This window comes from Nansenia antarctica, assembly GCF_963989245.1.
Source record: "Nansenia antarctica genome assembly, chromosome: 2".
Lineage (NCBI taxonomy): Eukaryota > Metazoa > Chordata > Actinopteri > Argentiniformes > Microstomatidae > Nansenia > Nansenia antarctica.
In genome coordinates this window covers 62,072,921-62,132,379 of record NC_137675.1, presented here as the reverse complement: position 1 = coordinate 62,132,379, position 59,459 = coordinate 62,072,921, and the positions used below count along the sequence as shown (strand labels likewise).

The 59,459-nt window shown below is 44.2% G+C and overlaps 3 protein-coding genes across 4 annotated transcripts in view; 1 reads left to right on the top strand and 2 right to left on the bottom strand.

Moving 5' to 3' along the window:
* LOC308149587 (ras-related protein Rab-26-like) overlaps window positions 1-28,293 on the top strand; it is a gene marked incomplete at both ends in the record, with an annotated part of 74,562 nt that extends 46,269 nt beyond the window's left edge. The window contains 5 exons of the mRNA XM_080522451.1: window positions 514-566; window positions 25,011-25,076; window positions 27,119-27,175; window positions 27,779-27,855; window positions 28,194-28,293. Coding sequence (XP_080378577.1) covers window positions 514-566; window positions 25,011-25,076; window positions 27,119-27,175; window positions 27,779-27,855; window positions 28,194-28,293 — 353 coding nt within the window. The remainder of the gene's footprint in view (window positions 1-513; window positions 567-25,010; window positions 25,077-27,118; window positions 27,176-27,778; window positions 27,856-28,193) is intronic.
* Window positions 28,294-31,942: 3,649 nt separating this feature from the next.
* LOC308149584 (arf-GAP with dual PH domain-containing protein 1-like) lies at window positions 31,943-53,129 on the bottom strand (the record flags this gene model as incomplete). The annotated part of the gene is made up of 11 exons (XM_080522447.1): window positions 31,943-31,971; window positions 33,862-34,090; window positions 34,570-34,641; window positions 34,878-34,940; window positions 35,090-35,173; window positions 37,114-37,260; window positions 37,638-37,750; window positions 42,104-42,186; window positions 43,432-43,523; window positions 44,336-44,466; window positions 53,039-53,129. The coding sequence occupies 11 exons, from the start codon at window positions 53,127-53,129 to the stop codon at window positions 31,943-31,945; spliced, it is 1,134 nt and encodes a 377-aa protein (XP_080378573.1).
* Window positions 53,130-54,043: 914 nt separating this feature from the next.
* On the bottom strand, window positions 54,044-58,199 carry LOC308149585 (RNA-binding protein with serine-rich domain 1-like). Of its 2 annotated transcripts, none has more exons than XM_080522448.1 (7): window positions 58,121-58,199; window positions 57,370-57,519; window positions 56,753-56,935; window positions 56,380-56,485; window positions 55,540-55,693; window positions 55,221-55,362; window positions 54,044-54,423 (listed from the first exon to the last, which is right to left on the bottom strand). In XM_080522448.1, coding segments are annotated over exons 1-7 (843 nt in total). In that variant the 5' UTR covers window positions 58,123-58,199; the 3' UTR covers window positions 54,044-54,317. The 2 variants fall into 2 exon arrangements, with proteins under 2 accessions (XP_080378574.1, XP_080378575.1); XM_080522449.1 differs by having other exon boundaries at window positions 54,045-54,423; window positions 56,753-56,923.
* Between the last annotated feature and the right edge of the window lie 1,260 nt (window positions 58,200-59,459).

The following is a 59,459-nucleotide window of genomic DNA, read 5'->3' as shown; positions in this document are numbered from 1 at the left end:
GCAGAATTAAGTTCAGCCTACTGGTCTGGCCCTCCACAATAGTCCCGGTTTCTCATGTGGCCCATTGTGAAAATTAATTGCCCACCCCCCAGCATGAGACTTCCCTTTGGGCACCTTGTATATTGCAGTATACATTCATTAGAGTTCAGCTGGGTGACACTCACCATGTGAGAGGGCCAGATAAAGCTTGTCGCTCTGAGCCCAGGTTGCCTGTATGTGGGGCAGGCCTGTCTCTATCAGGCCAGCAGAGAATGAGCAGGTAGAGCAATTGCTACCCACCATGAAAATAATTATGGGAACTATTCTGTGAATTAATTGGAAATGCAAGCGGTCCAACAGAGTAAGTCAATATTGCAAATTGAACGGTAACTTGAGAATTACTTCCACAACAGCGGAGGACATTGAGTTCTTCATGGTCAACTGGTTTCTAGACTCGCTAATTCACTGACCTTTATTCTTGCTCCTCGCTTTTTTCTCTCCCTCTCTTTTTCTCTTTGTCTGTTCTCATCTCAGCTCTCCTGCTGCTCTATGATGTCACCAACAAAACATCTTTTGACAACATCAAGGTAGGATGCTCTTCTCCTCCAACTCGCTTTGTCCAAGCTGTGAAAATAGCCCATCATCCAACAGACAGTCGCCATGGAACCCATTTGGCTAATTGTGATGTTACACGTATAAGTGTACAGTATAATGCTATATCATTACATAGGAGGGATGCACCTGCAGGCAACACAGTGAGAGGGAGAGAAAGGGAATAGGAGGGTAATGATGCAGAGAGGAGGGGTCAGAGAGAGAGAGGGAGAGAGAGAGAGAGAGGGAGAGAGAGAGAGAGAGAGAGAGAGAGAGAGAGAGAGAGAGAGAGAGAGAGAGAGAGAGAGAGAGAGAGAGACAGTTGTACCCCAGTGTCTTCTTGTCTTCTACAGTGTAGCATTATCCTCTGGGGCATTGTTAGTGCCTGTTACCTGTGTGTATCTAGCTCTCTACACTGCATGAGGGGCCAATCTGTCTATCAATCTGGCTGTCTCTCTGTAGGGCAACCCCCCCCCCCCCCCAACTATCTCACCTTTTCACCACACCCTGTGTAGAGCTCTGTCCAGAGAGCCTGTAAAATCTGTGCTGACAAGATGGGGCTCACTGTGGTGTGAAAGTACAAAAAGACTAGAAATGTCTGCGTGCCTGCGCTCTTTTTATTATCCACACAGTATAAACTTTTTGGGAATATGCTTAGTACAGTGTTGAGTGTTTTTCTATCACCACTTTTCCAGACCTTTGAGGGTGATTCTCCCATTGGATATGCAATTTTCGAAACAAAGGAAACACACCAAAATAATAATGTTGAGTAGCAGTCTTTTATTTATAATGGGGTGGTGTTCATTGTTTGCCCCTGGTACCTGCCCTCCAATGCAACAGGCCTGCAGCCACCTACGGGAGGCTGTTTACGACTTAATAAAAACGGAACAATTGAGGATAGAATGGATGGCTTATGTCAAGCTAATCTGTGTTCGAGCTGGATGAATAATGCCGTTGGCTCACATACTCATGGCTGTAGGGACACTGGTCTGAGATAAGAGGATGAGGAATGACACTGATAAGAATGACCTGACCACTGAGGCAAAGGAAGCCATTCATTATCCTCATACTATTATGATTCATTGTTCTGTAGTTCAGTTCTGTTGTCTTTCTTATGTGTGAAGCAGAAATAAATAGTTTGCTCTCTCTCACTCTCTCTCTCTCACTCACTCACTCACTCATTCTCTCTCTCTCTCGCTCTCTCCCTCTCTCTCTCTCTCTCTCTCTCTCTAACCAGTTTGATGGGAGATGTGCCGTGTATGCATAGCTTCATTGAATGAAGCTTCTTGAAACTGTACAGAACATGTTCACTGCCAGTAAGGTCACTGTAGTTCATATCCCATTGACTTCAGTAGTCTCGCCACCCATAAAATAATGTCTGATTGCATATTGTTGAAATTCCTTTCTTCACTTTCACTCTCAATTTTTAAAAAAAACTGTAATTGTGTCTTTAGGCCATGGAAGGAATTTTAAACAATTTCATCAAATTCATTTTTGCAATTTGTGAACCTGGGCAGGAACATGAGGTGAGCTGTGAAAGTGTTCCATTACGGAAAATAGAATGGAAAATGAGACGGTAGAGAAGTGCAGAGAGTTAGAGATTGAAAGAGCGAGAGAGGAAGGGAAGTGAGACAGATGAAAATGAAGAAAGGAAATAAAGGAACTCATTAGTCATTCCAGACATGGTCGTAGAGAATGCGCGGATCACCACCAGAGCACCACCGCGTGTTTCACTAGAGTGCTTGCTTTGTTTCAAATGTGTTTCATTGTGTTTATTGTTTTATTTATTGATTTGTTTTGTTTTTATGTTTGGTAGGTGTGCTACATTTTTTACACATCAGACAACATACAAATAACAATAAACCAACAGATATACAGTACACATGTATTCAAGTAGAAATACTCATAACAGTTATGAAAAGGTTCCCCCTACCTCACACCCATCTCACCGTCTCCCCCTACCTCAAACCCATCTCACCCTTGCTTAATCCCAACCCACCAACTCTCACCCCACTTTAACTGGTCAAGTGTCTAAAGTACTTTATACCAAAGAATGTTCATGAATGTTCATGTATGCTTACAGGGATTTAAAATGGACTTGTGATGGTGTGTACTGTTGTCTAGCTCATATTCACTAGGGCAAATGCTTTTATTGTTACGGGTGTGTCTCTATTGTAAATCATCAATGAAAGTGTAATCTCGGATCCCGGAATCACGTCTCTCAATTCAGATTCTGGGACCGTAGGATGTAAAAAGTTCTGCTGATAGTTGTGAGCAAGTCCACACCCCTCAAAACTTTTTGTTATACACTCCACCTGAATTTCATATGATAACCTTCCCTATCCGCCCATGCTATTGTTTACAAATATGCACGCATGAAAACATGAAACCAAAAGGTTTTTCGATGCCAGCATTTCGCAGGTTCTATTTAACACACATCTGGTTGTAATCCCCATCTCCATTTGAAACACTCCTCTCTATTCATCTGTAAAATCCATGTGTCGTTGGTGAAATTCACCGGATGTATAGACTAAAGAAAGTGGCTCTTCTCCCCCACCTGTCACTCAAACCCTGTGTTTCTCATGTCATTCTTCCATTTAACTTGAATAAAGGAGATTGCCGTTGAACCATCAAGAGAGACACTGATGTTCCGGAAGCATTCATTAATTCATAAATTCTGATGTTTTCCTTCACAGTATCAAGCAATATCACACGAGAGGGAGTGCTGTTATACCGAATATCAGCACGGTTGTGATTCGGTCGTAGGTACAAGGCTGCAGGCCTGATATTCAGTATAACAGCACAACCTCGAGTGTGATATTGCTTTTATATAACAGTTCTACAAGCGCCATTTATTAGTTAACAGTAATAAGCGACAACAGATTATGATTTGTTTGTTTATTTAATCATTTATTTGGCTCCGCCAACGCAAATAGTTCCGCAACTCAACTTGCTCTTGAACTTGAACTGGACTGTTGGCAAGCAACCTGACCACAAACATTTTCCAGTGCAGCTTGCTACTTTGTGTAGGCCTAGACACGCTACTGCAGGCTAGCTACTTTGTATCATGTACATTTATCTGTACGTAGCTACTTTGTATCATGTACATTTATCTTTACGTAGCTACTTTGTATCATGTACATTTATCTGTACGTAGCTACTTTGTATCATGTACATTTATCTTTACGTAGCTACTTTGTATCATGTACATTTATCTGTACTTTTCCATTTATTGTGCAACTGTCTGTTGACAGTTGCTTTGATGGCATGTATGATGATGATCATCCGGGCTTTGCTGACACACCGTTTGTTGTATATACTGTATGTCCTGGATGGAGGGAAGCTCACATCCATTGATGCACTCAGTCAGAATGCTCTCAGTTGTGCCTTAGTAGAAGGCCCGCAGGATCTTGAACCCCTTGCCAAACTTCTTCAGCCACCTGATGTGAAAGAGGCGCTACTGTGCCTTTTTCACCACCTGTATGCTCGTCCCAGGTGAAGTCGTCGGAGATGTGGACGCCGAGGAACTTAAAACTGCTGACCCTCTCTATGGCGGACCCGTTGATGATGATGGGGTCCTGTACCCGACCTTTCTTCCTGAAGTCCACCACCAGCTCCTTGTCAGTGTTGAGAGAGAGGCTGTTCTCCTGGCTGTACTGAGCCAGGCGGTCGACCTCTCTCCTGTAGGCCGTCTCATCGCCGTCTGTGATCAGGCCGATCATTGTTGTGTCGTCAGCGAATTTAATCACTGAGTTGGAGCCGTGCGTGGCCACACAGTCGTGGGTGTACAGGGAGTAGAGGAGGGGACTCAGGACTCAGCCTTGGGGGGGCTCCTGTTTTGAGGGTTAGAGGGGTGGAGGTCTTTGAGCCCATTCTCACCACCTGGCGTTGGTCCGACAGGATGTCCAGGATCCAGTCGCATAGGCCGGGTTAAGGCCTAGGTCTCTGAGCTTGGTGTTGAGCCTGGAAGGGACAATGGTGTTGAATGCTGAACTATAGTCTACGAACAGCATCTTCACATAGGAGTTCCTTTTGTCCAGGTGGGTGAGGGCAGAGTGGAGAGCAGTGGCAATGGGGTCGTCTGTGTTTTACCGATTGTGTTTTACCAAATTGGTGAGGGTCCAGGTCGGTTGGTAGCATGCTGCAGATCTGGGTCTTGACATGCTTCTCAAAGCATTTGCTCACGATGGGAGTGAGAGCAACAGGGCGCCAGTCATTTAGGCATGATACCTTGTTCTTTTTCGGCACAGGGACAATGATGAATGGCTTGAAGCTGGAGGGAGCTATACCTGTGGAGAGAGAGAGATTGAATATCACTCCTGTATCACTCCTGTCAGTGTGATTGAAGATGTGCCAATGTACTGTACCTTCATAGAATGGGAGCACTTTAGAAGAGAAGTGCTTTGATAAGGGTGGAGGGCTGAAGAGGCCTGGTTGCTGCTGATCTCTTCAAAGGAGAAATATGGTGAGGCCATCTGTCCTGAACTATACAACCACAGAGGAGCTCCTCAACGCCTGTTAGTCCCAGCTGTAGCTCGCATCTCACCTTCACTTACAGTCACTGACAGGGAGAGAGAGAGCAAGACAGACATAGAATTAGCCATGCCATTCCTTGTCTCTTCTCTGGTCCCCTCTCCTCTCCTCTCCATCCATTCTGGCCCTTGTGCCATCATTCAGACAAGGCTGATTACACCCTAGGCAGTGCCGTCACAACGCGCTAGAGGGCTACTGATGTCCACTGGCGCACCGCTGCCTAATGAGCATTAATGAATGTTAATTCATTCTAATGGTGATGAATGCAACATTGAGAAAGAACCAGGCAGACCAACTCCTCTTCCCCTCTGCCAACCTCCCTGCCATGCTTCAGTCAGGGGAGACTAGTGGAGGTAGAAGTCTGCCTCTACCAGCCTCCCATGGATCACACCATGCCCAGATGCTGATGGACACATGTCTGAACCATAGGAGATCTGCCCAGCAGCCATGAGAGAGCTACTGATCTAACTAATCATTACTCCATAGAGAAAGAGTCTTCTTAAAAAAATGATCTTGTTCATGGAAAAGACAAATTGTCAACATTCGACTATTAGTACACTAGAAATGGCTATAGAAAAGAAAATTATTGGATGAATGGATGTCACAGACCAGCACTTATAGTCTCATATTCTCCCTCATATTCTCATATTTTGTGTGGTTCTTTAACTGACTGTCTGCACTATGGCTTGAAATTCAGAGTGTTGCTTTTACGCGCAGAGCTCTGTTCCCCAAGGCCTCGGCAGAAAGGCTGGAGAATAGAGCAGAACTCTCCAAGGCGGTGTGTTGAGAATAGGTGTCATCTGAATAGCACATTCAGACCCAGCCTTGAGTTAGCAGAGAAATAAACACACACCCTTACAGTGAGGGGCTTGCAATTCAACACTTAAAATGCCACCCCATTGTCAGTCCATAGAGAGACTGTGTGTGTGTGTGTGCGTGCGTGCGTGCGTGCGTGCGTGCGTGCGTGCGTGTGTGCCCGTGCCCGTGTGCTTAACTCTCCCTTCCAGTCTGCATTAAAAAACATCAGAGTGAATAGTGTGTGTTCCCCTGTCTTTATTATACAGACTATGGGACACATTTGCCACCCTCAGCCATTTTAGTGGAAATAACCACGCAGAGCCATAAGCCAAAGGGGGAATAAGTGCTTCTAAATCAGAATAGAGGAGGGTAAGGGTGGATGTTGGAGTCCATTGAGGGTCCTCTATTGCTCATTTGTCTTGTTTGTTGCCATTTAATGCAGCCTTGCTTCATAGGTCTTTGATTGGTTCTATTGGTTAGGCTGGTCCAGTAAGGTCAACTACAGGGTGGTGCCAGCCTGTTCACTTGAAGTTCCTATGTGAAGGTGCAGTGATCTGGCACTGATTTAGGTGCTAGTGCTCTCATTGCTAAATCTCGCTGCTTGACCAATCAATGCCTCAAATTGAATCGGGATACGTTCTGTCGGAATAAACTGCATGTTTTTTCATGTGTGTGTGTGTGTGTGTGTGTGTGTGTGTGTGTGTATTCACTTGTTTCTTTCATGTCTCCATGCCATGGGCTAAGTGTAAAGGCTATTTTCCACACAGTATTTAGTTAAATGTCATGCCTTATGAGTCTGTCTGGGTGAAAACACATTCAGCAAGAATTTAATTATTCTCATTTAATTTCAATGCATTTTCCAGTTTCTATACTGTGACAGAGATGCCACATTTGGAGCAGTTTTGTGGAGAAGCTAGTGACAGGCACTGAGATGTCAGGGCACTGGTCTACAGATAACACACACATGTCATGAAGCACTATTGTCTATATCATGGATGTTCGCGCAATTACATGTATAATAATATGTATAATTTGACGCAGTCTTTTGTGTCCGGTGTTCATTAGCTTGTCACATGTACAATACCAGTGTAATTGAAGATTTTGTATAGACCATGGCACTCTAACCATCATGATCACATCTATTCCATAGCCTCTCTTGATGACTGCCTGTCATCGACTCCAACTGAACCCATATATTTACAGCGTGGTTCAGCACAAAACATGATGTCACAAGGAGATTGATCCACTGTGTCATCCAGCACGCTGCGGACAGTTCCATTTCCTTTCACGTCAGCCTGGGGAGATGGAACATGGAACTCACGTCCCCCAAAGACTAGAAAGGCCTTATAAGTTGTCACATTACAACACTAGCTCAATTCAATTTCCAGCAGGGGAAGAAATAGTGTGGACACAGCAGAGAATCCAGGACCAGACCGTTACTGACACTGAATGGTAAGGTCCACTGATTCAGCACTGGAGGAAGGAAGAGCGTTGCCGTGGAGATGTTTGCATGGCTCTAATAGAAAGAAACAAATCCAAACTTTTGACAAAAGACTAGAGTTATATCCTGAATGTTCCTTCTTTAGCAGTTATGCTTTGTTCAAAGTATTTGTCCTACAGTATGTCCTTTTGTCATTTCAAGCAGGCCACCATATCCCATAGCCCACACTCTCAGCCAATGATAAAACAGAACAGATCAGATGATTACGTCATAATATTGTTACATAATAAATGCTCTTTCCCAGTAAAATTGCTTTTATTAGACGTTGAGTACAACAAAAGTTGTAACTGTTTTGAGTGTAGCATTTAATCTGGTTAGTGAGGCTGTGATGGGGTCTAGAAAGGTCACAACCATGGAAGCTTTTCCATTATTGCTCTCCAAGGAAAGCAAAGCTTTCTAGAAAGAAGAAAAACATTGCTAGAAAGAATATCTATATATCTCTCTCTTCGAATCTTCCCTTGCCATAGACAGTGCTTTGGAGGGTCAGACAATACTTGACTGCAATGACTGCAAGTTACATCAACCCCTTCTGTATTTGGACTCCATGTTCCATCCTACAACTTTAGTTTGAATCTAATCCAGGGCAATACAATGAAGCAGTTTATTATTACTTTTAATGACAGTGACGGTTCCTAGTATATAGTATAGTATATTGTATATATACTTACTTAGTATATTGGCTAGTCATTGTGCAAGTGGTTCGCTTCATGTTGCACCCCTGATGAATACAAACTCATACTTGAAATGTGGTGTTATGGGATTCTTCATTTTGACTAGAGACGGTAGAGCCGGTGTCTAACGATCGCAAGATCGGCGGTTTGAACCCCGGCTGGTCACATGTTGAGGTGTCCTTGGGCAAGACACTGAACTCTATATTGCTCCCAATGAGCAGGCCGGCGCCTTGCATGGTAGCTTGCTGCCATTGATGTGTGAATGTGTGTGTGAATGGGGGAATGAGAGGCCATTGTGAAGTGCTTTGGAATAAGGCGCTATATAAGTCAGTCCATTTACCATTGAAATGTAACACATCATATTCTTAAACCCTGGTCATTAAACATTCAGCAGAGAATGTGCGAAAAATAGTCCTACTATTCCCCAAACCCAGTCAACATAGATACTGTGGTAAATTGAGTGGCTGGAAACCACAGGTCTCTGAGAAACTGTTGTGTTGTGGTTGTGTAGATAGTGTCGCATAAGATAAATGGTTTGCTCATGTTCTGGGACGTTGTTGCTGGCGATATCACAGAATACACTCAGCTATGCTGTTCCACACGAGGGTATAGTATACCAATATATATATCATATATTGGTCCTGGTAAAACTGCAAACAGTAATCCGTCTTGTTTTTCCACTGGTTCAAGAAATTACCCTCTCTTTCATCTCAAGTGGACTCTCATGCAGTGAAATCCAATTTTGCTTCCTTTGATTCAATGTTTAGCTTGTCACAGAGGAGAAAAATAGCCATTGTGTTTCTGAAACCAACCATCTAAGTGTTTGTCTTCTTGGAATGTTTTCACTGCTCGCCTTTTATCTTTAATTTATCTTTGGGGGTTTGATGAATGGAAATGGAGACATCATTAGTTTTGTGCACTGCCTCTGTCCGGCTTGAGACGTTTTCTCTTATACAGTGGGGGATAAGTAGTATTCATAAGAAGTATTCAACACATCAACACATTCCACTTTAATGCATATAGCCTTTTTATCGATTGGAATGTTAGAATTTCTTATGCTGTGTAGTTTTATCAAGTCAATACCAATGTCTGGTCTACATTTCACATGAATAGCTACAATGGAAATATGAGAATTTAAAAATTCCATAACGTCATGGTTTGAGAGATGTTTCAGCTTGAAAAGAGATGCCGAATGTATACAGAGAGATGCCATTATATATGGTATGTAGCTCTCTCCCAATCGATTCCAGTGCCCCATGTATAGGTGAGGTGAAGATGCTACAGGGAGTAGAACATTAGGTCTCTCTCAAGATGTCTTCAGACTCAAGTTGAAGCTTTTCCTTCACACTTGATGGATGACTGCTCAGATATCTTGTTGTAAATCTGGCTTTTATATTGTTAGTGGCTGTAAAAGTTTGAAGTAGAGTCACTTGCCTGCTGAGGGGGGTTTATTGAGACAGCTCTTGAGGATGAGAGATGGATGGATGAGGTTTCACTGTAAGAGGTAAAGAATTATGTGTACCCTACTTGTCAAACTTGTTGTTTCCACATTGAATAGGGAACAATACACATACTGCCCATCCTATATGTAGGACCCATGGAAGCCCACGTGGCATGCATCTCGGCATGCCACGTGGGCTTCCATGGGTCCTACATATAGGATGGGCAGTAGGCAGGAATATCTGCTTTTCTTTAGTGAAAAGGGTACACAGAGTGCATGTCCCATAGTGAGGGGGTCTCCCGCACTCTCCTTCAGTGAACCTGGGTTACATTCGTAAACTCTAGTTTTTGGGATACTTCAAGGTGATTCATACTCACAGTATAGTGTCTGACTAAGCACATAAGGAGTATTTGTATCTGTATTTCTGCACATTGTAGGTTGGGATGATCCTGCTTACAGAGAGACCTCTGATGGCTGGATGATTGACAGGTGCTGATGAGGTCAACTATTCCTCTGCATGGCCATGGCTCTGGGAACGAGCTGACATGCCTGTCAGATGAGATGGTAATAAGGCTTCACAGTGCTAACAAATATGAGTTAATACGTTTAGAATGGCATATAATAATGGAATACAGTTGGAATGGAATCTAAAAAGTTAGGAAGGGGAAGGTATATGTAATGTACTGTAATGTTGCCTTTAGTAGGTCAATAATAATGATGTTGTTGTTACACAGTGATGTTACTGTCATAGATTGTCATGTCTGTACAAAATCCCACCTTTTTTGTTAAGTTTGATTATTAACATTAGATTACTGACCTTAAACAGGACTCCGACATAAACAGACTGTCTGAACAGAAAAAAAACATTTTTATTATTTCCTCGCTTGACATTTAGACTTTATTCCATTCCACCTTTCCTCCATTGGAACGTGAACACTTTCAAATATTAATTTCCTCTTTTGTATTCATACATTCACTATTTGCAAAAATCAATTTACCATGGTAATTCCTCTGGCACGCTACACCAAGGACAGGGGGCTTATACACTGAATACATTTCACCCTTGAGTATAATTGCCCATCAATGTCGGTGTGTGTTACACGTGATACGTCACCTCTTTCCTCTCCCAGCCACGGTGGACCGAAATGTCTGACATGGGTTTTGTGGAGCCCACGTTAAAGGAGTTCCAACAAAACATCTGTGAGTCCACTCCACTATGACATCCCTGGCCAATAACAACATGTTTGTATACAAGCTGTGTGTCGGGTAGAACATTACATTTTAGAAAGCTCCAAACACTGTTCATAAATGAAATATTTATTTTAGGGAATCTCATTCCCTAATCGCTACCAATTAAAAAAAAATCTTTACAACCATTATGAAGCTTTTGTTAAGTGTGATTAGCCACCACGTTGGGTCGGGGACAGATGTGTGTGCTTGTTTTACGAACATGTTAACTGATTCCCACCAATAATAATGTAGCATATTATTATATTATCCCTATTCCTTGTTGTTCCCTATTCATTGTTCCTTGTTGTACAAAGGGATTTGTAGTCTTGTTGGTTAATTTGTTATAAACTATTAAGCAATGTAGGTTATATATTGACAGTGCTTGTGTCAAAAAAGACTGTGGTAGTTGAATTAGGAAATGAGGAAAGGAAAAGAGCCCCCCCCCACACACACACATACAAACTCACACATACACACACACTCTCTCTCTCTCTCTCTCTCTCTCTCTCTCTCTCTCTCTCTCTCTCTCTCTCTCTCCTTCTCTCTCCCTTTCCCCCTCTCTCTTCCATCTTGATCCCACTTTAAGCCTGTGTTGGCCCTCTTAACTCCCTATTGTATGGTGGGAGCGAGTGAGAAGACCTTGTGGTTAAACGGTAGTCCGACAAGTTTTTTAATTGTTACTATATTTACTTGCTTTTTTTACAAAGGCTCTTCTGTCAAGGCTGTCTCTATGCTTAGGAGAAAACCTTTTTTCCCTATCCCCTTTGTCCTTATCTGAAGCTATGACAGGGTAGTTTGGAAAGGACAAATTGAATTGTATTCATATGTTAAGTAGGAAGGTTGGAGAGATTTAGGACCTAAAGAATATTGCCTCAGGGTATCTAAGAGAACACTCACGTTTTTATTATTTGTGTACTCTCTGTGTAGGGGTGGAACGGTACACGTATTCGTACCGAGAATGTTCGGTACGGGTCCTTCGGTTCAGTTGACGTGAGTTCTTTTATCCACTCCACTTTTTGTGTGTTGAAATAATCTCAGCCAATACGCATGCGCACACACACCACAGAGAGATTGTTAATAATTTAGCAGTCGTTATGGCGAACGCAGATAAGTTAAGAGCTTGAAATTCCTTCAGCTTAGGTGTTTTTATAGCAGCGGACCATACTCCGTTGTCGAGAACACAGGTTTTTAAACACATGTTGAAAGTAATCGAAGCCTTGTTATGTAGTTCCCTCGTCCGCATTTCAGACAGCAATGTTTTGTGACCCTGCTGATTTTTACCCTGCTGTACCAAAAACCGTGTCTTAAAACGTACCGAACCGAAATGTTTGTGTACCGTTATACCCCTATATCTGTGTCATCAGCTTATTCACTTTCTATCACTGAAAAAGAGGATAGGCTTTCACTTTCTATCCCTGAGAGAGAGGATAGGCTTACTGGTTCACATCCACAGGAGACCCACCCTGCTGACTTGTTGATCTTGTTGAACCATGCTCCACCTGAAGGGCCTTCAACACATACAGTATAGGCCTGGAATACTCAAACCTTGCCTTAGTGGGAGTGAATTGAATTCCAGCAAATCATGCGACTGTGAGGTGTGGCTCTGAATCAGAAATCTGTGGTGCGCAAGCACTAGAGAGCAGTGCTTCGGGAGATGATTGATGTGATAAGCCAATTCCTATGCGACTGGCAGATTCTCCCAGTCCTTGTATTGTAAACGATGTATTTTGGTCCACCAGGACTTCCGAGCATTTATGCGGAAGTGTCTGGGAAGAATGTACATAAACCTTCCCTTCCCTACCCAAGAATTTAAGATTCAATTCTCTCTTTGACCTAGCCCAAACACACACACACGCACACACACGGACACACACACACACACATACACACACCACACTGTGACATCCCTCTCACCACCACCCCTGAGCCAGGGATTCAGCATCAGGGAAAGCACCCTGGACCCTTGGGCAGAGTGGTCAGAGGTACGGAGTACCCCCTGGACTACAGAGAGGTACGGAGTACCCCCCGGACTACAGAGTGGTACGGAGTACCCCCCGGACTACAGAGAGGTACGGAGTACCCCCCGGACTACAGAGAGGTACGGAGTACCCCCCGGACTACAGAGAGGTACCGAGTACCCCCCGGACTACAGAGAGGTACGGAGTACCCCCCGGACTACAGAGAGGTACCGAGTACCCCCCGGACTACAGAGAGGTACGGAGTACCCCCCGGACTACAGAGAGGTACGGAGTACCCCCCGGACTACAGAGAGGTACGGAGTACCCCCCGGACTACAGAGAGGTACGGAGTACCCCCCGGACTACAGAGAGGTACCGAGTACCCCCCGGACTACAGAGAGGTACGGAGTACCCCCCGGACTACAGAGAGGTACGGAGTACCCCCCGGACTACAGAGAGGTACGGAGTACCCCCCGGACTACAGAGAGGTACGGAGTACCCCCCGGACTACAGAGAGGTACCGAGTACCCCCCGGACTACAGAGAGGTACCGAGTACCCCCCGGACTACAGAGAGGTACGGAGTACCCCCCGGACTACAGAGAGGTACCGAGTACCCCCCGGACTACAGAGAGGTACGGAGTACCCCCCGGACTACAGAGAGGTACGGAGTACCCCCCGGACTACAGAGAGGTACCGAGTACCCCCTGGACTACAGAGAGGTACGGAGTACCCCCCGGACTACAGAGAGGTACGGAGTACCCCCCGGACTACAGAGAGGTACGGAGTACCCCCCGGACTACAGAGAGGTACCGAGTACCCCCTGGACTACAGAGAGGTACGGAGTACCCCCCGGACTACAGAGAGGTACCGAGTACCCCCCGGACTACAGAGAGGTACGGAGTACCCCCCGGACTACAGAGAGGTACGGAGTACCCCCCGGACTACAGAGAGGTACCGAGTACCCCCTGGACTACAGAGAGGTACGGAGTACCCCCCGGACTACAGAGAGGTACGGAGTACCCCCCGGACTACAGAGAGGTACGGAGTACCCCCCGGACTACAGAGAGGTACGGAGTACCCCCCGGACTACAGAGAGGTACCGAGTACCCCCCGGACTACAGAGAGGTACGGAGTACCCCCCGGACTACAGAGAGGTACCGAGTACCCCCCGGACTACAGAGAGGTACGGAGTACCCCCCGGACTACAGAGAGGTACCGAGTACCCCCTGGACTACAGAGAGGTACGGAGTACCCCCCGGACCACAGAGAGGTACCGAGTACCCCCCCGGACTACAGAGAGGTACGGAGTACCCCCCGGACTACAGAGAGGTACGGAGTACCCCCCGGACTACAGAGAGGTACCGAGTACCCCCCCGGACTACAGAGAGGTACGGAGTACCCCCCCGGACTACAGAGAGGTACGGAGTACCCCCCGGACTACAGAGAGGTACGGAGTACCCCCCGGACTACAGAGAGGTACGGAGTACCCCCCGGACTACAGAGAGGTACGGAGTATCCCCCGGACTACAGAGAGGTACCGAGTACCCCCCCGGACTACAGAGAGGTACGGAGTACCCCCCGGACTACAGAGAGGTACGGAGTACCCCCCGGACTACAGAGAGGTACGGAGTACCCCCCAGACTACAGAGAGGTACGGAGTACCCCCCGGACTACAGAGAGGTACAGAGTACCCCCCGGACTACAGAGAGGTACAGAGTACCCCCCGGACTACAGAGAGGTACGGAGTACCCCCCGGACTACAGAGAGGTACGGAGTACCCCCCAGACTACAGAGAGGTACGGAGTACCCCCCGGACTACAGAGAGGTACGGAGTACCCCCCGGACTACAGAGAGGTACGGAGTACCCCCCGGACTACAGAGAGGTACGGAGTACCCCCCGGACTACAGAGAGGTACGGAGTACCCCCCGGACTACAGAGAGGTACGGAGTACCCCCCGGACTACAGAGAGGTACGGAGTACCCCCCGGACTACAGAGAGGTACGGAGTACCCCCCGGACTACAGAGAGGTACGGAGTACCCCCCGGACTACAGAGAGGTACGGAGTACCCCCCGGACTACAGAGAGGTACGGAGTACCCCCCGGACTACAGAGAGGTACGGAGTACCCCCCCGGACTACCGGGAGCGCAGCGGAGCCCCGCCCTACAACCCCGGATCAACCGATCCGCCAGCTTATTTATCCTTTTGAGTTGAACATTACGGCAGTGTCGTTCCTTTGAGTGGACAGTGCCCCAACTCTCTTAAAGATAGGAATAAATATTCTGATAAGGCTAAAGAAACCCTCTGTCTCCTCATCTCTCTAGCTCTGGTGTGTGCATATGGTCCTCGTGCAAGGGTTGTCACAACACGCATACACACACCACACACACAAACACACACACACTGTACACAAACATGCATATGAAAACACACACACTCTCACTCACACAAACTCACACCAATCACATTATTTTCACTGCAGCTGTCCAAAAAAAACACACACAAAAAACACTCTCACATCCCTCTCCATTGGCAGATACATACACAAGCTCCTCTTCTTTTAAACATGAAAAGAGCCTTTGTTCTTTTTCCGCTCCTGGATGTAGAAATTATCCAATGAGAGGAATTCATTTGTTCGCTTTCTTGTTGTTTGTTTTTTGGATTACAGGGTACTTTGTAGATGGATTAAGATCATGATATAGTTACATGTGGCATTTGTGTTTGACAGTGTAAAGTAATGATCTACTGTCCACTGGCTTCAACCTTCTTAGTGTGATGACACTTCTAATCAATCATAACAATCCACAACATGGGGGTGGGGGCTGCGTGTGCGTACCTGTGTGTGTGTGTGTGTGTGAGTGTGTGTGTGTGTGTGTGTGTGTGTGTGTGTGTGTGTGTGAGTGTGTGTGTGCGTGTGTGTGTGTGTGTGTGTGTGTGTGTGTGTGTGTGTGTGAGTGTGAGCATGTGTTTGTGCCCAGAAAGACAAAGATTCAACACTGAAAAGACAGTTCTAACAGCACATACATCCTGCCATCGATGTGAAGCGCAGCAGGGATGGATTTTCCGTCGTTCCGTTCAGCTTAGCTGCCATGTTGATCCAGCTCCCCGTCCCAGGAGACAAGGCCTATATTTTCCCTAAATCTGTAGCGCTTTCTTCAGGGGCAGCTTTGCGTGACTCTGCCTGCATCTGTGAGGAGACTACACTGTCTGTTTGATCACTCTGATCAAAGCCCAGGCAGAGCTACACTGTCACCCACAGCAAATCCCCTTAGACAATAGTGTGACAGACACTTTTTGGGAGCTTAGTCGCATGCAGAGTGACAATCCAAAGGCTCCAAATGAGTTGGCTTCTGTATGTTTTGCCCCTGTAAATCACATTGAAATACAGCAACATACAGTCATTTGAACCAAGTGTTCTAGTAAGGATGAGAGGTTGGAGGTCGCCGGTTTATTAATCTCTGATCCAAGAATCTCATCTTTCGAGATTCTGGGGATGAAGGAAGTGAAAACTGGGGATGGCAGTTGGCAGCACGTCTCCACCCCTCTAAACCTTTCGTGGTAGCGCCACCTGAGTCGCTCGCAATGACCCTTTTCTTGCCTGTGCTCTTGTTTACAACCCGATTTGCACGCGATGCAATCATCTCCTATCCCCACATTACTTCGGGTGTGCCGTCAACTTAGTGAGGCCACTGGTTTATCGGTGAATGCTCCAAACCAAGCGCTACTTCTGATCGTTCAATTGTGAATCATTCACCAGCCTGAAGAAGAGATTTAAATATAAATAGAGTTAATGAAACCCAACCTTTTCTATGATACACACAGAAATGATTTACTGGATGGTGCCTTTCCCTCCCGCTCTCGCTCCCACAGCAGTAATACTCTGTTGGGAAAGCTATCGGGACATAAATTCACCCCTGAGAGCCCCCTGTCATCCTCCCTCAAAGCTAGGCCGTGGGGACATCAAGGGCGTAGCTCTGTCCTCCTGCTTAAGTAAATAGGGAAAACAAAAACAAACAGGGTGTTGACAGTGCCCTCACGTACTCTCAACTGTCACATCAGGTCAAACCACTGTCTGCTAGGAGGAGCCTCACAATGGATGAGGCTCATGCACATGCCTGTCTGTTCTCTCTTTCTCGCCCGGTTTCTCGTCCTTCATGATTTTCCATTTCACTCCTTTGTTATCTCTCACTCTCCCCTCTCTGTCGCTCTTTTTCTTTGTCTTTATGTCTGTCACATAACCCCTTTGGGCTCTTTCTTTCTTTCTCTTCCACCACGCTCTCACTCTTTTTGGACTGTTCTGTGCTCTGCGGGAGGTTAGCAGATCAGCTAGTCATTGAGCTCATGCGTCTCTTCCTCCCTCCATCTCTGTGTGTCTTGGGCCCTGACCAAAGACCTCCACAGCCCCACACAACCAGACCATCCGTCACTCTGATGGGAATCTGGAGGAGTCCCTGTGTGTGTTTCACTTTCATTCCATCTGTATCTCTCTCTCTCTCTCTCTCTCTCTCTCTCTCTCTCTCTCTCTCTCTCTCTCTCTCTCTCTCTCTCTCTCTAACATACTCTCCATCTAACACACTGATTTCACGAGTACAGAAGTACTATACAGTAGATGTAATGATTTGCTCTAGGTGAAATAAAAAAAACGAACTTTATTTTGTTGCTGTTGTTCAGAAACACAATTTGTTTAGGCCTAGATTTGCACAATTTCATCCAGTTACAGCATTCAACAAAAATACATTTGCGGAATGACGACATTTCATGACATGTCTGGGGGTTTTATTGGTTTGTGAGATAAATGTAAAGACTGTAAATGCATCTCATCCATTGGCCGCTGAGACTGCATTTCTCAACTGCCTCTCTGTTGGAGGAATAGGTGGCTGATGCCAGGGCACCATAAATAGATTGCCCACTCTGTCACTTCACCATCCTGCCACAATTCGCCGCATGTTACTTTGGCCATAGATACTGCATTTAGTCTGAAGGGCCTAGCCCAGCCCCATTTAATCATGGTTAGTAGTGTGTCATTAAACTCCCTAGGACCCTGGTGACTGTTCTAACCATGCTGTTGTAATTGGCCCATCCTCTCTGATAACCCCAGCGTGTCACACTTCCTGCCTCATAGGAATGTGTCATTTCCTCCTCTCAGAATAAGAAAGCATTACCATGCCAGATGCATCATGGGCTACTGGATGACTGGCTATGGAGAGAGAGATGGCTCCAACAATCTTCTTTTCAGTGAACCAGCAGTAGACTTGGACCTGAAAGACTGACCTTCAGCAATATGGTCACGTCTTTCTAATCTCTCTAGATTTTTTTTTCGAAATCCTCCTTTCTTCACATTTCATCATACCAGTAGCAGTATTCTTGGTGGGATGTTTGTCAATTCAAGTCTGGGGAGCAGTGGAGAGCAGGACCTCAATTTGATGCCTTCAATTATTTACAGTGTCTGGCAAATCAAGTATCCTCGTCTTCACCGGTCTGATAAAAGGCCTTGTAATTGGTCATAAAGGAGCTGTAACACTAAAGCTGGCGTGAAAAATCGATTGATGTCAACACTGAGAATGAGGGAGCCGGAGAGAAAGATACTGTATAGAAGGAGAGAGGTGGAGCGAGAGTGTAGGAGGGGAGTGAGAGGAAAGAGATGGGGACATTTAGCCTCTGACACGCCCCTGAAATTCTACTTTTAATTGCTTTACTTCAAGTAGGCCTTCAGTGCTAACTGTGACAACATCTAATGGATCCTCTCTCACAGTCATAGATGGATGCTGAGGGTGATTGAGAGAAAGAGAGAGACAGAGAGATAGAGATGCTCTGGTTGTCTGGTTGTTTCAATCATTTAAAAAGCACTTAATGGCCTAATATAAAACAAACCTTGCCCATCTAAATCATGTTGTCGCGGGGGGGGTGAACAAGTCTACATACAAGTAGCTGTGTATTTGTTTAGCATTCCTAACCTATTACAAGGCCACAGTGGCTCTTTAAATGAGCTGTTAAAACTGCTCCTATTAATCTCAGTCACTTCAGATTCCCCATCATAGGCCCATTTCAGATAATAGTAAAACTCCACGTAGAATGCTGTGCCCAGGAGCTGGTGTGTACTCTCATTTAGAACCAAAGTGGTTCCCAAACTGTGCTGCAGCACACTGGTGTGCCGTGAGGCAAGTCCAGGTGTGCCGTGGGATTTTGTGACAACCATACAAATATACAAAAAATAATGATTTTTAAATTGTATTTACTATTTTAATTCACTATATCAGTACTTTGTACGCACTCATTTCCCAATACAAAGGGAAATTGTATACCCCCCAAAAAATTAGCTGTTTCACGGGTCGGGGAATCATCATCGGTTTTCTGTGGATTCGCTGTGGCAGTGTGTAAATTAAAAACCAAATATCCCTGTGTTCCCCACAAAACAAGGAATCCAAAACCATTTAAATGGAAACGATCAGAGTATAGGAGTTTCCCTTCGAATGTAGCGGACTGATGAACATGGCGGGGGAAATGTTCAACGCAGCTCCAGATAAGACCCAATTGGGTCATCAATAACACAATTTATTCAATCACATTTTTCAATTGACTTTAATCAGTGGATTGGCATCATACTGACTGTGGCACAGAAACAATTTCAATACAATGTTCAAGTAACATCAGCATAGAAAAGATAACATGAACTGTAACCTGAACTTGATATTACAGCCAATTAGAGGGCTGTATTTAACAGCCAATCAGAGGGCTGTATTCAAAGCCAATCAGAGGGCTGTATTTAACAGATAATCAGAGGGCAGTATTTAACAGCCAATCAGACTTAGACGTACCCCGCCGAAGTGTCGGCATGTACCTTATTAAACCCCTACCTACTGTATGTAGAGTAGAAACCAAATAGAGAAATTCAATCAGAATACTGTTTCAAATGGTGACTTTATTCTTCCCCTCTATGATAGAAGATAGTTTCTATTCCCCAACACGACTCTGACACCTGGAAATAATGATGGTGATGTGCTGAAATTACCCATGAAGGAATAATGTCTATAAACAGCTCAATGATGTCTAATTACTGGTTATGGTTCATTACAAATCTAAATGGCAGGAGACATTTACTGGCAATCTGTTGAATGGATGAAGAGGGTTTATTCCAGCAAATTTGAGTTCTGGTGAGGGAAGACAAGTGAAGGTCTTCATGTTCAAGGTTGCCAGATTGGTGAGGTTCTGTGTTGGTTTGTTGTGTGTAGTGTGTGGCCATGATAAAGTGGACCTTGTGGATGACTGATGTGACACTTCCGCTGTTCCAGTCAATCCAGTGACGAAAATAGATCAATACCATGACCTTTACTTTAGAATATGTCAATTTCTCAATACAAATCATGTACTATATTGATTTGGTGATAAATCTCTCAATGTCAACTGATCGATTTCATCAATAATGTTGGTCATGTTGTTCATAGCTAGATGAGTGGTGAGACTGATGACTGCTGAGTTGTAGGAGCCGTGGTCCTGATGTGGTTGTCTCTGTACCACTCAGTTCTGTGATGTACAAAATGATGACTCCAGAAACAGTTGGCATAATATTTGTTACCTCATCTATGAACATTACTTCTTAATAGCTACTTGTTTTTCATGCTTAACACAAACAAATATCCCACAAATGTCCCCAATGCCCACCATTTAACAGGGTGAATGTTGTATAGGGTCTGGTTGTATATTCCCAGGCTCTCAGAGGGCCTTCTCTAGCTGGTAGAGGTGGTCTGGAGGCTGAGTTGCAGATGCTGGGTTTCCCCCTCCCTCTCCAAACCAATGCCAAACAAAACCCTCCTCTGGGTGATCATTTGGCTAAAGACCCTCTGCTTAGAGAATAAGAGGATCAAATTGCTAAACATCCCTGACCTCATTAGCTCTAAGCACATAACATACAAACTCTCAGTTCAGAAGCTGAAGCACACTCAAGCACACTAGCTTCCCGGGTGACTGATGATGCCTTTGTTTGGGAGAAAGGCAATACACTAAATTCTGCTCTTATACGAGCCAACAAATGTCCAAATGAGTTTGCAATGCACAGGCACACACACAGGGGACACCTACACTTTAGAACACAAATTAAATAAAAAAGAAGCTCTCCCTTGCCGGTTGTGAACTTTGTGGCCGGACAGAACAACACAATCATCCGGGTTAGTTAAAAATAAATGTGGGAGCTTAGTGGCACATAGACGTGTAATGGAAATACTGCCACTGCTCTGCAGTGGACAAAACATAAAGCCTTTGACAATAGCCATCAAACAACACTATTTAAGCCCCACTGCAAGACATATTTCAAAGAGGCTGTTCCCTATTCTCAGATAACACCATAGCAGGAGGCGTTTTAACATACACAGAGCATCCTGCTTTGCATGTAAAACAGCAGCCCATCAGAATCCTAATCACCAGGGTGTCATCACACACAATGCTGCCACGAGTAATGTTGCCCTTTATGTTAAATTAACATTTGACAATCAACTATTACACCAATGACACAGGGGGTTGAAAAGAGAATTCCATAGGGCGTGTTGGTGATATTCATCACAGTTGAAATACATTTGCTTGCGAAGTAATCGGAAAGGGAATAGGGGTAATTCTGAGAGAGTGCGCGTCAAGTTTTTTTGTTGTAACATAATCACTATTATTTCCGATCAGTACTTTAAGCTGTTTTTGAAAGTGGTTTAGAAACAGCTATCCCCACCGTGCACCTGCATCAGTATGGCTGTGTAATTCTAATCGGGTGGGCTCATGCATCATTGTTATGGCTCATGCATCATTCTCTTTGATGTGTCTAGGTCCTTTGGGGACCAGATGCGCAGGATAGTGGGGGCTCCCTCTGTGTTGGGGTGGGCTGGTGTGAGTAGGTTACAGATGAGTGGGTTGGTTCTTGTGAGGCGAGGTGGGTGGGTGAATGGGGGGGGGGGGGTTATTGTCACATATTGAACTGGGCCCTAGGCTGCAAACCAATCACCTTGAGAAGCCTCCTTTCCTGTTCTCCATCCCCCCGTGACCCCTGGTATGAGAGGATGTAATAGGCTCCTCACTTACAGGACATCAGTATGTGACCAAGGTGGTAACAAATTACGTTTTCTGTGGTTGTATTATGTTTGCCTCACTGGCCCAGCTTAAATGAAGGTTTAATAATAATAATGTTGCCTCACTGTTGTCAACATGGGACACTGGGTGACTTCATATTGTTATTCAGTTGCACACTCACTCATATTTCATCTACTCTTTAATCCAGTAGTCTCAGGTGGGTTCAGCTTAGTTTCTGTGTGTGTGTGTGTGTGTGTGTGTGTGTGTGTGTGTGTGTGTGTGTGTGTGTGTGCGTGTGCGTGTGCGTGTGTGTGTGTGTGTGTGTGTCATGTGCGTGTATGTGCGTGTGTGTGTGTGTCGTGTGCGTGCATGCATGCGTATGTACGTCTCCCATGCCTCTCCCACACTGTCTCAGTGGCATTGTTCTGACCCTGACTTGATGATGAAATCATTATGACAATCAATTACATTCACATTTTACATTTTGGCCATTTAGTAGATATCTTTATCCAAAGTGACTTACAACAACAACTTACAAGTACATTTGTCTAAGTAAGTGAATCTTCTATCCATCAGTCATCGCAAGAAACAGTAATCTATGCTAGGGCCAGGGCAGTCATAGATAGATGCTAGAAGAAGCTATTTTAATTTGCAGTAAAGAAACTGTACAGGGAGGTCGATGAAGAGGTCTTAGGAGGGACAGTTAAGGTGTAGTCTGAAGAGATGGGTCTTAGTCTACGGCAGAAGATAGGTAGTGATAAACACACAGGTGTCCCCTCACACTCAGCTCCTCTGAGACATCCATAAACACACAGGTGTCTCCTCACACTCAGCTCCTCTGAGACATCCATAAACACACAGGTGTCCCCTCACACTCAGCTCCTCTGAGACATCCATAAACACACAGGTGTCTCCTCACACTCAGCTCCTCTGAGACATCCATAAACACACAGGTGCCTCCTCACACTCAGCTCCTCTGAGACATCCATAAACACACAGGTGCCTCCTCACACTCAGCTCCTCTGAGACATCCATAAACACACAGGTGCCTCCTCACACTCAGCTCCTCTGAGACATCCATAAACACACAGGTGCCTCCTCACACTCAGCTCCTGAGACATCCATAAACACACAGGTGCCTCCTCACACTCAGCTCCTCTGAGACATCCATAAACACACAGGTGTCCCCTCACACTCAGCTCCTCTGAGACATCCATAAACACACAGGTGTCCCCTCACACTCAGCTCCTCTGAGACATCCATAAACACACAGGTGTCCCCTCACACTCAGCTCCTCTGAGACATCCATAAACACACAGGTGTCTCCTCACACTCAGCTCCTCTGAGACATCCATAAACACACAGGTGCCTCCTCACACTCAGCTCCTCTGAGACATCCATAAACACACAGGTGTTCCCTCACACTCAGCTCCTCTGAGACATCCATAAACACACAGGTGTCCCCTCACACTCAGCTCCTCTGAGACATCCATAAACACACAGGTGTCCCCTCACACTCAGCTCCTCTGAGACATCCATAAACACACAGGTGCCTCCTCACACTCAGCTCCTCTGAGACATCCATAAACACACAGGTGTCCCCTCACACTCAGCTCCTCTGAGACATCCATAAACACACAGGTGTCTCCTCACACTCAGCTCCTCTGAGACATCCATAAACACACAGGTGCCTCCTCACACTCAGCTCCTCTGAGACATCCATAAACACACAGGTGTCCCCTCACACTCAGCTCCTCTGAGACATCCATAAACACACAGGTGTCTCCTCACACTCAGCTCCTCTGAGACATCCATAAACACACAGGTGTCCCCTCACACTCAGCTCCTCTGAGACATCCATAAACACACAGGTGCCTCCTCACACTCAGCTCCTCTGAGACATCCATAAACACACAGGTGTCCCCTCACACTCAGCTCCTCTGAGACATCCATAAACACACAGGTGCCTCCTCACACTCAGCTCCTCTGAGACATCCATAAACACACAGGTGTCTCCTCACACTCAGCTCCTCTGAGACATCCATAAACACACAGGTGTTCCCTCACACTCAGCTCCTCTGAGACATCCATAAACACACAGGTGTCCCCTCACACTCAGCTCCTCTGAGACATCCATAAACACACAGGTGTCCCCTCACACTCAGCTCCTCTGAGACATCCATAAACACACAGGTGTCCCCTCACACTCAGCTCCTCTGAGACATCCATAAACACACAGGTGTCCCCTCACACTCAGCTCCTCTGAGACATCCATAAACACACAGGTGTCCCCTCACACTCAGCTCCTCTGAGACATCCATAAACACACAGGTGTCCCCTCACACTCAGCTCCTCTGAGACATCCATAAACACACAGGTGTCCCCTCACACTCAGCTCCTCTGAGACATCCATAAACACACAGGTGCCTCCTCACACTCAGCTCCTCTGAGACATCCATAAACACACAGCGGTCTCCTCACACCTCCCTCCTCCTCCCTCCTCCCCCCTCACTCACTCACTCATTCACAATCAGGTCATCAACAGACATAATTACAACAGACCCAACCTGGGGGAAACAGCTCTTGGTCGATGGGCAAAATAAGAAAAAGATTGATTGCTGTGGCAGCAGTCAGAAAGCCAATATGGAGTATTTCACCTGGGGTACAATTAAGCATTGTAATGGTGCTATGCCGCCCTGGAGTGCTGAGATGAGGGATATTATTTTTGGCACAGGCGGGTCTGTGCCCCCAGTCGATTTAAAACCTATTAACAATGACTGGATGGATTGCCCGGTCATTGCTGCTTGGCACGCTATGGACAGGACTGGTGTTAATGTTGTGATGAGGTGTCTGGATTTCCATGTGATGATTGTGCGGGTCGGCACTCTATGTTAGAATGTCATAAAGCTTTATGATTTCCCATATCTCTCCAAGGATGCAGGGGAAGGCTTTTTATTAGTCTGCTGATGCTCAATGTTTGTTTACACACATTCTCTCTCTCTCTCTCTCTCTCTCTCTCTCATCCCTCTGCCCTAGGTACTCCTTCTCTCTCTTTTTCACAGACTGCTGCATTTCTCTCTGCATATCTCTCCTCCACTTCTTAATAATCTTTCAAATGCATCAGCCTTTTTCCATGTTGTTTCTCCTATCTTTTTGGATTGGATGCCCCTACTGTCCTAAAAATAGGTGTCTCTTGTCTGTTTCCTCTGTCATTCCTCTTTCACTGTATCATGAGTATTTCTGCTCTGTGCTCGTCTTCTCAGGCCTGGCTGACAGAGATCCATGAGTACACCCAGCAGGATGTGGTCCTGATGCTGCTGGGCAACAAGGTGAGGCATCATGGGAAATACCTAAATCCAGACACACCTGTTGTCACACCTGTCGTCTGACGGCAGCACAGACACGACAACATACAGACACAACAACACACAGACACAACAACACACAGACACAACAACACACAGACACAACAACATACAGACACAACAACACAGACACAACAACATACAGACACAACAACAGACACAACAACATACAGACACAACAACATACAGACACAACAACACACAGACACAACAACACACAGACACAACAACACACAGACACAACAACACACAGACACAACAACACACAGACACAACAACACACAGACACAACAACACACAGACACAACAACATACAGACACAACAACATACAGACACAACAACATACACAACAACAAACACAACAACATACAGACACAACAACATACAGACACAACAACATACACAACAACAGACACAACAACATACAGACACAACAACATACAGACACAACAACATACAGACACAACAACAACAGACACAACAACATACAGACACAACAACAACAGACACAACAACATACAGACACAACAACACAGACACAACAACACACAGACACAACAACATACAGACACAACAACAACAGACACAACAACAGACACAACAACATACAGACACAACAACACACAGACACAACAACACACAGACACAACAACACACAGACACAACAACATACAGACACAACAACAGACACAACAACATACAGACACAACAACAGACACAACAACATACAGACACAACAACAACAGACACAACAACATACAGACACAACAACAGACACAACAACATACAGACACAACAACATACAGACACAACAACACACAGACACAACAACAGACACAACAACATACAGACACAATAACAGACACAACAACATACAGACACAACAACATACAGACACAACAACAGACACATCGACATACAGACACAACAACAGACACAACAACATACAGACACAACAACATACAGACACAACAACATACAGACACAACAACATACAGACACAACAACAGACACAACAACATACAGAACACACAGACACAACAACACACAGACACATCAACATACAGACACAACAACATACAGACACAACAACATACAGACACAACAACAGACACAACAACATACAGACACAACAACACACAGACACAACAACTTGCAAGCAATGGAGTGCTTGTTGGATCTATTTTTTCTATATAGTAATGTATTCCTTATCCAAAACAACAACAATATTCTCTACTCTCCGGGGATGTCATACTGTATCTAATCCAACCAGACAGCAACGCACAGACATAACAGATAAGACAATATGCAGGAGTAGTGGAACAGACTTTATATTATAGTATGATTATGACTAAAAGAGGTCCAGTACACACAGTATACCAGCTGAGAACAGATGTCTATCGTTCAGGAGCTTAGTCTAGCTTCCCTGCACACCATGATTGATCCTCTTATCAGAATTCGAAGACAGATTTTAGATCCATTAACAATCGTCACTCTAATCAAATATTCAATCTGCATTGTGTTTTCACACAGCCCAGGCTCAAGGCACTGTACACAAAATAAGGGGAGACCACACAGCTTTAAATCAGAACAAAGTATTTATTTAAAAAACTAACTTAAAGTACTTAAAGTAACAATAGATATGTTAGTCAGTATCATCAGTAGTGAATGCAGTGTATGGATGAGTGGAAGGTGTAGTGTAGATGTTGTAGGGTGTGTTAACGTAAAAGTAAAGCTAAAGCGAGCCTAAGCTCAAAACAACCAAACCTGGTGGAAGGAGGAGAAGAGGGAGAATCAAGGGAGCAGCCAGCTTAAGTAAGCCACTCCCCAGGTGCCTCAGATCACCTAATCAACCCCTCCATATATGATTATGAGTGAGAGGGCTGCCACATTGATCCTCAACCACTCCCTATAACAATGCGAGTTGAGGGTAAACAAGAACACTGAGTACTGTGAGCCTGTGGTGTTGTGGTGATGTATGCTCTCTGTCAACCTCTGTCCCCAGGCTGATGCCACACAGGAGAGGGTGGTGAAGAGAGAGGATGGTGAGAGACTGGCCAAGGTGAGTGTCAGGTGCATAAAGAGATAACAACACCCTAGACAATGCTTGCTATCTCTCTCGTTCTCTCTCTTGTTCTCGTTCTCCCCAGAGTCCCCCCCCCCATGACTCAGTATTCCCATGGTCTGATTGCTATTGATTTTCACTGTTGTGGGGAAAATGCACCATCTGCAAAAATGCAAGATAAACAATAAAATGGAAGGCTCAGTTTATGAGATGTATGACTCTACTATAGAAAAGGAGTGTATGTATTCTTCAAAGATTGAATTGATTGCCTAACCTTCTCTAGATGTTGTCGTCTAGCGAGAAAAACACATTATCTAAGTCATTATTCTGGGCTAAAGACGAATTCCCCAGTCACCACACTGACTGGGACACACTTTGTCGCATCATATTCTCATTTATCCACTGCAGAATCAGCTATTCTTATTTGTTTTAATGTGAGATACTACACTATAGTCTCCCCCTGGCTGCTGAGATGTTGTCGCTATTCATGTGGATTACTTCCAAGTAGGCTTACAGTATGTGTTGGAGATGTTACCTCCAGGGTCAAAGGGAACTATAAAACAAGTGTATTTTCTTTATTTTCGTGTTGCGCGTGTGCAGGAGTTTGGGGTTCCGTACATGGAGACCAGTGCTAAGTCAGGCCTCAACGTGGAGCTAGCCTTCACTGCTGTGGCAAAGTGAGTATGCCACAATATAAGTAATGGAGGATTTCAGTGAGAAATGGGACAGCCTTCCTTCCTACAGTACTTGCTGAACTTGATGATTAGTGTGACGAGAAGCAGTTCCGTCTGACAGTGGTGGTCTCTCTTTGATATCCTTGCCTGTCCCCTACTGGAACTCCATCATACTTCTTACAATTCTTCCTGCTCCTCGTCTCACCCACTCTTCTCTCTCCGTAATTGTCTCCCCCCTGCTCCCCTCCTCTTGTCCTCTTGTGTCTTCCCCTCTTATCCTCTGTCTCTCTCTCTCTCTCTCTCTCTCTCTCTCTCTCTCTCTCTCTCTCTCTCTCTCGCAGAGAGCTGAAGCACAGGTCAACGAAAGAGCCTAGTGAGAAGTTTAAGCTCCAGGACTATGTCAACAAGGAGATGAAGAGTGCTGGCTGCTGCAGGTCCTAAACTTGTCACATTTGGCCCATTCATCGTGTGTGTGTGTGTGTGTGTGTGTGTGTGTGTGTGTGTGTGTGTGTGTGTGTGTGTGTGTGCATGCGTGCGTGCGTGCAGTGAGATGGTAAAGAGTGTGGAGGTCATGTATCTTGCACCACATCGGATGTGTTATGTTCATGCTCGGTGACACTGTCACTCCATGTGGAGGCTGAGAAATGGGAGGTCAGCTATGTCAGCTATGTGTGGTCAGCTAGGTCAGCTACGTCTGTGTGACCACCCGGTTCGTCCTTCCTTCATTTTGTCTGTTCTTTTCCCTCTGAAAGAGTCCCAAATGCTAGTATTTCTCCCTCTTCATCCACCTCCTCCTCCTGTGTTCTGGGAAAGCACTGCTCCCACACTGACCCACCTCTTCCTGCAGCTGTGAATGTATGCCTAAACCCAGGCCTCACTCTTACCCCATCACTGTGTGAATTCCTTTTATTTCATCCCTACCTCTGTACCCCCCACCCCCAATATGGTCCTCTGTCACAGTACTTTTCTGTATGTCTCCATATAACCCCTGCCATTGAATAGCCCCATATCACTGTCTTAAATGGGCTGCATCTCTTTACATAGGGACGTGTCTTCTCATTTCAGCCTCATCTGTATGGATGTAAGAATGTCCAGTACGACTCATAGTATGAATGTGCAAATCTGGATCAATCTAGATGTACATGGTCATGGTTGTATATCAGTGGCAACATGCATGGCTCAGTATAACTGCCAGTCATACACAGGCTCTTTCAGCCACCTCAACTCATCAGCATTATCTTTACTATATGGTGGTATTTAACAAGCAAGATGACATATTATAGTTAAAACATTGACACAGACAAATGGTATGTACAAATCGGATATACTCATTCCAATGTGTTCTGATGTGTCTCATTCCAAAAGGATTGCAGGAGATTTGATTGGAACTGGAAATCAGTGCCAATGAAAATTGCTCCTTAAACATGTCCAGGATACTGGGGCCTCTTTTCCACCAAGGCAATTTGAGGGCCGGTTCTGAGCTGGTGCCTAATATCGAACCAGCTTTTCACGTTTCGACAGCAAAAGAACTGGCTCTCAGCCAGGAAAACTACCTCCACAGTGGCACCAACAATTGTCTGGTCTAGAACCAAGAACCACTTACATCAGGGGCTGGGGGGCAGGATTATCATAACCAACAACCAATCAATACCAACGTAGTCAATGCTAGGTAGCTAGCTATCTGACAACAAAGGCTAACACTAACATCTTACTTTCAGTGTTAATAATAATCAAAACGTGTTCTGTAATTACCTTTCTTCTTGAACGTAATCGCCGTCCATAGCAATCGCAACAAGCAGCACAAATACGTTGGACCAGTCGTATACAGTGATGTAATGACGTGGCTCTCTAGCCCGTGGAAAAGCAAACCAGTTCTTAGAAGGTTCGCAAGTTGAACCAACTGCGAACTGGCACTAACAACCAGCCCAGAACTAGAACTAGGTTTGCATTGGTGGAAAAGAGGCCAGAGTAGTTCTATCTGACCTCTAGAGGATCAGCCACAGAAAGGACAAAGAGCCTGGGTCAGGACTTGGGTGTTTGGGGGTGAGAAGGGACCAGGGATGGGAGCTGTCCCAGGGAAAGTCATTGGTGGATGGGAGAGCACTCCTCCTCAGCTCCCTGGCAAGATGGATCCCTGGTCATCTCCTTACCCCCTGACCCGAACACTGGACATGTGTAGTGTGGAAATCTCTGGGCCTGTCTCCATGGCTATGTACATCACTTGAAGGCCACTTCCCCTGTCTTCTACAGCCACGTCTCAAGTCCAACCATATACAATCAAGTTTAATAGTTTAAATAGTTTATTTAAAAACAGAGGAAGGTTTAAGAATATGTATATTTTGGAAAAGTGTTTCATTTTGAATAACAATGTGTAAAATATTGAGTTTATTATTAGCTTTTTTCCCTGCCAGTATATGAATGATTTGTTAGAGGAGCACATGCTTTGTTCCTTAGATTTATATTACTGTAGCAGTTTCAATGTAGACAACGCTTGGAGAAGTCTGGAACCTGCAGAAAACTTAAGGGAGAAGCAGCTGAAATGAGGGAAAACCTCTTTAGGTAAATGGCGTGTAAAGTGTTGTACGGTAATTTAGAATGTACAGTAATTTAGAATGAACAACGATGAGGAAAGGAAACCAATATTATTGTTTGCAATATTTTCCTTAAAGCTGCAGTATTGTTTCATAGTTGTTTGAAGCATTGTTAGGCTACCTTTCGCTGCTTTATATTATAGATATATGGATATGTTGTGTGTATATATCGTGTTTGTCATCTTTAAATGTTTTATCAAAATAATATGTTTGTAAAAATCTTGGTCCGAGGATCTTTATAATGACCTGCTTACATTTTTAATTGACCAGAAATTAGACAGTCACAATGTTTTCTATGATTGTTCTCTGCAGTGATAGCAGACACGTCAGTAGCCTTCACAAGTCATTCTCAAAGTCACATTCTTATTCTGCTTTAGGTTCATTTATTGACCATCAACATCCATAGAAACAGAAAATTAAATGTACAGTATTTACGTCATATTTTGCCTTTCGAAACTAGATGTCCAGACAATGTATTGTTACCACCCATGACGTTTTACTATTTTTCAGTGTGCAACAACTTTCTTGAAAATTCAAGTTAAATACAATAAAAGGTACACGAGACAAGTCGTCCTCTTCAACCAATACACATCTTCTCACATCTGTCACACAGCACTAAAGAGGACTCTGGAAATTATCCAAACACAGTTCTGTGCACGGTATAGTATGTTTAAAGCTTTGACTGTATCACCCTCTGTTGGACAGAAAAGGTAATAGCACAACAGATAATAGGAAACAGGTTTTGTATTTAAATTAGAATGATTTCCCCTTTAGGTATGTTTTACAGGTTTTTACACAATCACAATGCGTATTAAAAATAAATAAAACAATGTGGTTCCTGTACCTGTGCGTGGCACACTGTTAAAAGCTGCATTACACAAATGAATAAATAAATAAATACATTAACATATCTGCACCAATACTGCACAAGTATTTTCTGTTTCTCAGTTTCTGACAATCCTGTTGAGTGTGAATGTTTGTCTGTGGAAACCAAGAGAGACAGAGGGAGTGTGTGAGACAAATGCCTTGATCACACTGAGTCCCTTCCCACTGTTTGTGAAATGCCTACTTGATTCCAGCCTCAAATACGTTGGTAAATAATTGGTGTCAAGTAAGTCCAACTTCAAGCAGCAAGGTATACATTACTCCAGGCCATTCAGGCCAGAAGTCAATACATCTATTTGTAAATAAGTTATTTTCTCATCAGAACTGCATTACAAATGACTTAATGATATGATATGCATTACGATAGTCCAACTCTACAACATGGAATGAAGAGCAATTCAGAGTCGTAGAGGACAAGGTTGGCACAAAGCTGAGGTGAGTCTGGTGGAAATGTGGTAAGGTGGGAGAGAGTTTGGCAAGGTATAATAGCAGCTCTTACTGGAGTCTCTCCATCCCTCGTTTACCCCTCTGTGGTAACACACACTGATGTAGTTCATCCTTTTATCCAGAATACAAGATGGGTCCTCTGCACAGGGAAGAGCCAGTCATGGCTCTCATGGTTTGTGCTTGAAGTGGGCCTCCACTGCAGAGAGCAAAATGCATAATAACTCATTGAACTTGACCCTCAGAACTCTGCTCGGCCACTGTAGAATGTGGTTGTTCAAGTCAAAATCCACAATCCACCAATGAAGGCGAATGATAATGATATGGTCATAAGTAGTAACATACTAGATATCGAGTCATAACCAGCCATAAATCAAGAGAGAACCTGCCAGGTTTCATGAATACGGATACATTTTTTGCATTTAGAAGACACCTTTATCCATAGCGACTTACAACAAATACATTTGACTAAGTAAGTGAATCATCTATCCAGCAGTCATAGTAGGAAAAAGTAATATATGTTCAGGCCTGGGGCCATTGGTAGTCATTGTGCTAGAAGTAGGAAGAAGGAATTAATGTTATTATGACACCGGAGAAACTGTACAGGGGGGTAGAGGGTAAGTATATGTCTCAGGAGGGACAGTTAAGGTCTAGTACTAAGGTATGTATTAGGGTTGGGCGGTAATACGGTAATACCGTGAACCATGAATAGCAACAGTGTCCATTTCAATGCCGTCATAAAACCATCATAAATTGTTATATATAATAAACACCTTAAGCACCACTGTCTGTGTTGTTGAAGTTGCTATGAAAGTGATGACAGAACCTTTGTAAACAATGTCATTTGTCAAATAAGTAACCTGTCAAAAAACACAGTCATGTGACAGCTTCTCAGAACGGAGAAAAATAATATGGTGAGTGCAAGCAAGTTGGTCCCTAAAAAAAAGCAACTGCTGCAATTTGGAAGCAGTTCGGGTTCCAACTGGCGAGCCAGTAAATCTTGACAAGGCTGTGTGTAAGATTTACATGAAGAAGGTGACAGCCAAAGAATGTGAGATGAATCAGAGATGACTGCCTTTTGTCGCGACTCGCGAGCCTGTGATTGACGGAGATGAAGATCCCCTTCTCTGGTGGAAATCTAATGAAGCCAGCTGCTTTCCACTGACGTCGTGGGTGGCCCGAACGTACTTGTGCATGTGTGCCACAAGCTCACCATCAGAGTTCAGCACAGCAGGCAAAGTTGTAAATCCGTTACGTGCCTTGCTGAAGCCTGAAAAAGTAAACATGCTTGTTTTTCTGGTGAAAAACCTAGAATAGGCTTGATGAATAGCCATTGGGGTCTGTAGGATACGCTTTAATGCCCATTTCCGTTATTGCCGTTTTTGTTATTTATTGTTATGTTGTCATTATTTGATATGCCTACTGGATGCTATAGGCTGTGATTTTGTATTTTTAAATGTATTTATACTGGATTATAGGCCATAGATTTGTTAATTTAATTAACTGTAATTTCCATTTGGTTGACAGACGCCGTAAAATGTTTTATTTATTTAGGCCTATAGAGACTACCCACTGTATTTGTACTCAAGCTTTATATTTGTAGCTTTATAGATGTTGTTAATGTTTGCTATTCTGTTTCTGTTGTTGTTCAGAGAATACAACTGGAACATGTGTCACATTTTTGTGTGAAAATAATCATTCTGATAATAAACTTTATTTGTATAGCACCTTTCATACAAAAAAATAAGTTCAAAGTGCTTTACAACAAGGAAATTACATGCACTGAGTGCTTCACATAAAAAATAGATATGAAATGAACAAAAACATGTTAAAAACGCTAATGTAACATAAGATGGACAATCACAGTTGAAGTGCACTGTTTAGCAGCGACTACATTCATCGTTTGAAATTGACGGCTCCCTCAAAGCCCTACGTGATTTTTAATCCCACGGTAATACCGTAAACCATGGTTACATTTGGGGACAGTTCAACGGTGTCAAAAGTTGTATACCACCCAACCCTAGTATGTATGAGGTATAGGTAGGTGTTGGTATAAGCTGCTGTCTGACTATAGTGTGGGTGGGGCTACCTGCATACTCCTGAGGGAGCATGGGCCGGTTGACCACCCTCTGGAAGGAAGCCATCCAATCCCTCTGCTCCTCCTCTGTCTCGCAGACAAACAAGAACTTCCTGTCCGGTGTTACTATGGTGATTCCAAACTGCCAGTGGTATCCCTGGGTGGACGGAGGCAGGCCGGGGATCACGGTATAGCTGTTCTCTTTACTCCCTACAAACACCTCACCACGTGCATAGGCATCCTTTGAGATGGGGGGGTAATCATTATGTGTGTATTAGGGTGTGTGGGTATAATATGACGTGCAAAAAAGCACATTCTACAACAGCATGTTTGGATAATGGATTCTGATTGGCTAGCAACAGTGGTAAATACCCCAACAACCTTCAGTTCAGACTGCATTTCCAGTATCAATGCGCCTCCCAATCAATCTGATTAAGAACACCTGTGCTGACCTACAATGCAATCGTTGATCTTGTTTATGGGACTATATTCTGTGCCGGAAGGATATATGTATTCTGAAACAATTAATGATTGTATAATTTGTATAATTTTCATATTATGTGGTGGCTGTTGTAGAAAAGCAATTTACCATTTGAGGGCGGGGGTTGTGAAGACACTGCTCTCATGGTAAATTGCTTACTTCTCTATTGAAGTGGTACAGTGCCACCTGTTGGACTCATATTAAGTTGCGCCTAATTTACTCATGGACAGCTGGCTTACCAGGGGATCCTTGAAGTACATGAGTCTCCTGTCATCCATGGTGAACCATCTCTTCTTGAAGCCCTCTGTGTGCTGTAAGAGAGAAACAGGATAGTGAAGCAGGGCACTATGCCACTGTGTTCTTGATGCAGTATCACAATACCTAATGGATACTGGATGGATTTAAAACGAATTACGTAAGGCAGGCAAGAGACTTGTGGTGATAGAGGTCATTATTAGCATGATAACCTTTAACATTATGGCCATAAGACTAATAAGTTAGTAGCTCTTCAGCGCTGGGTGTTACTGGTAGAAGTAAACCACTTCACTTTTGGACCTGTCTTCTCCATGTAGCCCTCCTTAATGTAGTTCCTTGTTAGCTTTGGCACCAACTGGACGGATATGAGAACAAAAGCAAATGGATTAGTGTGTGTGTGTGTGTGTGTGTGTGTGTGTGTGTGTGTGTGTGTGTGTGTGTGTGTGTGTGTGTGTGTGTGTGTGTGTGTGTGTGTGTGTGTGTGTGTGTGTGTGTGTGACTCACATCAGCATCATGGGCGCCGGGGAAAGCCACCTGCAGGTAGTGAAACCTGGCTGCTCTGATGCCGTTAAACCAGTCCACCATTTCCTGAAGAAAGTTTTTTTGTTTTTTTTAAAGACAAACTGATCTCAGCATTATTTCCTTGCAATAAGCTCCTGTCAAGAAACAGAGATCTTAAATTTCAGGATGTTTCTTGCCAAGACGTGCAGTTGAAGATATTGTCCTGCAGAGGGAGGCACACTCTTGCTCTGTCATCAGTGGCTGTTTTGCAACTCATGCCTCCTATAGAGTCTTGGGTATTATTCAACATATGCAGTGTCCACCGTGTGAAGCACAGCATTTCTTCTTTTGGCTCTGTACTCCAAAAGGTTACATTTTAAATCTAACAAAGTAGAGATTATATTTGATGACAGTTGTGTCCATGTTGGTTTCACTGCTTAGAAATGACACTTTTTATAAATAGTGCCTATTTCAGGGCACCAAAAGTGGACAATTGGCTTGACATGGGTTTCTGGTTAGTCAGGTGTGTTCAGTCGCATCATTGTTGCTGGTATAAGAGAGCTGTCAATTGTGTCGTCAGTCTAGTATTCATTCTAGGCTTTGCATTTGCCTTTGGAGTCTGATTTTCATGTATGTAAAACAGCCAAAATCAGAAACAGATTTGGAACATCATTATTAAAAAGTAAAAAAACGACCACTTCTACAGTGGATGACAAAAGAATGCTCACAAAAGAAAAACTCCAAAACAATTGTCCCACAGATCAGGAACTGACTACCATCCGCATAAGGACTACCATCCGCATAAGGACTACCATCCGCATAATACGTCATCAGCTGAACTACATAGGCTTCACCGTAAAGGGGTAACCACTAGTTATCCTCAAGATGGAGACAGGTCAGGTTACAGTTATAAAGTAACTAGACAGCCTGCAGAGGTCTTGTATGGACAGATGAGGTATTGTGGACAGATAAGACAAATATTAGTATGTACCAGAGTGATTAGTATGTACCAGAGTGATTAGTATAGAGTGATTAGTATGTACCAGAGTGATTAGTATAGAGTGATTAGTATGTACCAGAGTGATTAGTATAGAGTGATTAGTATGTACCAGAGTGATTAGTATAGAGTGATTAGTATGTACCAGAGTGATTAGTATGTACCAGAGTGATTAATATGTACCAGAGTGATTAGTATAGAGTGATTAATATGTACCAGAGTGATTAGTATAGAGTGATTAGTATGTACCAGAGTGATTGCAAGAGTCAAGTTTGGAGAAAAAAGGACCTGCACAAGGTTTACAGAATACCACCTCATCTGAAACATGGTGGAGGGAGCATTATGATGAATACCACCTCATCTGAAACATGGTGGAGGGAGCATTATGATTTGCAGCCTAGAACTGGCTAACTTGTCTTAATTGATGATGTAACTGCTGAAGAATGTATTCTGAGGTGGACAGCAACATCTTGTCTGCTTCAGTACAATTTACAGTAATACAATGACCCACCATAGCAAGTAGGGAGTTTTTCAGGGTCGAAAAGTGGAGCGATCTTGACTGGCCAAGTCAATCTTTTTTAAATGCAAGATTTAAATGCAATTGAACATTTAATTTCCTGATGAAAAGATTTTATGCAAAAAGACCTCAAAACAAACAACAACTGAAGATGGCTGCAGTACAGGCCTGGCAAAGCATCTCCAGAGAAGATACCCAGTGTCTGGTGGGGGAAATGGGTCACAGACTTCAGGCAGTTATTTCATGCAGTTATTTCATGCAAAGGATAGTCAACCAAATACTAAACATGAGTGCTTAATTTGGAAATTATATTAATCTGTCCCATTACTTATAGTGCCCTTAATGTTCTGAATGGTGAAACCAATGTGTACAACAATAGCATAAGTTGACAATATATACTTCATAGTAAATGTTTGGAGTACAGAGCCAAACGTTTTTTTTAAATGCTTCACTGTCCCATTACTTACGCAGGGCACTGTATAATCAAGACAGTTTATGCCTAGCAGGCTTCACCTTGCCATCCTCGTGGTACACAAAGATATTCCTGGTGCTGTTGTCCTTCAGGTAGGTGATCTGAAGCCCGTGGTTGTTGCCTATCTTGGCCGGTTGGAAGGTGGCGTTGAGGGTATGGATCTTCATAAGGGCCTTGGGCTCTCGAGCCTGTGGGCGGAGAGAAGAGGAGGGGCATGGGATAGGAGTGGTTACTAGTCTTTGGAACAATATGGGTGCTATGCGACAATCATTTTTCTTGCTATCGAGTTCTATTGGATTTAAGAATTATTTATAAATGGACAGCTGAAGTCATGAAGAGAGGGAGAAGGAAGAGGAATATGAAATCTCTAAGATCTTATTATCTTACATTTCCAGGGTGTGTTATTTAGAGCAGTGCCAGCGCTGGACCGTCAAGTGCTAGAGAGATCAGAGACTTGGGAATACAGCGAGAGAGGGAGTGTGTGTGTGTGTGTGTGTTTGTGTGTGTGTGTGTGTGTGTGTGTATGTGAGAGAGAGAGAGAGAACAAGTGCAAAGAACCACTCACATCATGCTTGTTGAAGTACTTCAGAGCACCCTCCCGCTCCGACAGAATAAATTTGCGGCTCAGGAACTGTCCATTGTCTCGCCCTCGTTTCCATAGAAACCCCTCTCTGTATCCTGTGAAGAGAGAAACCACAGGGGTCCCGTTCCAGAGACACAGAAGAAATGTGAGGGAAGCGGTTAGGGAGGGCAATCCACAAAACACAGTAAAGGGACGGATTTTCGCCCAAAAATGGCCTTGTAGTGTGTGGGTGTGTGGGCGTATGAGTGTGTAGGTGTGTGGGTGCATGGCAACAGCAGCGCTTCGGTGCATGAGCGTGTGCAAACGAGTGTATGTGTGTGTGTGTGTGTGTGTGTGTGTGTGTGTCTGTGTATGCGTTTGTCTGAATCTGGACTTGTCCCCATCCTCAGAGCGGGTCAGGTCTGGTGGCGTCTCAGTCTTCGGCAGACATGAATAATTCACCTTGAATTGCCCTACGCAATCGATGGCTTCCTCCACCAGCCCGATCAATGCTGAAATCAAACTCCTGACCGAGACCACCCTGTCCTCCACCCTGCTCCGCGAACTGCACAGACTGGACTCAACCATGACCCCGCCCAGAGCAGAACCTGCCTCATTCCAGAACCCAGTACATACAGAGCAATGTACTACTCTGCTTCAGTACATCACAGAGCTAGTATAGTGTATAGCTATATGTATGTGTATAGTATGTGTATAGTGTATAGCTATATCACAAGACATGTTCATGGAAACACCCTCTCATTCAATGTAATATATATATATATACTCTTACTCTTTCCCCTACTCCGTTTTCTCCTCTTAGAGATGATCAGTAAAATGCATCTCTCACAGCCCTCCCTATCCCTCTCTCTTTCAACACTATACTCTTCCTCATACACACAAACACACTCACATGCCAGATTCCTCCTGGCTCTGTCCTCCAGGCCTGTTCCTGTCACTGGCCTCTCTGTCCTCACTCTGTCTGGGCCAACAGGGCCAGAGCTAAGAGCAGAAGTGCACTGTCACTGTCCTAGCCTGCCAACACACACACACACACACACACACACACACACACACACACACACACACACACACACACACACACACACTGCACTGTCAACATCTTACCCTGCCAACACCACAACACAGCTATACAAACAAACACACACACACACACACACACACACACACACACACACACACACACACACCACTGTCAACAACATACCCTGCTACAACACACTCTTTCACACACATGAACATCCTCCTCTTTTTTCTTTTTACACCCAAATCCAAAGCAACAGATCTTGCCCTGGTAACTTCATCATCAATGTTAGAAAGTAATGACACCTTATTTATTTTCGATAAAATCGAAAAAATATGAGCAATAACATAGTATAGTATGTTGATAAGCATCATTCTATTATATGCAAAGCAATGCAGTAAAAGAGAGACAGTACAGGGAAAATTAGCATCCCCAGAGTGACAGCTCCATCTGAGTTGTCAGCTACAGTAACACTCCTGTAGAAATGTTCCAGTCCCCTTAGGGAAAAATGCCGGCGGTAGGGAACAGAAACCCCCTTATCTAGCTCCCTTTCTCTCCCCACCCCTCCTTTTCTCTCCTTTTTCCCTCTCTCCTCCACTTCCGAGAGTAGTAATGAAGTCATCGTCCTCTGAGCCGTACACAGCACCCCTGCGGCTGAGGGAGTGAACCACTCTCATCCATAATGCAACAGGCGGGATGGGCAGGACAAGTGGGAGCAGGGGTGAGATCCCTCACTGTGATATGCCAACGTTGACCTACAGGATCAGCTGGACGTGGCGGTGTCTGACTGGGGGGGGGGGGGGAATGCATCACAAGAGGACATCACAGTCGCAGGCTAAAACTGAGATTAACACCCGTTCTGTGACAGCAGCAGTGACTACTGTAATTCTTCTCTCTAGGTCCTACGCCAGGTTATTTCAGTAGCCTTGCCTGGACAGCATTCTGGGGTTACGGGTTGCTAGCCCAGGGCTGGTTTGTTAGGAAAGGCGCAGCACAAAGTCATGTCGAGCTGGAGTGAACAAAAGGCTGCATTCTTCGCTGGCTGGAGAGAGAGACAGGCTCATTCTCTTCTGGCTCCCTGTACGCTACACAACAGAAGGCACCATTGAGAGATGAAGATGGAGAGAGAGAGAGAGAGAGAGAGAGAGAGAGAGAGAGAGAGAGAGAGAGAGAGAGAGAAGATGGAGGGAGAGAGAGAGAGAGGTGTGTTGACAATCACGGGGCGCTGGGGAGAGGGCCCTGTCATCCAGCACCACACCAGCCTTGTCCTCCGCCCAGCCACGTGCCACGTGGCTGCCCCTGGTACAGCCACACCCCTCCCTACAGAGCCCCTGGCATTGACAGAGACCCAAGCTGACAGACCTCAGGTCAGATATAACAGTAGTTAGTCTACTGACAAGAACCAGAGCCACTAGTGATCCCACTCAGAGTGACACTCATCAGAGATGATAGCCACCACCACGATTGGCCCAGGGTACCCCCACCTCCGTGAAATATAAATTAGGAGTGTTATTCATCTGGGGCGGTGGCAGTGGCAGTGCCCAGGGAAGAGCAGTTGATCTATTTGGCGACCGGTGTTAGGGACCGATCTGTGGGACACAACAGACCTATTCAATGGAACGCTGACCTGCATATTCTTCTGTATGCAGCCTGACCTCTATGGGTTTGTATTATCACTCTGAAGAGTATGAATTAGGGGTGGGCATCGACGATCGATAATTGATCGATAAGGATCTTGGTCGATCACAAAATAAAACATTTGGTCTTGTGATCGACCAAATGTTTTATTTTGTGATCGACCAAGATCCTTATCGATCAATTATCGATCGTCGATGCCCACCCCTAGTATGAATTAGGTGGTTTGAGACAGGCCTTGAATCCTAAGCAGCCTGCCCAGTGGTGAGTACATGCTGTTTGAAATACAGTAGACCAACGCACATACAGCACTATAGCAGGTGTCAAAGCTGTGTGCTGGAAATCCTTGTTAGCACACACACAGGTGAAGTGGTGGTGCTCATTTTCAATTCCCTTTCTTTTGCAGCTTTTGACAAGCCCTTACTTAGCACGTTGTTTCTGGTCATTAATTATGGATTAGCTGGATCTGATTAGTGCCCAGGATGGTGTCACTCTCTCCCATCTCTAATGAGACTGCACAGGGTAATTAACCTGGAGATATCCATCACAGTGACATGCACCATTACCACACACATACACACACACACACACACACACACACACACACACACACACACACACACACACACACACACGACAGGCAGGGATAGGTTACATCACCTTTTCTTTCTTGAGGAGGAAGCTCACTTACAGTAAAACAGTACAGTAAAAAACACAAAAAACAGAGAGACAGGAGACAGGAGAGATAAAAAATAAGGGAGTAAAGACAGAGTAGAGCAGAGCGAAAGAGATTTGAGAGGACGACGAAGGACAATGCCCCTCCCCAGACTGACTAAGTGTCTAACTGACCAACGGACAGACTCATTGGGCTGGGCTATGTGAATGAGTTGAGCGCTGCAGTGCATGCTGGGCCCTGAGTCACTTATCACATCCTGGTGTCTCTCGTCCGCAATGAGGTGGACGGACCCACTCGGCCGCATAACAAGGCCCACTTTCGCGCTCCGAGAGACACAGGTCCTTCTGAGAAGAGGAGGTGGAGATAGTTTCCCCCTCTCTATGCCCGCCGCCTGTCCGACTGTCTCTGTGATTCACGGAGGTGTTTCAGAGGAGAAGATGACGCGGCAGGTCCTGAAGGGAGCGGACAGGACAGCTGGTATTGTATTGCTCTCCCCGGTAACAACCTTATTACTGGATCCTGTCGTCTTCCATAGAGAGAGCATGATGTAGTAGCGCTAGACATGAGTCATGATTCAACAAGTCCAATTGAATGTGGCACTATACAACCTATCAAAGACGAATGAACGTCTCTAATAAGTTTTCCTGGGATACAGGGGGGGTGGAAATAATGAGGTCTCTCTCTCTGAGGAGCTGAATGTCCCCCCCCTCTGTCCCTCACCGTCCTCCCTCCCTCACAGTCTCTCAACTCCTATCTCTCTCTCTCTCTGATTATATCTGCTGTTCATCCCAAGAATGTAAATTAGAATTGGAATTCAGGGTCTTGGGAGAGCATTCCCAGCTGAGAGAATGGGAGGCGTTGTGACCGGGACAGAGAGGACGCAGGTTGACTCCCCTGGGAATCCATAGTCTGTCTCTCTGGATCAGGCCACGAGAAACAATCTGTGTTTGTGGTCTCTGTGCACAAGCCTGGAGCACTGCCAGTTTATGTGTGTGTGTGTGTGTGTGTGTGTGTGTGTGTGTGTGTGTGTGTGTGCGTGTGTGTGTAGGTGTGTGTGTGTGTGTGTGTGTGTGTGTGTGTGTGTGTGTGTGTGTGTGTGTGTGTAAATCTTACCTGCAGAGTACGGCTCCTGTCTCTCCACACACGCAAACTCGTTCCTCTCATACCTGGCTCGGATCCACTGTTCCCGGAGGAGCCTGCAGAACAGTCGGTGTGTACAGTGCAGTGTGTTGACTGTGTCTACTTCGTCTTCAGCACGCTAATTCACTGTGATTCACCGTCTCATTAATCTACATGGATGCAAGACTGTTCACATCCCAACCACTTGATAGTGATTCTAAATATCTCATCTTAATGTTACATTGCATTCGACAATCACACCTAAACACAGAATGACTCTTCTACTCTCTCTTACACCCATCGCTCTCTATCTTTTTCCACCTGACTTCCTTCTTCAATCCGCTAACTCCCCCTACCCTCCTTACCTCTCCTGTACCTATCCCTGTCTTTCATTAACCCCCCAACCCCCCCTCCCTCACTCTGCTGTCTGTCTTGTCAGTAATCCGGCTTAACATGCGTAAGGCAATATGAATAAACAAACACAACCGTCTATCTCCTGAGACTGACTGACTGTGTGTGCGCGCGCGTGTGTGTGTGTGTGTGTGTGTGTGTGTGTGTGTGTGTGTGTGTGTGTGTGTGTGTGTGTGTGTGTGCAGAGAAGAAAAAGTCTTCATATTACCATGCCAAAGAGATTAGGCTCCTTTCATCACATCCACCTTCCATCCCATTTTCTCTCTTGCTCTGCCTCTCTCTCTATCTATCTCCCTCTCTCTCTCACTGTCTGCTAGAAATACCTTCCTAGTTAGAAATACCTCCCAGCAGAAAGGCGTAGCAGAAGAGAGGTTTGTGGTGGTTGTAGGGTTATTTATATCACTGGAACGGTTGTATTAGCTTAGCTGTGGAGGAACAACCCCACCTACACCCCCCCCCCCCCCCCCCCCCCAATACTGCACTGCCTGGTGCTTCCTCCTCACGCTACAGTCACAGAGCGTCAACACTCCCATCATCCACATGAAGCAGTGGACCCCAGTAAGAGGGGACTTTCTCGTCCACTATGGCTGAATTCCAAACTGAATACTCTGATGATTTGTTATGGTAAACACACCTCTAGAGGTGCACAAGATCATTATCTTACATGTGTGTACAGTGTGTTTCAGTGAACGTTCACCTCGGATATGTGAGAGTCGTTATCAATTCAAGGGCAGAGGGGAGTTCGTTCGAGTTCAGGAGTTTCTGTGTGTTTGGAATATATAGCCATCTGTCTCCTCAAGCGTTTGGAAGACACAATCAGTTCAGGATCCACACAGCGGTTGACAGATCCAGTATGGTTAGGGTGTGAGGGACATCAGGAGTAGGTGTCGGGGGGGGGCCTCATCACTTACTGACAGTCTGTGTGAGTTGGGCGATAGTAGAAAGGCGGCACCTTCTGTTCGTATTTGGCTTTAGCAGCATTGTTACCATTGGACGCTATGAACTGTAGAGAGAGAGAGAGGGAGAAAAAGTTTCAAATTAGCTGGATGATGATACACACACACACACATGCATACACACAAAAACAGTCCAACCCTGGCCATAGCTAATGAGGTGTTTGCTAGTGAGTGCAGGTCTGTATGTGGGGTTCCTAACCCATAGGGAGAGTCCTGCTGCTACTGATCTTTCCCTGCTCTGTCTCTCTCATTAACTACCCCACAACTACAGAACCACAGGCCCGCCCCCCCACCACACACACACACACACACACACATACACGCACACGCACACGCACACACGCACACACACACACACACACACACACACACACACACACACACACATACACACACACACACACACACACACAGGTTGCCTTCCCAGCAATTCTTTCACTTTGCCTCCCTCTCGCTTCGTTCACTTTCTCTATCAATCACCTGCCATAATTATGTCTAAAAGGCTGTCCTCACAACCTCAACTCACACACTCACGCATTCACGCACACACACACACACACACACACACACACACACCGCCCACCCATTTTCCATCTGTACTCCACTATAGCCTACTGGTTGTCTATGCCAGGTGCTGGCTCATCCTTTCCTCCCCACACTGAATTGAGACTGATGACTTGTTCTATCCCCCCAGCAGCCAAGCAGCCAGCAGCCAGGCTGGCAGAGAGTGATGCCTAGGCCGGGACATGGGAGTGTGGGCCAGGGCTGGGGCAGAGGCTGCAGTAGCTAGAACAAGCAAGGTTTCACCTATAGCATACAGTAGGGCTGTCACACACACACACACACACACACGTCTCACCTCCACTTCAGAGTCGCTCCAGGGGTCCAGCAGCACAGACTTCACTCTGCTGATCTGAGGCATGTTTTTGTGGAGGCCTGAGCAGCACTCACACACAAACACACCCAGGGTGTAGGATGCCCATTCTGGGTCTGCAACACACACAACACACACACACACACACACACACACACACACTGCACTATCAACATCTTACCCTGCCAACACCACAACACAGCTATACAAAAACACACACACACACACACACACACACACACACACACACCACTGTCAACAACCTACCCTGCTACAACACACTCTTTCACACACATGAACAGCCTCCTTTTTTTCCATTATATGCAAAGCAATGCAGTAAAAGAGAGAGAGAGTGCATGGGAAATAGGCATTCCCAGAGTGACAGCTCCATCTGAGTTGTCAGCTCAGTAACAGCTTAACCATCCCTGTAGAAAATGTTCTCGAATCCCATTGAGGTAGGGAACAGAAACCTAGAATCTAGCTCCCTTCCTTCCCATTCAGATTCAATGGTTCACCTACTCAGAAATGATTCTCTCAGGTAAGAGAATCACCACATTACAATATTGTAGGTTCCTTTCAAGAACCCTTATACAATAGTAAACTATATAGATTTGACCAATACTTGTCATAGATTTGACCAAATACATCGACTAGAGTCAATGTGTTTGTACCTGTAGTCATTCTATAACACATGATTGAACCTGCTCTGATTGAGTGACAGTCTAGGTGTATCTGGCCCTGGCTCATAGCCAAAACATGACCATAACACATACAGCATAAGGGCTCATAGATTGATTGAATGAATCATTCGCGGGTTGAATGTAGGAGATAAATCGTGTACAGAATAAATCGTCTCTGTCACAGATGACCAAGATTGGTTGTGGGTGGGAGAGAGTGAGACACATAAGTGGAGGAATGACATAGGAAGGTAGAGAGAGAGAGAGAGAGATCCAGGAGCCAGTTGGGCTAGAAGTTGAGAGACTGTGAGGGAGGGAGAGGGGGGACATAGCCTATTCAGCTGCTGCAGCCTCCTCAGTCCAGACAGTCTGCGACAACCTGGGAGCGTTTCTGAAAGTACGGCACGGCACGGCACGGCTCGGATACAAATGCGGCCCGGTTCGGGTCGGTAGTGGAAAAGCGCCATATGTAGCCTCCTCACGACCTAGATATTAGAGTTTAGAGTTCCACAGTGTGGTCCTCTGATCTATTCATTCCTCTGAATGAATAGAGTTTGCAATTGAACTGAAAGTACCTCAGCTCATTTCCAGTCATGCATGGCTTCATAATAATAACCGCTGGACATCAATCAGGCAATTAGAGCTTGTGTCAGAGTGTCTCGAGAAATGTCTGGGAGTATAAGGCAATCCTCCTGGGGGGCCACTGGGGGTGGAGGAGGAGGGTGGTGCTCTCCTATCTGTCTGATGTGTGTGGAGGGAGGGGGGTCTATCAGGTGTCATGACGACTCACCTTGAAACATCATGGTAGAGTAAAGTTTCACAGACACTATTTCTGGCTGGCTCACTCTCCTGACAGACACCAATAACAAACAGTGTCCGGAACAGATCTGTCTCTGTGTGTGTGTGTGTGTGTGTGTGTGTGTGTGTGTGTGTGTGTGTGTGTGTGTGTGTGTGTGTGTGTGTGTGTGTGTGTGCGTGCGTGCTGGCGTGTGTGCGTGCGTTCTGAAACTTTTTTATCCAGACTTTTATTCTGAAACTTTTTCCTGACTTTATTCTGAAACTTTTTTTCAGACTTTTATTCTGAAACTTTTTTTCTGACTTTTATTCTGAAACCTTTTTTTCGGACTTTTATTCAGAAACTTTTTTTTCTGACTTTCATTCTGAAACTTTTTTTATCTGACTTTTACATTTACATTTACATTTTTGGCATTTAGCAGACGCCTTATTCCAAAGCGACTTACAATCAATACATTTGAATACTAAGCATGTGAATCAGCAGTCCACTATTCGTTGCAGGAAGAGTACTCTAGCTCGGGCCCGGGGCCACTGATAGAAGGAAAAACCTTCTCCCTATTATCGCCTTCTACTAAAACTTTTTATTTTTATTTTTTTTTTTTTTATATTACTGGAGAAACTGAGAAACAGTACAAGGGGGGCAATAGAAGTTCTTAGGGACACAGTAGAGGGGAAAGCGGGTGTCTTTAGGAGACGTAGGAGCAGTTAAGATGTAACCTGAAGAGATGGGTCTTCAGTCTACGACGGAAGATGGGTAGTGACTCTGCCGTTCTGACAGCCGTGGGGAGCTCATTCCACCAGCGGGGAGCCAGTGTTGTGAAGAGACGTGATCGGGCAGCCCGACTGCTGTGTAGAGGAGGTGGGGCCAGTCGGCCAGCCGAGGTGGAGGAACGGAGTGAGCGGGCAGGGGTTTGGGGGGTTACCATTTCCTTCAGGTAGGCAGGGGCTGTCCCTTTAGCTGCCTGGTATGCAAGCACCAGGGTCTTGAATCTGATGCGAGCTGCTATCGGGAGCCAGTGCAGGGTGCGAAGGAGAGGGGTGACATGCGAGTATTTGGGGAGGTTGAATACCAGCCGGGCAGCAGCATTCTGGATGAGCTGCAGAGGTCTAATGGCTGAAGCGGGGAGCCCAGCCAGGAGTACATTGCAGTAATCCAGGCGGGAGATGACCAGTGCCTGGGTCAAGAGTTGCGCTGCCTCTCTGGTAAGGAATGGTCGTATCCTTCTGATGTTGTAGAGGAGGAATCTGCAGGAGCGAGCCGTTGCTGCAATGTTCTCCGCACAGGATAGTCGGTTATCCAGGATCACTCCAAGGTTCTTGGCTGTCAGGGAGGGGGTTACAGTAGAGTTCTCCACTGTGATGGAGAAGTCTTGGAGAGGGCAGGCTTTCCCGGGGATGAAGAGGAGCTCGGTCTTGTTAAGATTGAGCTTGAGATGGTGGTCAACCATCCAAGTTCAAATGTCAGCGAGACATGCTGAGATACTTGTATTCTGAAACTTTTTTTTATCCGGACTTTCATTCTGAAACTTTTTTTTTCTGACTTTTATTCTGGAACTTTTTTTTTCTGACTTTTATTCAGGATTTTTTTTTTCTGACTTTTATTTTGAAACTTTTTTTTATCCAGACTTTTATTCTGAAACTTTTTTATCCAGACTTTTATTCTGAAACTTTTTTTTTCTGACTTTTATTCTGAAACTGAAAAAGAGATAATAAGATATTGATAATGTATTTCGCTGCCGCAGAAAGTCGATCAAAATCGTGTGTAATGACGTGCGTTGTGCATTGAATGACACTATTTACAGCGCTGTACATTTTCAAATAATGCAATAGGCTATAGGCTATATATGAATTCACAGAAACACAGAAATTACATCAAATAAAATGATGTCGGCGATTCCACATCATCATAAATGGAAACACGCAAGAGTGTGTATTTGACAAATAAAGTGTGCGTGTGTTGTGGTGACCACCACGTAAATAGGCTACACACCACCCAGGCAGGAGAGAGAAAGAGTTTAGGGGCAGAGGGGAGCCAAGCGGGTTACGGCCGGCGTGAAGTTCACAACAAATAAACACGACAGGCTTGTGCATCTCTGTGAAGCTCATAATTATAATAACACAATATTGCAATATTTATTACAATTATTTTTGTATAATAATAATCAACCATCATTCGTTAGTAATGAAAACTCCCGCAGTCCCGATCAATCTCCTCTCCACTTTACACATTACATAACCAAGATTTATTTTGACATCACAACAATGTCAACACAATCACAACAGAATCTTATTTAATCCAATCAGGTTTTATATTTTGATTATGACATCATGTCTTTCGACATTGTCACACTTTTCATTAGACATTACTACATTAGCGGCATCAAAAATGATGGGCTGGGCGTGCAAGGGAGCGTGCTTATTCTGGCAGATTGTGAAATATTAAAACCAATAACATTCTGAATGATTTATCATTCTGTACTCTTTCTCTCCTTTCTTTCATGTATTTTCTTTCAGCTCTTTTCACTAGTATAGGTGAAACTAACTATAACAGGTTGCGGCACATGAACGCTCTGTGCAGGTACGCGCTCGAGATCATTCGAGTTTCAAGTTTATTTGTCATTAAACCAAATACAATTATATAATGTAATCAAAATAAAAAGAATGAACATATTCAGCCATTCCATATAATCACATATAACAACCCCTGTGAGCAGTTGTCCCACTCATAGTTTTCATTTTATTGGACTGATGAAGACAGACAGGAAAGTAAGGAGAAGAAGGGCCGACATATGTGTGCACGACCACGGTGCTAGACCACTGGACCACCTCAGGCCACCAGTATATTGATAATTGATAATAAGATATTGATAATGTATTTCGCTGCCGCAGAAAGTCGATCAAAATCGTGTGAAATGACGTGTGTTGTGCATTGAATGACGCTATTTACAGCGCTGTCAATTTTAAAATAATGCAATAGGCTATAGGCTATATATGAATTCACAGAAACACAGAAATTACATCAAATAAAATGATGTCGGCGATTCCCTGGTTGCGCGATCTATAGAACCTGAGCGGGACGGGCGCGTGCGACTGCAATGTACCATATATCTGATCATACCGTTTTATATTGGAAAATATTATGATAAATACATGTGGTACATGAGGTGTGATATGGCATATGGATAAATACATGAGGTATGATATGGCAGAGGTGTGGTGTGTATCAGTCTCGCGCGCCTGTCTCGTTCCAGCGAGTCAACTCGTGTTCCAAATACAGCTGCGGGCTATGCGTGATGCAAAACAGCTGTGTTTATATCACAAAATTTACATTTGATAAGTATTTGTATATATATATATATATGTCAGATGGATATTTGTACTACTTTTCCAAATGCCGGTAGGCCCTAGATTCCTCTATTGCTCCCTTTCATTTATCAATTTATCTTTGACCAACAGATTATTTATTAATCATCACAAATAGAAACACGCAGAGCATGTATTTGACAAATAAACGTGTAGGCTAAGAACTAGTTTCTAAACAGGTTGGCAGTGGAGAAAGCAAAACAAACTGGGCTCACGCGGTACGGCACGGGCCGGCACGGTAGTGGAAAAGCGCCATAACATAGTCACGCACGCACATACGTAAATTGAAAATAAAATTGTCGCCTTCAAAATAAAAGCAATGCAATTGTACTGGACACATGGCCTACACTTATTTACATGTTATTTCTATTATTATGAAATAAATAAAAATGTACCTCACACAGGGCCGGCCAGGGACAGCCATAGGGCCGCATGAGGCCCGGGGGCCGCACAATGCCCAGGTCTGGTCTAGCATATCTTTGATATTCACAAGTAAACATATCAGTCCATGACATTGTAGGAAGAACCATGCAATTGGACACTGCAAAGCAGAAAAAAACCTACAAAAGGGATTATATGGAAATACTGGCCAGATATCATCATCTGGAAAAGGGAATCCAAGTCCCTGAAATAGCGCAGACATGACATCAAAAACATCGTGAAGCTGATTTTCTTTTTCTCCAGTTTTCATGCTGGCAAACTTCCCATGTTCCAGCAAAGTTCAGTCAGAGTTCAGGACATCAAGGAATCCCTTTGACGAGTGATGCAAGGAGAGAAGAAAGGAAAGCCGATGGCAACCATCAATATTCCACTATCTCCTTCTGAAAATGAATATATGACAACAAATAGCTAGCTGGCTCTAAAAGGTCAGGCTGGAGACATTATTCTGATATTGGAGACATGATTCTGTTAGAACAGGATATGCTAACTCTCTCTTTTCTCTCTTTCCCATAGAAAACCTTCCATGAGTCTCAAAGAGCCGAGAGTGAAGCACCTTTGTATGCAGCCCTGATTAGATTTTTTTTTTTTTTACTAAAAGGTTGGCAATGCTGTCCTCAATAGAACATAGTCATTACGGTCCACATTTGGCAAAGATTGTAAAATACTGCTCTGAATATGTACATAGTTTGTGTATGTCTTACTAGTATTGAAGAGGGAGTTTTTGTTTGCATTTAAGCTTTTGTATTGTTTTTTGTTTCAGTTGCTGCTATTTTGTAATTGGGTCAGGCAAATAGAGCAAAATCATGTGGTTCAAGTTTTCGATGGATGTTTCAGTCATTTGTTCATTGAAAAAACTAAAGAGTAGACACACACAAACCACAGAAATATAAATATAGCTTGAAGGCGTCACAAGGTACCTTCCTTACATTGAGTGTAACTCCATACCAAACCATAGTCATGAGAAGCACATCAGAGTGAGGATAGTTTAAAGTAGCACGCCATTCCTCTAAATTGCCATTTTTGTCTCCTAGTTAAGTGATCATAAACCAGAATAAAAGATGAGTCACTCAGTGAGCATATGTCTACAGCAAGAGAGAGTGACAGAGCAAGCGAGAGAGAGAGTGAGAGAGCAAGAGAGAGCGAGGGAGAGAGAGAGAGTAAAAATTATATATCACATTTATTTGAGTACAATCATGAGTGCATTACGTATAGCGACTGTTGAAGCCATAGTAGATACAACAACACACAAGCTATGCTGTGAGTTTGAAATAAGAAACATCTCTAAGACACTGCATTCTGAGCTGAGCTATACTATGTTTGTCTGGTTGCACATCCACTGTAGTTGCTGAAACAGTGCTTGAAAGGACAATGTGAACAAAAAAGTACCCAAGCCAACATAGTATGGTTCAGGTTGGCCCTGTAGTGTGTAAAGCCTATAACTGTCCCTCCCTAGAATAAACCACACCTAAGGACTGAAACACTGAATAGCATTGGGAAGGCGCACTGATGTGGATGAGGATTGGACAATTGTATCTGATTGCTGCACCAAGATCAGAGGGAGATCAGACATGTATTTTGAATATGCTGCCTCAAGAGATCAGCTGAATCACCCTCTGTCTGTCTGTGTGTGTGTGTGTGTGTGTGTGTGTGTGTGTGTGTGTGTGTGTGTGTATATCTATCTATATATATATATATATATATACAGTTATATATATACTCTCCCCTCCCCCAGTATTTTGTTCCCATACAGATCAGACTGGACTGGATCCACTGAACTCACTCTCTGATCCACGGCAAGCCAGCACACCCTCCGGAAAATAAAGACATGTGTCTAACTATGCTATAATCTATGAGTGAGTACCATTTGCAGGCTTTAATTAATGAGAGTGGTCCACTATGATATTGATTGGCAGAGTGGCAGAGTCTAATGAGACCTTAGTAGATAATTAGACCACTTTACAGTTAAAGTATGGGCATATATTAGTTTTATTGCCCATTCATACCACTGGTATCTAATAAGAAATAAAGAGTATTCAAAATTCATGGACATTTGTTTTGTCATCCTATTATCTGATGAAAGTTTGATGTGATAATGTATTTAGTTGCAGGGAAATGGGCGCTTGGCTGAAGACAAGGACCACACTACAGATCAGCTTAAAGAACTTCCTAGAAGCACTTGTTCGGGGGAAGGCTAAAACAGCCCCTTAGAATCAGTAATCATACTTTCCAATTTAATTGTCTGACTAAATGTTGTTGATTTGACCGCATAAGGACTTCCATCCAAATTCATGCCAATATTATCTATTGCCCCTATCAAATCATGATGTACACCCTGGAAATGAATAAGGCTATGCACATGTGTATTAAGCCCAGTCTTTAACAGCATCTGTAACAACTGCTTGTCATATTGAGTGAGTCATAATATAGCTAATCTACAACATCATACATTTACTGTTACTAGAATGTACTGTCACAATAGGCTTCTGGAAATGATATCACAGCCAGCCTCCCTTATATGATCAGATGAAGCATCCATGTCTTGCTCTGAGGAGGTACACTAGCTGTAGTCAAATGGACTATGGGCACTGGTCCTGAGACAGAGTCTCCCACAGATCTCCCACTGAGTGGGTGGGGCATAGTCATAGAACAACTGTTTTATCTCTATGGGATGGGGCTCCAAGGGCTGACAATAGATTAACCAATCCTTGTGGACATGTTCCCGCAAATGATCATCTGTAGGTCTTTATCCCACTCCCTGTCTGGATTCCCTAGGTTCCTTTTACATACTTAAACACCTACTCTGTGATCTTAACATGCGTTCACTTTGTTGTCATGCAGTCATACCTGCCTACCTGTTTGCCTGCACTTGTGACTGATTAAACAATCACTGAAAATCTGATGAAGGTCTGCAAACAAAGGAACACTTGGCCTACATTGTATTTGTGTGGCAGTGGGGGGGTGATCAAGTTACTGTAAGTGACGAAATCTTTAGCACGATATTAATTTAACACATAACACACCTCACCATGAGATGAAAACAGTCATAACATGTGAGATAGCGAAACAAAATTACTATCATCCTTTTGCCTGAGGAATGGTCATCTACAGATCAAAATTAAATTAGGTATGAGAAACTGTCTGCCAATTATTGAAATAAAAGGACATTGGTACACAATGTTTTACTGGTAAACCATTTACAAACGAAGTTACAAACCCACCATCATAACAGGTGTATGATATGCTATTCAGTATTTTATCTGAAACGTAGATTAAAAGAATCACCCATCATCGCATCGACTGCAAGAGGGGCGCCTTGCGTGCGTGCGGAAACTCAACGACCTTGCCTACCTGTCTCGGGGAGCGCCCGCCACCTGACATCAACAATACTTTCTTTTTTGCAACAATACTGTACCTGCCGCTCCGCAATCCGCACAGCTCCCGTTCCCAGGTCTTCCCAATAGCTCTTTTAAAAGCGTTTTGTTCTTTTCTTGTTCCGTAGCCATGTTGTGAGTTTATTTGCTTATTCAATGAATGCCTCAACTCCAAAGCTTCGAAAGTGAGGGTGTTTGGGGTGGATATAGCGCCACTGCAGTTTGTGTGCCCGTGGGCAGTTATTCAATTAGCTATCTCATCTGAGATAAGTATTAGTGTCTGAGTCGCAAATAATGGATTATGATGAAAACATTTTGTTGGCGCGCGCGCGTACAGATGTATATTCCAGCCGCTCCTTGTGAAATCTACTAGGCTGTCCTTCTCTCAGTTCCTGCTCTGTACACATCAGCGCTCTCTCTCTCTCTCTCTCTCGCTCTCAAAAGTGAGACCTCATGCGGTCATTGCTTGAAAACATGTTTGAGGCACTCTGGATAACTCTCTGGCTTTTGCTTCATTCCTAATCAATATATGTATTGATTCCGTGTAGGTCAGACTTGACGAAATGTCAGTTTACAAAAAAAACGAGCATGAACTGCCTTTTAATGTGTTTACTCCACAGAAAACGCTAATTGAATGTGTGCAACCAACTGGTCAAGTTGGAAAATGCTTAGTGGACTTCAGTGAATGCCCTTTCAGCACCATTTGGGGGGAGAGCAGTATAGCTGCTTCGAGCTCAAAACTAGCCCTGCTCAAAAACTACCTATGCATCCTCTTTTCCCTCTCCATCAATTTCCGTCCTGTTCACCAGCATACATTGACTCCATAACAGCTTAAACCTTCATCCATATTTGCTGAGCACTGATATTAGCACAAAGTATTTTGAGACACTTGGATGTGGATCATTCAGTACAAAATAATCAATTAAACACTGTTATGAATTAATTGTCCATAACCTAAGCATGACAGGTAGGCTACTTATCCAGATAAAAATATGGCATACACAAACACAACGTAGGTGGAAATTTCATCCTTTATATTTTCAAAATGTGTACAAAATCAGTACATGGTAAAAAGGTGTTACAATTCGAGCAAATCATTACTACATTTTTAAAACAAGCCTGAGCACTGAATGGAATACAGATGACATGACAGACACTCAACCATCAGCAACTGGGCAACAGAAAAAAAATCATTGGAACAAAAATGGCATGCTCAGACGACTTCCGACAGAGGCAGCTGTGCTTTCTAACTGAGAGGGGTGGTTCCAGAAAGCCGGTGTTAAAGGTCCAAGGGGTCAGGGGTCAGGCAGCATTGTTGATCTACCGGGAGGAGTTGGAGCTGGAGCGGGAGCGGTGACGTCTGCGGCCAGGGGACCTGGAGCGAGAGCGTCGGCGTACTGGGGACCGTCTCCTTGGTGACCGAGACCTGCAGGTACACAAAATAGGCCATTGTTAGGGTAGAGAGGATGTGCAAGAGAATACTGGAACCTTATTGTATCAAATGCAGAATTATCTTAATAGCAAATACGTTGTATATATATATATATATATATATATATATATATATATATATATATATATATATATATATATATTACACATTATATCCCCTGTGTAAGTAATGGGACAGTGATTTTTTTTTACTTCTGGCTCCACACTGCACACATTTTGAATCAAGGTCTAAAGTGGAGATGCTGGGCTTTCACTTCTTGGTATTTGTGTACACCATTCAGAAATGACAACACTTTTTATGCATAGTCCCCCTATTTTAGGGTACCCAAAAGTAATGGACAGGTTTATCAAATGTGACAGCAGCTGATGAAAGTGGGAACAAGTCGGCAACCAATCAAAATGTTCTCACTTTTATTCTGAAAAATGTAAAGAATGTTGGTTACCGACTTGTTCCCGCTTTCACTAGCTGCTGTCACAAATGGCTAAATTAAGAACCCATGTTTAGTATTTGGTCAACATCCTTTGCAATAACTAAGTCTCAGACCCATTAACCCCATCAGACGCTGGGTATATTCTCTGGTAAGCTACTTCATAGAAATTTGATTTAAAAATCTGTTTGTATCAGTTAAAGGAGAGAACAAAATGGTGATTGGTGGAGGATGTCTGATAATGAATGCTGTTATTGGTGGCCCAAACAAACAGTAGGCCTAAACAAACAGTAAACAAGTCAAGAAATGATAGGCCAACGTCAGCATGGGACTCAAGACTAACCTCCTCCTCATCCGGGGTGGGGTGCGACGCCACATAGGGGGAGGCGGGGGCATTCTGCGAGGAGGTGATGGTCTACGAGGGGGAGGGCGTATTCTTGGAGTCAGCACAGCAGATGCAGTGATCTCCTGTCCATCAATCTGACCTGGGGATAGACGATAGACAGAAGAGAAAAAAAAAACACAAACCTCAATACATACTTCATACGATAAATATCTGTTTAGAGACTTACTGCTGAACTTAAGCATGTTCAGACTGACCCAAAGATACACAAGGGTGTTAACCCAGTAGTCGTATTAGTATTCGGCTCATATGGTCCTACCTCCATCCATGTGCTTCAGGGCTTTCTGGGCCTCTTCTGGATTCTCATAGTCTACATAGGCATAGCCCCTGGACAGGTGTGGGTGAAACCTGTCAACTGGCATCTCAATCAGCTTGATCTTTCCATAGGTGGCAAAGATCTCCTGGATGTGGTCCTGTGTATTAGGGGAAGCAGTCATCAGAATTTAGACTTTGGTTTAGAGTAAATTAAAAAAAGGTTTTACAGCTAAAATACTTCTCTCTCTAAATGTTTTACTACATTAGACTTATATAGCGCTTTTCTAGACACTCAAAGACGCTTTACAAACTGAAAAGATCGAGTAGTGAAATAAAAAGAAACAGGGGGTCTAATTATTTTTTAGATTACTCAATCGAAATCTAAGCTTCTTTGTAGGACAATCTACTCTGTATACTGCAAGTATATCTAGATTTCGGGCGGAGAAGCGGCGAACAAGCAACGCCAGCGTCCTCTCTCGACCGGCATTTTTTGAAAAGTGAAAAGTCTTACGAGTATGATCAATGTAATGTTAGCTAGCTACCTCTAAACATGGATTTGGCTGGGCATAAATTAATTAATTTGAGGTGGTAAACACAGTCTGGCTATCTTATCTGTCTGGTTAAGTTCTGAGTATCTCTCCAGAACCATAGACAGATGTCTGTAGTGTAGCGTCTGGTGGTCATTTGACGTATGGTCATTTGCTTTGAATGGGGAAATGTTTACACCTCAATTCAAACTTTAAAATGTGTTTTGCTAAAACATTTTTACGTACTGTAATATTTGTATGAATAGAAATGTAAGCATACAAATATAGAGGACGAATCACACCATGTAGCAGCTCACCTTGGTCACATTTCTGGTCAGTCGTCCTAAGTGAACTTTGGTGGGTTTGGGACTTGGGCTCCTTCTCTTTCGCTCTTTATCATCTCCCCTCTTCTGTGTTTTGGACCTGCAGTACAGTGGATAATATTACAAGTCATTACAGAGTTTACTGTGAGGACACAACTTCAGAGCCCAACAAACAATTCACCCATCACTGGTATGGGGGGGTGTTTGTTTATTCTCTCAGAGCACTCTCTGGCCGTTCAGAAATCCAGAGCGTTGTTACAATAGTGAAGCTGAAGAGACAGATTTTCAGAGCGTCTGAACGTTCTAATCGTTTTCAAAATGCTTGGGGAGGTTGTTATTGACCCATTAACGAAAAACAGTTACTCACGCTGAGCGGGAGTGGCGACGGTTGTCATGGCGACGGCGGCCAGCGCTCGGGGACCCAGAGGAGCTGGATGAACTGGAGGAGCGGGAGCTGGAAGATCCGGATCGGCTGGAGCCAGAGGAACTGGACCCACTGGAGGACCCAGAGCTGGAACCAGAGCTGCTGCTGGAGGAGCTGGATCGAGACCTGGAGTAAATAAGTGTGTGTGTGTGTGTGTGTGTGTGTGTGTGTGTGTATATATCTTATATATATATATATCTTATATATATATAATAAAAATAAAGTGATTCTTCTTTCTTCTAGCATTGTAACTGCCAATGGCCGCTGGTCATAGCATAGATTCGTTTTTCTTATGAGGATTGATTGATAGATGATTGACTTACTATTATTATTTATTGTAATGCATTTTGTATAAAGGCCAATAACGTAATTGTACCCACACTGCAAACATTGTGATAAACCATTACAAAACAGAAGCACACACAAAAAAAAACTACAAAAAAAGTAAGACGCATCAAGGGTAAATTATTAATAGTACAGTGGGCATCGCCAATAGAGCTTCATGCAACATCTGCTAGATAAGATCAGGAGTACTTTCAAAGCTGGAGAAGACATCTTACCTGCTACTGCTGCTCCCAGTAGAAGCACTGCGGCGTTTGCGTCCCTTCTCCCTGCCCCTGTCCTTGTCTGCCCCTTCCTTAGCACCAGTCTTCTCCTTTCCTCGATCTTTGGTCTTTTCCTCCTCCTTCCGCTTTGTAGGTGATGGTGCCCTAAAAAGATCAAACATGGGAAATGATAGTGATTTCATGAATAAACTCAACTGGGACTTAGTTGGTGAGAAATAAGTAGGGCCTGGAGTCTTTCCTGGCCCTGTAACACATTTCCCCCCTGGCCTTAGGGTTAAGTACCAGGGCAATAACACTGCTTTTTCCCCTCTGCTAGGATGGCATTGTTATCCATTCAGAACTGGCGCTAGGCTAGCTATATGAGTACGCTAGCTAGCATTGTTGCTGTTCTGATAAGACATATCGTAACTTACCAGCCAGTTAACCAGAACTACGACAATTATTGATCGGTCTTGTAATCATGCTTCGTTTAATAACTTTTTACTTTGAAAACGACCAAAATGATATCATTATTTATACCAACAAGTTATTTTGTTGGCGGTTATTATGGGACAGAAAGCCGGGCCGCCATTTAATATTTTCCCATTCATTACACACAAGCACGGCCAGGGTGCTAATCCGTGTGCACAACATAATACAGTTGTATTGTATACAATAGTAAGACAATAAATGTCATAAGAAGACGGTCGTAATTCCAAAAAACATAACAGGACGATCGACTGATAGAACTCAACGCACAACTTACATTTCTCACCAAACCGATGCAGGCTAACCTCGCTAGCACTTCTCCAGCAAAACTACTTTTGACGCAGGATGATGACGCGTTGGTCCAAATGACGTCTTCAGCAGAGCGCCACTTCCAACTCGTCAGTGTTGTTTCTGTGCAGCTACAAAACGTAAACATGACACAGATACCTCCAAACATTTCAGGGGGAAAAGATGCTTATTTGCATTGATCGCCTTTAACCCATCGTCTTTTAGCCGAACCCATTGCACATTAAATGAAACTCACTTACCTACCGTATCAAGCCTACTAAAAAACGGACATTCCTCATCAAACTAAAGCCAGGTGAGTGGGCTAGCTAGCACAATACTAGGCAGGTCAAAACCATTTGGACGATTTCTGGGAGATAACATTTAAACGGTAAAATCGTGATATATTTAGGTATTTAACAATAGCATTGACACCAAAGAAAACAAATATAAATCTAAAACGACCGTTTATGTCCTTAAAAGAATGATTTTGATTTGTCGGTACGCTTCCTGTTTTCTTCCCGTTCGCCGGGTCAGTTGCCCATTTTCAATACAACGGTTTGTGTTCTTCAACTGTCCAGAGTCATTTATCATATCATGTTTGATATGCTGTCTCGTTGAAATAATTGATAACATTTTACAAGCCTTTTGATCTTCTCCTTTCAAGACCATTTTTTGTTAATATGACCATTTTCGTCATGAACTTGTGTTAGTTAATATACACCACTATATATTATAGTATTTGGAAATATCAACAAAAAAACGATTAGCATTACAGGCATTAGATCCTGCATGCACACTGGGAGTATCTTGAATAGTAGCCGACTGACACAAACACACACACGCTTAAGCACATACTATGCAATGTTGCCCCTCACAGACAGCAACAAAGTGTAATCCCACAACTTAGATCTGCACCTATCATGTTATGTCTGAGGCATTGGTAAGCTTTTTGAAGATAAAATGTATTTATAAACATGCAGCAGACACACACAATTTTCTATCAGGATCTTCCCCTCGCGTGGGCATCGGCTCCCCAGCCTTGCAGTACCACCCACATGTCAGGTTCCCGACCCAGTTATTCGGCTCCAAACCCCTTCAAGTCAGGGCCTTCTCAGGAGAGACGGGAACCACAGCCCTCAACAGGTGCCCCAGGAGGCAGGAGGGAGAATATTTTGCATTGTTTGGGATATGTTTAACAGTTTAAAAAGTCCCGACACAGCTATTTTGCCTGAGAGCGGACTCATCCCCATTGGGATGGTATTGTGGCTAGCAAGTTTGACCACGCTAACAATACATAGATCCCCAGACTGACGTTGAGATGTTGATTC

Bases quoted from the DNA above. Each gene is read 5' to 3' on its own strand.
- LOC308149585 (XM_080522448.1), bottom strand. The intron at 56,486-56,752 runs GTGAGTAACTGT...ACTGTACTGCAG, and splicing joins CGTCGCCACTCCCGCTCAGC to GTCCAAAACACAGAAGAGGG. The intron at 55,363-55,539 runs GTAGGACCATAT...GTCTATCCCCAG, and splicing joins CCTGAAGCACATGGATGGAG to GTCAGATTGATGGACAGGAG.